This window comes from Panulirus ornatus, chromosome 4 (genome assembly GCF_036320965.1).
Source record: "Panulirus ornatus isolate Po-2019 chromosome 4, ASM3632096v1, whole genome shotgun sequence".
Classification (NCBI taxonomy): Eukaryota; Metazoa; Arthropoda; class Malacostraca; order Decapoda; family Palinuridae; genus Panulirus; species Panulirus ornatus.
The window spans coordinates 62,819,012-62,870,852 of record NC_092227.1 but is presented as its reverse complement, the minus strand read 5'-3'; the positions used below and the strand labels follow the sequence as shown (position 1 = coordinate 62,870,852).

Sequence of the window (51,841 nt, the reverse complement as noted above, 5' to 3'; positions counted from 1 at the left end):
TGTGCTGTGTGTGGATGTGTATGTATGTACATGTGTATGTGGGTGGGTTGGGCCATTCTTTCGTCTGTTTCCTTGCGCTACCTCGCTAATGCGGGAGACAGCGACAACACAAAATAAATAAAATATAAATATATATATATATATATATATATATATATATATATATATATATATCAGATTGGGGAAGAGCAGTGTGGTTTCAGAAGTGGTAGAGGATGTGTGGATCAGGTGTTTGCTTTGAAGAATGTATGTGAGAAATACTTAGAAAAGCAAATGGATTTGTATGTGGCATTTATGGATCTGGAGAAGGCATATGATAGAGTTGATAGAGATGCTCTGTGGAAGGTATTAAGAATATATGGTGTGGGAGGCAAGTTGTTAGAAGCAGTGAAAAGTTTTTATCGAGGATGTAAGGCATGTGTACGTGTAGGAAGAGAGGAAAGTGATTGGTTCTCAGTGAATGTAGGTTTGCGGCAGGGGTGTGTGATGTCTCCATGGTTGTTTAATTTGTTTATGGATGGGGTTGTTAGGGAGGTGAATGCAAGAGTTTTGGAAAGAGGGGCAAGGATGAAGTCTGTTGGGGATGAGAGAGCTTGGGAAGTGTGTCAGTTGTTGTTCGCTGATGATACAGCGCTGGTGGCTGATTCATGTGAGAAACTGCAGAAGCTGGTGACTGAGTTTGGTAAAGTGTGTGAAAGAAGAAAGTTAAGAGTAAATGTGAATAAGAGCAAGGTTATTAGGTACAGTAGGGTTGAGGGTCAAGTCAACTGGGAGGTGAGTTTGAATGGAGAAAAACTGGAGGAAGTGAAGTGTTTTAGATATCTGGGAGTGGATCTGGCAGCGGATGGAAACATGGAAGCGGAAGTGGATCATAGGGTGGGGGAGGGGGCGAAAATTCTGGGAGCCTTGAAGAATGTGTGGAAGTCGAGAACATTATCTCGGAAAGCAAAAATGGCTATGTTTGAAGGAATAGTGGTTCCAACAATGTTGTATGGTTGCGAGGCGTGGACTATGGATAGAGTTGTGCGCAGGAGGATGGATGTGCTGGAAATGAGATGTTTAAGGACAATGTGTGGTGTGAGGTGGTTTGATCGAGTGAGTAACGTAAGGGTAAGAGAGATGTGTGGAAATAAAAAGAGCGTGGTTGAGAGAGCAGAAGAGGGTGTTTTGAAATGGTTTGGTCACATGGAGAGAATGAGTGAGGAAAGATTGACCAAGAGGATATATGTGTCGGAGGTGGAGGGAACGAGGAGAAGAGGGAGACCAAATTGGAGGTGGAAAGATGGAGTGAAAAAGATTTTGTGTGATCGGGGCCTGAACATGCAGGAGGGTGAAAGGAGGGCAAGGAATAGAGTGAATTGGAGAGATGTGGTATACCAGGGTTGACGTGCTGTCAGTGGATTGAATCAAGGCATGTGAAGCGTCTGGGGTAAACCATGGAAAGCTGTGTAGGTATGTATATTTGCGTGTGTGGACGTATGTATATACATGTGTATGGGGGTGGGTTGGGCCATTTCTTTCGTCTGTTTCCTTGCGCTACCTCGCAAACGCGGGAGACAGCGACAAAGCAAAAAAAAAAAAAAAAGATATATATATATATTATCCCTGGGGATAGGGGAGAAAGAATACTTCCCACGTATTCCCTGCGTGTCGTAGAAGGCGACTAAAAGGGGAGGGAGCGGGGGGCTGGAAATCCTCCCCTCTCTTTTTTTTTTAAATTTTCCAAAAGAAGGAACAGAGGGGGCCAGGTGAGGATATTCCAAAAAAGGCCCAGTCCTCTGTTCCTAACGCTACCTCGCTAACGCGGGAAATGGCGAATAGTTTAAAAGAAAGAAAAAGAAAGATATATATATATATATATATATATATATATATATATATATATATATATATATATATATATATATATACACTTTATTCATATACACTTTATTCGTATTCATATAACTCCACGTTGTACAGTCAGGTTCGGTAAAACGCTTTCAGCTGGCTATGTGTTCTGTTGGGAAACAACCGATAGACCCCGTTGCTCACCATAGTGAGACGAAGGGTATTCGAGTAGTTAGTATTTCGAATAGTTGTATTTTAATATACAGTCCCTTAGCCTAACGGTTAGTATGTCTGCCTCTTGCACAAGGGGTCCCAGGTTCGATCCTGGCTGTTAGAGCTTTGTATGTTCTATGAAGGTGCGCGTTCATATACACTTTATTCGTATATATATATATATATATATATATATTATCTATCTTTTTATCATACTTTGTCGCTGTCTTCCGCGTTAGCGAGGTAGCACAAGGAAACAGGAAAGAATGGCCCAACCCACCCACATACACATGTATATACATACATGCCCACACACGCACATATACATACCTATACATTTCAACGTATACATACATATACATACACAGACATATACATATATACACATGTACATATTCATACTTGCTGCCTTCAACCATTCTCGTTGCCACCTCGCCACACATGAAATGGCACCCCCTCCCCCCGCGCGCTCGAGGTAGCCTGAAGAAAAGACAACAAAGGCCATATGCGTTCACACTCAGTCTCTTGCTGTCATGTGTAATGCACCCAAACCACAGCTCCCTTTCCACATCCAGGCCCCCAAACGCTTCACATGCCCTGGTTCAATCCACTGACAGCACGTCCACCCCGGTATACCACATCGCTCCAATTCACGCTATTCCTTGCACGCCTTTCATCCTCGTGTATGTTCAGGCCCCGATCGCTCAAAATATTTTTCACTCCATCCTTCTACCTCCAATGTGGTCTCCCGATTCTCCTCGTTCCCTCCACTCTGAAACATATACCCTCTTTGTCAATCTTTCCTCACTCATTCTCCCCATGTGACCAAAACATTTCAGTACACCCTCTTCTGCTCTCTCAACCACACTCTTTTTATTACCACACATCTCTTTTACCCTTTCATTACTTACTCGATCAAACTACCTCACGCCACATATTATCCTCAAACATTTCATTTCCAACACATCCACCCTCCTCCACACAACCCTATCTATAGCCCATGCCTCGCAACCATATAACATTGTTGGAACCATTATTCCTTCAAACATACCCATTTTCGCTCTCCGAGATAACCTTCTCGCCTTCCACACATTCTTCAATGCTCCCAGAACCTTCGCCCCCTCCCCCACCCTGTGACTCATTTCCGCTTCCATGGTTCCATCCGCTGCTAAATCCACTCCCAGATATCTAAAACACTTCACTTCCTCCAGTTCCTCAGTCACCAACTTCTGCAGTTTCTCACCCGAATCAGCCATCAGTGCTGTATCATCAGCGAACAACAACTATTATTTGCCATCAGATGATGTCATGTCCCTCTTACTCAAAGAAGCAGCAGCTCATCTCTCATGAATGATATTAATATGGATTTCTTCTTTGACTGGGTACCAGACTCATTACATTTACTCGGGTTGAATTTCATCAACCAAGTATCAGACCGACTTTGGAGATTGTCTTGGTCCTCTTGTAAACTGATGTAGTCCTCCTCGCTTTCCATTTCCCTAATGAGGTTCCAGAGATTTGTCAAGGGGGTGGGAGATTATTTTGTCCAAAGTGCCCCCAAATCACTAGCCTACATATGGATGTGGCGATGAGGGAGGTAAATGTTAGAGTTTTGGAGAGAAGGGTGGGTCTGCAGTCAGCTGTGACGACACGACTCTATTGGTAAAAGGGAGTGAGAAGCTGTGGAAGTAGGTGTTTGACTGTGGGTACTTAAAATCTGCTAAGATGTTCAGGTAGGAGTTAATTCCTTCGGTTAAGTCGTTTATATAAATCAAGAAGAGCATTGGTCAGGACAGAATCCTGTGGCGTCACTGGTAACCTCAACACATTTCGAGAAAGCTGCCCAGACTAACGTCCTGTTTTCCCTTCTCCTAAGATAATCTCCATTGAAGGGCTATCCATCTGGCAGGCCACAGGCCAAATCCAGCCCTAGTGTGATTTACCATTGGCGCTTTGACAGACTTAGAAAAATTAAAATGAATTGAGGTTTATACAATTTCAGTACTTACGAAATTTTACGTAAATAGATTTTTATGTGACTGATGCATTAGATAGCTGAAGGAAATGTGTGATCAATTGTAACAATTGAATGAAGTGTACTGTTCCCCGCACCACTGTGCTCGTAGCTCAGTGAACTGTACGTGTCTAGGCGGCGCATACGTTCATGGCTCATTATAAAAGCAGGGCCGAGCGGGGCTTGTTCGGTCCTTTGTAGGATAGTCACTATTTTCCTCTACATCTAGTAAATGTATAGCACTATTTTTTCCCATTTAAGTTCATATTTTTGAGTCGAATAATGCTTGGGAGAATAGTGTCATGTTGAATTATTTCATCAGTTACCGGTACATAATTATTTTTATGTGTTTAGCGGAAAAGCAGAAGCAAATTATATATATATGCATATCATGTTTCTATGTTTAAAAGATTAGAGAAAAACTCAATTAGAGTTTCATACTACGGCCCTACTCCTAAAGTAATTGAATACCCCTGCCATATAATTATCCCCCTCAGGATCTCAAGGTTTGGTTCTTTCACCTACAAATTACTTATAGATGGAGGGAAACGTTTTGGATTATTCCCTCCCTAGTCCATAATATATATATATATATATATATATATATATATATATATATATATATATATATATATATATATATATATATATATATATTATCCCTAGGGATAGGGGAGAAAGAATGCTTCCCACGTATTCCCTGCGTGTCGTAGAAGGCGACTAAAAGGGAAGGGAGCGGGGGGGCTGGAAATCCTCCCCTCTCTTTTTCAGTTTTCCTAATGAAGGAACAGAGGAGGGGGCCAAGTGAGGATATTCCCTAAAAGGCTCAGTCCTCTGGTCTTAACGCTACCTTGCTAACGCGGGAGATGGCGAATAGTATGGAAAAAAAAAAAAAAAAAAAAAAAAATATATATATATATATATATATATATATATATATATATATATATATATATATATATATCATACTTTGTCGCTGTCTCCCGCGTTAGCGAGGTAGCGCAAGGAAACAGACGAAAGAATGGCCCAACCCACCCACATACACATGTATATACATACACGTCCACACATGCACATATACATATCTGTACATCTCAACGTATACATATATATACACACAGACATATACATACATACAAATGTACATAATTCTACTGTCTGCCTTTATTAATTTCCGTCGCCACCCCGCCACACATGAAATAACAACCCCCTCCCCCACATTCGCACTAGGACGTGCTAGGAAAAGACAACAAAGGCCACTTTCGTTCACACTCTGTCTCTAGCGGGGTGACGACGGAAATGAAGTCAGCAAGTATGGATAAATATTTACATGTATTTATATGCATATGTCTGTGTATGTATTTGTGTATACATTGAAATGTATAAGCATGTATATGTGCATGTGAAGGCGTTTATGTGTATACATGTGTATGTGGGTGAGTTGGGCCATTCCTCGTCTGTTTCCTTGCGCTACCTCGCTAATGCGGGAGACGGCGGTTAAGTATAAAAAAAATAAAGTATATAAATTATGTGTATATATATATATATATATATATATATATACTATCTTTACGTCCTCGTTTACCATATAATCATACGGAGGCATTATGGGATTTTTTCTCCCCAATTGGTGTACTGTATATGATATTCTCACTTTTCATGTTACTTTTTGTGAAAATAAGATCTAGTGATGAGTGCATTAGCCTCATCCTAATTTTATCTTTTACCTGTTAGTAAAAGAAATTTTCTTACACTCTTAGAACTTGTGTCTCCATAACTGAAATCCCCATAGTTAGGACATTACCAACTCTGAGAAGTGTGTATTTTAATGTTTCATGCGCCCTTCTGATTGTTCCTCGCTATTTTCATTATATATCTATTATTTCTTTGAAATTCTTTGGAGGATTATTTATTTCCAGATACTAAAGGCTGTTGATTATTAAGAGGGCCAATCCTCTTCTTCCTATGTCTTTTTTTTCGCCATTAGAAAAATGTTCACTATAACTTACTTTTCTTCAGTAAGTTTACTCTCTAACACTCCAATAATATTAGGTGCGTTTTCTCATATACGATTTTATATATTTCCAGCTATTTTCCATTTACTACTAGTTCATCTGCATGTTTATACATTATTTTCAGTCCTACATTTTAGTCACAACATTCTTCAACCTTCCCCAGCACAGCCGGGAATATTCTTTTTTATCATTTTACTTTTTTGACGCCTCCCGTTTTTTGCCTTTTGAATGTGTTCTTTGCGCATTTCCCTTTTTCCTTGGTCTATCATCTCTTACCGAATTCCTCCTTCTCTACAGATTTCTTACCCTCCTTAAATAACCATTTTCTATATGAATCTGATACAAATGTAACCATTTCGGATCGTTCCCTTATATCTTGACAACATCCTCCAATACTTATTTCTTTCCTAACAAAAAGTGCTCTCGTCTTATCTTTGGCTTCCGGGAGTCTCGATTATCAATTCCTCGTCAATCTCTTTGTGGTTCTCTTTAAAATATCCTAAAATTACCAATATGCGTTCATCATGCATATTCATTCTGTGCTTATCAATCCTTGCTTCAGGTGAACCATAAATATTCCTGAGAAAGTGAATGTTCTTTTCCTAAAAACTTGATTCATTGTGTCCCCACGTTTCAGTAATCCCAGATGCATTTTTCAATGCATCATCTTTCAAGTGTTACCCATCTGTTCGACGGACAGAAACTGATTCTGCTCCCACTCCTTTCTCACTATAATTGATGGTCTGCATTGTGTTATGGGGATTTCCTTTGGTTGAATGGCCTTTATCATATCCAGTTTAGACCCTTCAGAACCATTTTGTTCCTCATTCATTGCCTCTTCTTTCCTTTGGCAAAATTTCTGCTGGATTTCTTTTGACTACATTTTCTAAATCCACGACTCGCTCCCATCTGATTTATGCCGTGACCCCGGCAAATATATTGTGCACCCCATGCTCATCCTTTGAGCTGATGGCACTTATCCTGTACTTTGATTTGATTTCTTTACCTCCTCCTCCAAGTCTGTTAACTTTTGACCTTGTTTTTCAGTAACTCCTTATAACTCTTCCAGCCTTATTATCAGTTTTTGACACATCGTTGTCTCTTCCCCTAGGACCCCTAGCCTCCTTCCTTTGGACTTAATTACTAATGACTGTTCGAGGTACCATCCATTTTGCTGGAAATGAAATGCGTGAGAACAGTGTATGGTGCAAGAAGAATTGATCGAGTAAGAAATGAGAGGATCAGAAACGTAATAATGGGAAGAGTATGTTAAAGGCTGAAGGTATGGTTAGGACATATAGTGAGATGATGAATGAAGACTAACTGACTTAGTGGGTGTGGGTCAGAAGAGGGAAAGAGAAGACCTACAAGATGAGGTTGGAGAGAAATTTGCTTAGAGTTATCGAGGTCTGAAATTCTGGATGGTGAGGCATGCATAGAATAGAACTATACGGGACGATGTGGTGTACAGAAGGAAATTTGATGTCATTGGTTTGAATTAGGGCACATGAAAGGTCTATAGGGATTATCTGTGAACAGGTTGCTCTAGTTATATGCTAGTGATATGATGCGAGCACTACCTTGCTAACGTGAGAAACGGCGGACTAGCATGAAAATAAAGCCAATGATATATCACATAATAAATATGCCATGATTTGGTTATGTCTAATGATTCTTATACATATATGCAAACAAAACTGTCATTTCTGCTGGCGTCGTGATAGACAGTTAACTGCCAGACATTACATGTAGCCACACAAGATAATGTATTGATAAAGGTAACCCTAACTTAATCTTACACCCTCACCTCACCTACAGCTTAAGTAAGTACAACACTTACGGAAGGCAAAGTCGTACACTAACGTTATGGTTATCGCTAAGGTTAAGGTTTAGGTTGAACATTATATAGGTTAGATTCAGTTGATTATTGGGCTGGATTGTTCCCTTTGTACATGAGTCTGTGTGGCTCTATGTCCTGACTGGCGACTTATCTTTGAGGTGCCGGTATCACCTGGGCCTTAATAATCCAAGGAGTCTGGATGAGATTCCTTACCCTGATCCAGGTTTGGGTTTGGCCTGTCTCCCAATGTAAATAAACCCGTCAGGATGGTCGAGGTGACCGCGGCCTCCACAACGGGTGAAGAACTCTCACCAGAAGCTACACTTTTTTTCCCCTCTACAGGATACACCAACAGTAAGGACTCCCTGCCAACTGTAACAGAAGGAAAAAGATGATAAAGAACAGAAGGATATGTACCAGCTGCACAATAAATGATAAGTTACTAGAGGTGCGTGAAAATACCATCGTTGGCTCACATATTTTGTGGATGTCAAGGAAATAATGTAGATCAGCACCTCATTATTAACTCTGGATATTGAGTGACTGTTTTGCAGTGGTTGCGGAATGTTTAGGGAACTGAATAAAAGTGATTTAGAGTGATTTGTAGCATGAGTGATTTGTAGCATGTATTATTCTACCTGGTGAATCACCCGTTCCGTAATGCAGCAAAACTAGCCTTACACATTAATATGGATATTATGTAATATTATCGTGCATTAATAATATTGTGGAAAAGTTCCAGTGTAGGAGTACCACAGAGATAACATGAATTTGGAATTAACGCTTCTGAATGGACTCCTAATGCTTAATAGAAGTGATTTAAGTTAGGTACCATAATTTGGAGTACTGTTTTCAGTGACTAAGATCTGTGATGATCAGGGAAAATATGGTAGAGTGAAACAACTAAAACGGTATTTGACATTATCTATGGAGACCACCACCGTAGGAACAGATGTATTTTATTTTTGATTAGAAAATAGTATGATTTTAGCATTCATGTACTGAGAGGTTTCCTCGTTGATTGTGTTTACTGTTTGTTGAGTGTATCAATGTACGCTGCATAATATACAACCAGTATGGTGGAAGGAAGATAACATCAGGGTTTTTGGTATATTTCTTATATAATGTTGAAAGTGACAGTCTGAGCTCCTAGGTGAAGGTAGGTAAGGTTTTCATAGATTCTGTTGGTATCAAATACATACATTCTTCATAGCAAACACCTGATCCACACATCTACCACTTCTGAAACCACACTGCTCTTCCCCAATCTGATGCTCTCCCTGTACATGCCTTCACCCTCTCAATTAATACCCTCCCATATAATTTACCAGGAACACTCAACAAACTTATACCACTGTAATTTGAGCACTCACTTTTATCCCCTTTGCTTTTGTACAATGGCACTATGCTAGCATTCTGCCAATCGTCAAGCACCTCACCATGAGTCATACATACATTAAATAACCTTACCAACCAGTCAACAACACAGTCACCCCCTTTTTTAATAAATTCCACTGCAATACCAGATTTTCTCCATTCCAGTTTTTCTCAATTGAAACATACCTCCCATTTGACTTATCCCTCAACCCTACTGTACCTAATAACCTTGCTCTTATTCACATTTACTCTCAGCTTTCTTTTTTCACACACTTTACCAAACTCAGTCCCCAGCTTCTGCAGTTTCTCATCCGAATCAGCCACCAGCTGATTCGGGTGTGAAATGTGACAGGGTTAGGGAGAATCTTTTGGTATACAGAGAAGAGGTAGTAAATGCTTTGCGGAAGATGAAAGCCGGCAAGGCAGTGGGTTTGGATGGTATTGCAGTGGAATTTATTAAAAAAGGGGGTGACTGTATTGTTGACTGGTTGGTAAGGTTATTTAATGTATGTATGACTCATGGTAAGGTGCCTGAGGACTGAAGGAATGCTTGCATAGTGCCATTGTACAAAGGCAAAGGGGATAAAAGTGAGTGCTCAAATTACAGAGGTATAAGTTTGTTGAGTATTCCTGGGAAATTATATGGGAGGGTATTGATTGAGAGGGTGAAGGCATGTACAGAGCATCAGATTGGGGAAGAGCAGTGTGGTTTCAGAAGTGGTAGAGGATGTGTGGATCAGGTGTTTGCTTTGAAAAATGTATGTGAGAAATACTTAGAAAAGCAAATGGATTTGTATGTAGCATTTATGGATCTGGAGAAGGCATATGACAGAGATGCTCTGTGGAAGATATTAAGAATATATGGTGTGAGAGGTAAGTTGTTAGAAGCAGTGAAAAGTTTTTATCGAGGATGTAAGGCATGTGTACATGTAGGAAGAGAGGAAAGTGATTGGTTCTCAGTGAAAGTTGGTTTGTGGCAGGGATGCGTGATGTTTCGATAGTTGTATAATTTGTTTAGGGATGGGGTTGTTAGGGAGGTGAATACAAGAGTTTTGGAAACAGGGGCAAGTATGCAGTCTGTTGTGGATGAGAGAGCTTGGGAAGTGAGTCAGTTGTTGTTCACTGATGATACAGCGCTGGTGGCTGATTCGGGTGAGAAACTGCAGAAGCTGGTGACTGAGTTTGGTAAAGTGTGTGAAAAAAGAAAGCTGAGAGTAAATGTGAATAAGAGCAAGGTTATTAGGAAGGGTGGATGTGCCGTAAGGGTGGATGTGCCGGAAATGAGACGTTTAAGGGCAATATGTGGTATGAAGTGGTTTGATCGAGTAAGTAATGAAAGGGTAAGAGAGATGTGTGGTAATAAAAAGTGTGGTTGAGAGAGCAGAAGAGGGTGTTTTGAAGTGGTTTGATCACATGGAGAGAATGAGTGAGGAAAAATTGACAAAGAGGATATATGTGTCAGAGGTGGAAGGAATGAGAAGTGGGAGACCAAATTGGAGGTGGAAAGATGGAGTAAAAAAGATTTTGAGTGATTGGGGCCTGAACCTGCAGGAGGGTGAAAGGCGTGCAAGGAATAGAGTGAATTGGAATGATGTGGTATACTGAGGTCGATGTGCTGTCAATGGATTGAACAAGGGCATGTGAAGCATCAGGGGTAAACCATGGAAAGTTTTTTGGGGCCTGGATGTGGAAAAGGAGCTGTGGTTTTGGTGCATTATACATGACAGCTAGAGACTGAGTGAGAATGAATGTGGCCTTTGTTGTCTTTTCCTAGCGCTACCTTGTGCACATGGGGGGGGGAGGGGGTTGTTATTTCATGTGTGGCGGGGTGGCGACGGGAATGAATAAGGGCAGACTATGAATTATGTACATGTGTATATGTCTCTGTGTGTATAGATATGTATATGTAGATGTGTATAGGTATGTATATGTGCTGTGTGTGGACGTGTATGTGGATGGGTTGGGCCATTCTTTTGTCTGTTTCCTTGCACTACCTCACTAACGTGGGAGACAGCAACAAAGTATAATAAATAAATATAATAAATAAAAAGAGGGCAAATGAGTTTAGGTGAGAGAGTATCATTAAATTTTAGGGAGAATAAAAAGATGTCTTGGAAGGAGGTAAATAAAGTGCATATGACAAGAGAACAAATGGGAACGTTGGTAAAGGGGAAAATGGGGAGGTAATAACAAGTAGTGATTAAGTGAGGAGATGTAGTGAATATTTTGAAGGTTTGTTGAATGTGTTTGATGATAGAGTAGCAGATATAGGGTGTTTTGGTTGGGGTGATGTGGGAAGTGAGAGGGTCAGGGAGAATGGTTTGGCGAACAGAGAAGAGGTAAAACTTTGTGGAAGATGAAAGCCGGCAAGATGGCAGGTATGGATGGTATTGCAGTGGAATTTATTAAAAAAGGGGGTGACTGTGTTGTTGATTGGTTGGTAAGGATATTCAGTGTAAGTATGGATCATGGTGAAGTGCCTGAGGAGTGGCGAAATGCATACATAGTGCCATAGTACAAAGGCAAAGGGGATAAAGGTGAGTGTTCAAATTACAGAGGCATAGGTTTGTTGAGTATTCCTGAGAAATTATGGGAGGGTATTGATTGGGGAAGAGCACTGTGGTTTCAGAAGTGGTAGAGGATGTGTGGATCAGGTGTTTGCTTTGAAGAATGTATGTGAGAAATACTTAGAAAAGCAAATGGATTTGTATGTAGCATTTATGGATCTGGAGAAGGCATATGATAGAGTTGATAGAGATGCTCTGTGGAAGGTATTAAGAATATATGGTGTGGGAGGCAAGTTGTTAGAAGCAGTGAAAAGTTTTTTATCAAGGATGTAAGGCATGTCTACGTGTAGGAAGAGAGGAAAGTGATTGGTTCTCAGTGAATGTAGGTTTGCGGCAGGGGTGTGTGATGTCTCCATGGTTGTTTGATTTGTTTATGGATGGGGTTGTTAGGGAGGTGAATACAAGAGTTTTGGAAAGAGGGGCAAGTATGAAGTCTGTTGGGGATGAGAGAGCTTGGGAAGTGAGTCAGTTGTTGTTCGCTGATGATACAGTGCTGGTGGCTGATTCATGTGAGAAACTGCAGAAGCTGGTGACTGAGTTTGGTAAAGTGTGTGGAAGAAGAAAGTTAAGAGTAAATGTGAATAAGAGCAAGGTCATTAGGTACAGTAGGGTTGAGGGTCAAGTCAATTGGGAGGTGAGTTTGAATGGAGAAAAACTGGAGGAAGTGAAGTGTTTTAGATATCTGGGAGTGGATCTGGCAGCAGATGGAACCATGGAAGCGGAAGTGAATCATAGGGTGGGGGAAGGGGCGAAAATTCTGGGAGCCTTGAAGAATGTGTGGAAGTCGAGAACATTATCTCGGAAAGCAAAAATGGGTATGTTTGAAGGAATAGTGGTTCCAACAATGTTGTATGGTTGCGAGGCGTGGGCTATGGATAGAGTTGTGCGCAAGAGGATGGATGTGCTGGAAATGAGATGTTTGAGGACCATGTGTGGTGTGAGGTGGTTTGATCGAGTAAGTAACGTAAGGGTAAGAGAGATGTGTGGAAATAAAAAGAGCATGGTTGAGAGAGCAGAAGAGGGTGTTTTGAAATGGTTTGGGCACATGGAGAGAATGAGTGAGGAAAGATTGACCAAGAGGATATATGTGTCGGAGGTGGAGGGAACGAGGAGAAGAGGGAGACCAAATTGGAGTTGGAAAGATGGAGTGAAAAAGATTTTGTGTGATCGGGGCATGAATATGCAGGAGGGTGAAAGGAGGGCAAGGAATAGAGTGAATTGGAGCGATGTGGTATACCGGGGTTGACGTGCTGTCAGTGGATTGAATCAAGGCATGTGAAGCGTCTGGGGTAAACCATGGAAAGCTGTGTAGGTATGTATATTTGCGTGTGTGGACGTATGTATATACATGTGTATGGGGGGGGGGTTGGGCCATTTCTTTCGTCTGTTTCCTTGCGCTACCTCGCAAACGCGGGAGACAGCGACAAAAAAAAAAAAAAAAAAGATTGAGAATGTAAAGGCATGTACAGAGCATCAGATTGGGGAAGAGCATTGTGGTTTCAGAAGTGGTAGAGGATGCGTGGATCAGGTGTTTGCTTTGAAGAATGTAATTGAGAAATATTTAGAAAAACAGATATATTTGTATGTCACATTCATGGATCTGGAGAATGCATATGATAGGGTGGATAAAGATGCTTTGTGGAAGGTTTCGAGAGTATATGGTGGGGGAGGTAAGTTGCTAAAAGCAGTGAAAAGTTTCTACCAAGGATGTAAGGCATGTGTACAAGTAAGAAGAGAGGAAAGTGATTGGTTCCCAGTGAATTTTGGTTTGCGGCAGGGGTGTGTGATATCTCCATGGTTGTTTAATGTGTTTATGGATTGGGTGGTTAGGGAGGTGAATACAAGTGTTTTGGAGAGAGGGGCAACTATCCATTCTGTTCTGGATGAGAGGGCTTGGGAAGTCTCAGTTGTTGTTCGCTGATGATACAGTGCTGATGGCTGATTTGGATGAGAAACTGCAGAAGTTGGTGATTTAGTTTGGTAAAGTGTGTTAAAGAAGAAAGTTGAGAGTAAATGTGAATAAGAGTAAGGTTATTAGTATTAGGTTCCGTAGGGTTGAGGGACAAGTCAATTGGGGGGTAAGTTTGAATGGAGAAAAACTGGAGGAAGCGAAGTGTTTTAGATATCAGGGAGTGGACTTACCAGCAGATGGAACCTTGGAAGTGGAAGTGCATCACAGGGTGGGGGATGGAGCATTGAAGAATGTGCAAAGGGAGAAAACGTTATCTCGGAGAGTAAAAATTGGTTTTTTGCTTGAAGGAATAGTCGTTCCAACAATGTTATATGGTTGTGAGGCATGGAAACAAAATGTTTGAGGACAAAATGTGGTGTGAGGTGGTTTGATCGAGTAAGTAATGAAAGAGTACGAGAGATGTGTGGTAATAAAAAGAGTGTGGTTGAGAGAGCAGAATAGGGTGTTTTGAAATGGTATGGACACATGGAGAGAATGAGTGAGGAAAGATTGACAAAGAGGATATATGTGTCAGAGGTGGAGGGAAGAAGAAGCAGAAGACCAAATTGAAGGTGGAAGGATGGCGTGAAAAAGATTTTGAGCGATCGGGGCCTGAAGATACAGGAGGGTAAATGGCATGCAAGGAATAGAGTGAATTGGAACGATGTGGTATACCAGGGTCGATGTGCTGTCAATGGATTAAATCAGGGCATGTGAAGCATCTTGGGTAAACCATGGAAACTTCTGTGGGGCCTGTATGTGGAAAGGGAGCTGTGGTTTGAGTGCATTATACATGACAGCTAGACTGAGTGTGAACAAATGTGGCCTTTTTCGTTTGTTCCTGGTGCTGCCTCCTTTATGTGTGGCGGGGTGGCGACAGGAATGGATGAAGGCAGCAATAATGGATACATACATATGTTTATATGGATATGTCTGTATATGTATAAGTTGAAATGTATATGTATATATATGTGTGTATGTGGGCGTTTATGTATATACGTGCGTGTGGGTGGGTTGGGCCAATCCTCGTCTGTTTCCTTGTGCTTCCTCACTAACGCAGGAGACCGGTTAAGTATAACAAATAAATATATATCTTGTTTAAAACTTTTCTCTGTTATTAGCAACTTACCTTCCACACCATATACTCTTAAAACCCTCCACAAAGCATCTCTATCTGCCCTCTCATATGCCTTCACCAGATCCATAAATGCTACATACAAATCCATATGTTTTTCTAAGTATTTCACACATACATTCTTCAGAGCAAACACCTGATCCACACATCCTCTACCACTTCTAAAACCACACTGCTCTTCCCCAGTCTGATGCTCTGTACATGCCTTTACCCTCTCAATCAATACCCTCCCATATAATTTCCTAGGAATACTCAACAAACTTTTGCCTCTGTAATTTGAACACTCACCTTTATCCTACTTGCCTTTGTACAATGGTACTATGCATGCATTCAGCCAATCCTCAGGCACTTCACCATGGTCCATTCATACATTGACTGTCCTCACCAACCAATAAACAACGCAGTCACCCCCCCTTTTTTTTTTTTATAAATTCCACTGCAATATCATCCAAGCCCACCACCTTGCTGGCTTTCATCTTATCTAACTTTATTTAATGTGTAATTTTTCTATCCATATGGCACAGCATTTTTCATGGGGACAATCCACCTCCTCAGGTGCCAGTAATTAATAAAAGTTATTTAAATCCCAACATCATAACAGAAGTACCGTATAGCATCTACCATCATAGACAGCACACCGGCCTGACCAAAGTAACCATTAAAGGGAGAGTTGGGGATGCCATGTGGTACAGAGGGGTTGTGTGTTGGAGGTTTGCATGGGTTGCTAGATGTGTCTTGGATGATTTTTTTTTTTTTTGTCTTATTAATTCTTTTATAATGATTTGGTTGATAATAGAATGGGCTTTATAGTTGCCTTGGGACAAATTAAAGTTCTTAGTATTAGCAATTAAGACAGCTTCAGTTGTTATGGGTAACATAATTAGCAGAAGGGTATAAAATAACTATTTTTAAGGTGTTCAAGGTGATGGTTTTTATGACATTGTTTCGCGATTGCATTTTTGTGGTTATTCCTGCATACATTCTCATATCTTTCCCAATAATTATGGCCTGGCACTTTTTGAGACAGGTTTTTAAATACTTGTGCTTGTCTCTTCTTTTTCTCATTCATTAATTTTTTTTAGGCATGAATTAAGATCTGGCATTGATATGGACTTTTGTCTGTGACTAAAGCCTCCAGTGTAAAAAAAAAAAAAAAAAAAAAAAAAAAAAAAAAAATGTGAAGGAGAGTAATATGGCAGATGAGGATATATTTAGGGGCGTGGGGTATTAAGTGTGTGTTTGGCGGGGTGGCAACAGGAATGGATGAAGGCAGCAAGTATGGATATGTATAATATATGGATATGTCTGTGTATGTATATGTTGAAATGTATATGTATGTATATGTGTGTGTGTGTGTGTGGGCGTTTATGTATATATGTGCTTGTGGGTGGGTTGGGCGATTCATTGTCTGTTTCCTTGCGCTCCCTCACTAACGCAGGAGACCGGTTAAGTATAATGAATAAATAAATATCTTGTTTAAAACTTTTCACTGTTTCTAGCAACTTACCTCCCACATCACATACTCTTAAAACCTTCCACAAAGCATCTCTATCCACCCTATCATATGCCTTCTCCAGATCCATAAATACTACATACAAATCCATATGTTTTTCTAAGTATTTCTCACATACAGTCTTCAAAGCAAACACCTGATCCACACATCCTCTACCATTTCTGAAACCTCACTGCTCTTCCCCAATTTGATGCTCTGTACATGCCTTTACCCTCTCAATCAATACCCTCCCATATAATTTCCCAGGAATACTCAACAAACTTATGCCTCTGTAATTTGAACACACCTTTATCCCATTTGCCTTTGTACAATGGCACTATGCATGCATTCAGCCAATTCTCAGGCATTTCACCATGATCCATACATACACTGAATATCCTTACCAACCAACCAACAGCACAGTCACCCCCTGTTTTTATAAATTCCACTGCAGTCCCATCCAAACCCACCACCTTGCAGGCTTTCAACTTATTAATTTCATTTAATGCGTAAGTTTTCTGTACATATGGCACAGCATTTTTCAAGGGAACAATCCACCCCATCAGGTGCCAGTAATTAAAAATTATTTAAATACCAACATCATAACAGAAGTACCGTCTAGTGTCTCCCACTATAGACAACACACTGGCCTGACCAAAGTAACCATTAAAGGGAGAGTTGGGGATGCCATGTGGTTTGGAGGGGTAGTGTGGCACTATGCATGCATTCAGCCAATTCTCAGGCACTTCACCATGATCCATACATACACTGAATATCCTTACCAACCAATCAACAGCACAGTCACCCCCTTTTTTTTTTTTATAAATTCCACTGCAGTCCCATCCAAACTCACCACCTTGCAGGCTTTCATCTTATTAATTTCATTTAATGCGTAGTTTTTCTGTACATATGGCTTAGCATTTTCCAAGGGAACAATCCACCCCATCAGGTGCCAGTAATTGAAAATTATTTGAATACCAACATCATAACAGAAGTACCGTCTAGTGTCTACCATTATAGAAAACACACTGGCCTGACCAAAGTAACCATTAAAGAGAGAGAATTGGGGACACCATGCGGTTTGGAGGGGTAGTGTGGTGGTTTGCCTGGGTTGCTAGATGTGTCTTGGATGATTTTTTTTGTTTTTTGTCTTAATTTTTTTTATAATTTGGTTGATAATAGAATGAGCTTTATAGTTGCCTTGGGACAAATTAAAGTTCTTAGTATTAGTAATTAGGACAGACTCAATTGGTATGGGTAACATAATCAGCAGAAGGGTATAAAATAACTATTTTTAAGGTGTATAAGATGATCGTTTTTATGAAATTGTTTCGGGATTGCATTTTTGTGGTCATTCCTGCATACGTTCTCATATCTTTCCCAATAATTATGGCCTGGCACTTTTTGAGACAGATTTTTAAATACTTTTGCCTGTCTCTTCTTTTTCTCATTCATTAATTTTTTTTGTTTGAATTAAGGTCTGGCACTGATATGGACTTTTGTTTATGTCTAAAGTCTCCAATGTAAAAAGAAAAAAAAAAATGTGAAGGAGAATAATATGGCAGATGAGGGTATAATTAGGGGCATGGGGTATTAAGTTGTATGAATGGAAATGGTGAACATCTTTAGGAATTAAGTGCTGAAAAAGGATTTGTGATTGGGAACACCTGGTCTTTTTAGAGGGATGTATGCAAGTATACATATGTAAGAAAGATGGTATGCAGGCATTATTAGATTACTTACTAATTGATAGGAGTGCAAAAGAGAGATTTCTGGATGTGATTGTGCTGGGAGGGGCAGCTGGTGGGATGTGTGATCATTACCTTGTGAAGGCGAAGAAGATATGCAAAGGTTTTTGGAAAAAAGAAAATGTCATGAGTGAGAAAAGAGTGGTAAAAGTAAGTGAGCTTGGAAAAGAGACTTGTTGAAGCTATACTAGGAGAGATTAAGTACAGAATGGAAATAGGTGAAAGTAATTTGGAAAAGAGACTTGTTGAAGCTATACTAGGAGAGATTAAGTACAGAATGGAAATAGGTGAGAGTAAATAAAGTTAGGGGAGTGCATGAGGAATAGGAGGTATTTTGGGAAGCAGTGCTGACATTTGTGAGAGGTGTGATTAGCATGCATAAGGTAGGTGAGGAGGTTAGAGAGGGTAGTGAATGGTGGGATGGTAAAATTGCTAGTTAAAGAAGAAAGAGAGGGTGGATGGTACTTACCAGGAAGGAGTACAAATGATAGGGAGATTTTTAAGAGGAAGTGGTAGGAGGTCAAGAGTAAATTGATAAAAGGAAATAAGAGTTTGAGTATCAGGAAACTTCAGGAAAAATAAGATCTTTTGGAAGGAGGTTAATTGAGTGAAAATAGAAACAGAACAAATGGGAACACTGGTGAAGGGCTCAATTGGGTAAGCGGTAGTAGGTGGCGTTGAGTGGAGGACAAGATGGTTGAGTATTTTGAATGACATTGAATGTGTTTGATGATAGGGTGGCTGATATAGGGGGTTGGGTTAGGATGATATGCTAAGTGAAAGAGTCTGGAGAGTGTTTTGATGAGCGAAGAGGTGGTGAAAGCCTTGCATAAGATGAAACTTGGCAAGGTGGCTGCAGTGGATGGTATTGCAGCTGAATTCCTGAAGAAAAGGGGATGATTGAGTTGTTGATTGGTTGGTATGGGTCATGGTGAGGTGTCTGTGGATTGTTGGCATGCACGTATGGTGTCATAGTAAAAAGTCTTGGGGAACAAAGGTAAGCTTTCAAAGTACAAGGTATACGTTTCCTGGGTGTACCAGGTAATATGGGAGAGTAGTGATTAAGGGGATGAAGGCAAGCACAGAGTATCATACTTGGGAGGAATTATGTGGCTTCATACATGGTAGAGTATGTGTCAATCAGGGGTTTGCTTTAAATATTGTGGGAGAAATACTTAGAGATAAAAATGGATTTGTATGAGGCATTTATGGATCTGGAGAAAGCACATGATAGGGTTGAGAGAGATGCCTTGTGGAAGGACTAAGAGTATATGGTGTGCAAGAAAAGCTGCTAGAAGTAGGGAAAAGTGTTTATCAATAGTGTAAGGCGTATGTACAATTAGGAAGATGGGAGTGAGTGGTTCCAAGTGAAGTTTAGTCTGTGATAGGGATGTGTAATCTCACCATGTCTTGAAAGAGTCATTTGTTTGTTGATGAAACAGCACAGGTGGGAGGTTCAAGTGAGAAACTGCAAACGCTGGTGATTGAGTTTGTGAGTGTGTGTTTCTGAAAGGAGGAAGTCGACAGTAAATGTAAATAAAAGCAAGTTTAATAGGTTTAGCAGGGTAGGGGACATGTTGGTTGGGTTGTGAATTTAAATAGAGAAAATTTGGAGGAAGTGAAGTGTTTTAGATATCTGAGAGTAGACATAGCAGCAAGTAAAAAGCGAGTTGTAGGGTAGGCGAGAGGATGAATGTTGTGGGAGCATTGAAGAATATATAGAAGTGGTTATCTGGGAGGGCAAAAATAGGAATGTTTGAAGGTATAATTGTTTCAACAATTTTGTGTGGATGAGAGGCATGGGCTTTATATGAAGATGTGTGGAGATGTGTGGTCTTGATTAAGGCTTCAGTTGCCCATGCTGTCTCAGCTAATATGAAAAAATATATGGTGAAGAGTATAGGTGGTAATAGCCTTGCATACAGCAAAGTGGCTTGATTGAATGATGTTGCAGTTTTATTTCTTAAGAAAGGGGATGGCATTGTTGTTGATGGTTAGATAGGATTTTCTGAGTGTGTATGACCCAGGGGAGGTGCTGGAGGACTGGCATAATGCCTGAGTAGTGTTATTGCGTAAAGGCAAGGGGGACAAAAAAGTATGTTCAAATTACAGAGGTACAAGTCAATTGAGTATTCAGTACATGGTAAGTTGTATGGGAGAATGTGGAGTAAGAGGATAGTTGCATGCACAGAGCATCAGAGTGGGGAGGAACATTGTGGCTTCAGGAGTGGTCAGGGATGTTTGGATTTAATGTTTGGTTTGAAGAATCTGTGGGAAAACTAAAGAGAGAGACGGGGTGTGGCACTAATGGATCTGGAGAAAATGTGTGATGAAGTCAGTAGAAATGCAATGTGGAAGGTGCAACAAATACACAGCATTTGAGAAAAGCCTTGAGAAGCATTTAAGAGTGTTTAACGAAGATAGTAAGCCATGTGTGTGATTAGGAAGAGAGGAGGGTGAGAGGTCTAAAGTGAAGAGGGTCTGTGTCACAGGTGTGTGAGGTCATCATGTCTGTTTAACATGTTTGCATCTGCTGATAGTCATTTGCCATAAGCAGATGAAACAACTCTAGTGAAAAATTACAGAAGCTGGTGTCTTGAGTTTGGGAGAATGTGAGAAGGGGGGAAGTTGCAAGTTATTGTGAAGAGAGTTTGATTGGAGGAGACCTGGAGGAAGCAGAGGGTTAGATTTAAATTTCTGGGAATGGACATGACAGCAGAAGAAACACTGGGAGCAAAAGTGAACAGTAGAGTGGATGATGGCATAGATCCTGTGTGCTACAGAAAGCCATCTTTACACATGGTATGAAAAATCCCACAGTAGACTTCCAAATTTTTGGTGATGAATTTTAGACATTGGCCTACCTGTCATGTGAGCCAAACTTATCGCTAACTCTCTCTATAAGAAGTGAAAAGGTGTGTAAACAATGAAAGTTTACTTTCATGTGAAAAGAGGAAAGAAGTAAAGAAGTATAAAAGGATGTACAGAAATATGTCTTATCAAGATGACTTGTAAAGTTTGAATATTTGTATATCATTACACAATAAGGTTTCAGTTTGAATATGTGGGAAATGGGGAAATGCTTTTTTCACTAGTAGTACTTTTGTGGGTCATCTAATTTTACCTTTGTAGCATGTCTGTGAGTGGCTAGAGGTTGTCTACCATCATCCACCAGAAATTTAAATGTTTAAGCTTATGTATAATCTCTGCTACAGTTGTGTTTTTTGTTGACTTTTTTGTGAGTTTAATGTTTCATCTTTTCAGAGATTGCTGTAATGTTGATTCAAATATTAAAGATTAATCATCACTGGATGACAAGTGCAAGACCATTCACAAATTGTCTGTCAAGGATGAACTTTTGCAATAACTGGAACTCTTTCATTTTTTCATCCCCTACTAGTTTTATACAAAAATGTTATTTACACTTTAGAAATACATGTTTACATGAAAATGAAAAAGCAACATATCTTATAAGAAGACCTCTTCATTTATTAACTCAAAGACCATGCTTTCCTGAAATTGTAGATAAAACTAATTCAGTGAATGGATTTCATATGAAGGGGTGTGATTATAATAAAAAAATAGATAAATCAAGAGTTCCAGTTCTTGATGAAAATGATCTGGACGAGAGTTTTATTAGAGGAAGTGGGCCTGGTGGACAAAGTGTGAACAAGACATCAAGTGCCTGTATGCTTAAACATATACCCACAGGTGAGAACATATCCAGTGCACATTTTTCATAATTGTTTCATCACAATATTATGATGTGTTGGATAGGGAAGTGGGTCATCTGCTTCCAATGCAGATTGGAAGAGGGCATGTTGATGGGTGATGAATTTAGCAGAATATTAACTGGCAACTGAGTTTGGAAAAGTGTGTGAAAGGAGAAAGTTGAGAGTAAAGATTATTAGGTTCAGTAGGGTTGCGGGACAAGTTAACTGGGATGTAAGTCAGAGTGGAGAAAAATTAGAGGAAGTGAAGTGTTTTAGATATCTGGGAGTGGACTTGGCAACAAATGGAACAATGGAAGCTGAAGTGAGTCACAGGGTAGGGGAGGAGGCAAAGGTTCTGGGAGTGATGAAGAATATGCGGAAGGAAAGAATGTTATCTCGAAGCAAAAATGGGTATGTTATATGGTTGCAGGGCATGGGCTATAGATTGGGTTGTGTGGAGGAGGGTGGATGTGTTGGAAATAAAATGTTTGAGGAAATATGTGGTATGAATAAGTAATAAAAGGGTAAGAGAGAGGTGTGGAAATAAAAAGAATGTGGTTGAGAGAGCAGAAGAGGATGTTGAAATGGTTTGGGCATATGTAGAGAATGAATGAGGGAAGACTGACATAGAGGATAAATGTGTCAGAGGTGGAAGGAATAAGGAGAAGTGGAAGACCAAATTGGAGGTGGAGTGATGGAGTGAAAAAGATTTTGAGCGATTGGGGCCAGAACATACAGGAGGGAGAGAGGTGTGCAAGGAATAGAGCAAATTGGAACATTGTGGTATATTGGGGTCGACTTGCTGTCAGTGGACTGAATCAGTGCATGTGAAATGTCTGGGGTAAACCCTGGAAAGGTCTGCGAGGCCTGAATGTGGATAGGGAGCTGTGGTTTTGGTGAATTACACATGACAGCTAGAGGCTGAGTGTGAACAAATGTATCCTTTTTTTGTGTTTTTCTGACGCTACCTCACTGAAGCAGGGGGCAGCAATGCTCTTTCCTGTGAGGTGGAGTGCCAGGAATGGATGAAAGCAAGCAAGTATGAATATGAACATGTTTATATATGTGTATGTCTGTGTATATATATATTTATGTTATTTATCATACTTAGTTGCTGTCTCCTGTGTTAGCGAGGTAGTGCAAGGAAACAGATGAAAGAATGGCCCAATCAACTCACATACGCATGTATATACATAAACGCCCACACACACACACATATACATACCTATACATTCAACATATACATAAACAGACATTTATACATGTACATATTCATACTTGCTACCTTCATCCATTCCTGTCACCGCCCAGCCACACATGACCCTCCCCCCCAAACACACACACATGTGCGCATGCGGGCAAGGTAGCGATAGGAGAAGACAGCAAAAGCCACATTTGTTCATACTCAGTCTCTAGCTGTCATGTGTAATGCACTGAAACCACAGCTTCCTTTCTACATCCAGGCCCCACAAAACTTTCCATGGTTTACCCCAAACGCTTTACATGCCCTGGTTCAATCCATTGACAGCATGTCGACCTTGGTATACCACCTCATTCCAATTCACTCTTTTCCTTGCACACTTTCACCCTCCTGTATGTTCAAGGCCCTGATCGTTCAAAATCTTTTTCACTCCATCCTTCCACCTCCAATTTGATCTCCCACTTCTCCTCATTCCCTCCACCTCTGACACATATATCCTCTTTGTCAATCTTTCCTCACTCATTCCCTCCATGTGACCAAACCATTTCAATACACCCTCTTCTGCTCTCTCAACCACACTCTTTTTATTACCACACATCTCTCTAACTCTTTCATTACTTACTTGATCAAATCACCTCACACCACATATTGTCCTCAAACATCTCATTTCCAACACATCCACCCTCCTCCGCACCACCCTATCTACAGCCCTCCTGAACGTACAGGAGGGTGAAAGGCATGCAAGGAATAGAGTGAATTGGAACGATGTGGTATACCGGGGTCGACATGCTGTCGATGGATTGAACCAGGGCATGTGAAGCGTCTAGGGTAAACCATGGAAAATTTTGTGGGGCCCGGATGTGGAAAGGGAGCTGTGGTTTCAGTGCATTACACAACAGCTAGAGGCTGAGTGTGAACGAATGTGGCCTTTGTTGTTGTCTTTACCAAAATCCATTATTTTTTATAATCATTAATATTCTTTTCTTTCATACTATTCGCCATTTCCCGCATTAGCGAGGTAGCGTTAAGAACAAAGGACTGGGCCTTTGAGGGAATATCCTCACCTGGCCCCCCCTTCTCTGTTCCTTCTTTTGGAAAATTGAAAAAAAAAAAAAAAAAAAACGAGAGGGGAGGATTTCCAGCCACCCGCTCCATCCCCTTTTAGTCGCCTTCTACGACACGCAGGGAATACGTGGGAAGTATTCTTTCTCCCCTATCCCCAGGGATAAATTACACCACATATTGTCCTCAAACATGGCGCAGTAGGCAGCGCGTGAGTCTCAATCATTAATATATATATATATATATATATATATATTTTTTTTTTTCTTTTATACTTTGTCGCTGTCTCCCGCGTTTGCGAGGTAGCGCAAGGAAACAGACGAAAGAAATGGCCCAACCCCCCCCCCCATACACATGTATATACATACGTCCACACACGCAAATATACATACCTACACAGCTTTCCATGGTTTACCCCAGACGCTTCACATGTCCTGATTCAATCCACTGACAGTACGTCAACCCCGGTATACCACATCGCTCCAATTCACTCTATTCCTTGCCCTCCTTTCACCCTCCTGCATGTTCAGGCCCCGATCACACAAAATCTTTTTCACTCCATCTTTCCACCTTCAATTTGGTCTCCCTCTTCTCCTCGTTCCCTCCACCTCCGACACATATATCCTCTTGGTCAACCTTTCCTCACTCATTCTCTCCATGTGCCCAAACCATTTCAAAACACCCTCTTCTGCTCTCTCAACCACGCTCTTTTTATTTCCACACATCTCTCTTACCCTTACGTTACTTACTCAATCAAACCACCTCACACCACACATTGTCCTCAGACATCTCATTTCCAGCACATCCATCCTCCTGCGCACAACTCTATCCATAGCCCACGCCTCGCAACCATACAACATTGTTGGAACCACTATTCCTTCAAACATACCCATTTTTGCTTTCCGAGATAATGTTCTCGACTTCCACACATTCTTCAAGGCTCCCAGAATTTTCGCCCCCTCCCCCACCCTATGATCCACTTCCGCTTCCCCCACCCTATGATCCACTTCCGCTTCCATGGTTCCATCCGCTGCCAGATCCACTCCCAGATATCTAAAACACTTCACTTCCTCCAGTTTTTCTCCATTCAAACTCACCTCCCAATTGACTTGACCCTCAACCCTACTGTACCTAATAACCTTGCTCTTATTCACATTTACTCTTAACTTTCTTCTTCCACACACTTTACCAAACTCCGTCACCAGCTTCTGCAGTTTCTCACATGAATCAGCCACCAGCGCTGTATCATCAGCGAACAACAACTGACTCACTTCCCAAGCTCTCTCATCCCCAACAGATTTCATACTTGCCCCTCTTTCCAAAACTCTTGCATTTACCTCCCTAACAAGGTTATTAGGTACAGTAGGGTTGAGGGTCAAGTCAGTTGGGAGGTAAGTTTGAATGGAGAAAAACTGGAGGAAGTAAAGTGTTTTAGATATCTGGGAGTGGATCTGGCAGCGGATGGAACCATGGAAGCGGAAGTGAATCATAGGGTGGGGGAGGGGGCGAAAATTCTGGGAGCCTTGAAGAATGTTTGGAAGTCGAGAACATTATCTCGGAAAGCAAAAGTGGGTATGTTTGAAGGAATAGTGGTTCCAACAATGTTGTATGGTTGCGAGGTGTGGGCTATGGATAGAGTTGTGCGGAGGAGGGTGGATGTGCTGGAAATGAGATGTTTAAGGACAATATGTGGTGTGAGGTGGTTTGATCGAGTAAGTAATGTAAGGGTAAGAGAGATGTGTGGAAATAAAAAGAGTATGGTTGATAGAGCAGAAGAGGGTGTTTTGAAATGGTTTGGTCACATGGAGAGAATGAGTGAGGAAAGATTGACCAAGAGGATATATGTGTCAGAGGTGGAGGGAAAGAGGAGAAGTGGGAGACCAAATTGGAGGTGGAAAGATGGAGTGAAAAAGATTTTGAGTGATCGGGGCCTGAACAAGCAGGAGGGTGAAAGGCGTGCAAGGAATAGAGTGAATTGGAACGATGTGGTATACCGGGGTTGATGTGCTGTCAATGGATTGAACCAGGACACGTGAAGCATCTGGGGTAAACCATGGAAAGTTCTGTGGGGCCCGATGTGGAAAGGGACTGTGGTTTCAGTGCATTACACAACAGCTAGAGGCTGAGTGTGAACGAATGTGGCCTTTGTTGTTGTCTTTACCAAAATCCATTATTTTTTATAATCATTAATATTCTTTTCTTTCATACTATTCGCCATTTCCCGCATTAGCGAGGTAGCGTTAAGAACAAAGGACTGGGCCTTTGAGGGAATATCCTCACCTGGCCCCCCCTTCTCTGTTCCTTCTTTTGGAAAATTGAAAAAAAAAAAAAAAAAAAAAAACGAGAGGGGCGGATTTCCAGCCACCCGCTCCATCCCCTTTTAGTCGCCTTCTACGACACGCAGGGAATACGTGGGAAGTATTCTTTCTCCCCTATCCCCAGGGATAAATTACACCACATATTGTCCTCAAACATGGCGCAGTAGGCAGCGCGTGAGTCTCAATCATTAATATAATATATAGTATATATATATATATATTTTTTTTTTCTTTTATACTTTGTCGCTGTCTCCGCGTTTGCGAGGTAGCGCAAGGAAACAGACGAAAGATATGGCCCAACCCCCCCCCCCATACACATGTATATACATACGTCCACACACGCAAATATACATACCTACACAGCTTTCCATGGTTTACCCCAGACGCTTCACATGTCCTGATTCAATCCACTGACAGTACGTCAACCCCGGTATACCACATCGCCTCCAATTCACTCTATTCCTTGCCCTCCTTTCACCCTCCTGCATGTTCAGGCCCCGATCACACAAAATCTTTTTCACTCCATCTTTCCACCTTCAATTTGGTCTCCCTCTTCTCCTCGTTCCCTCCACCTCCGACACATATATCCTCTTGGTCAACAAAAAAACAAAGAATAAAAAAAGAAAAAAAAAAAAAAAAAAAAAAAAAAAAAAAAAAAAAAAAAAAAAAAAAAAAAAAAAAAAAAAAAAAAAAAAAAAAAAAAAAAAAAAAAAAAAAAAAAAAAAAAAAAAAAAAAAAAAAAAAAAAAAAAAAAAAAAAAAAAAAAAAAAAAAAAAAAAAAAAAAAAAAAAAAAAAAAAAAAAAAAAAAAAAAAAAAAAAAAAAAAAAAAAAAAAAAAAAAAAAAAAAAAAAAAAAAAAAAAAAAAAAAAAAAAAAAAAAAAAAAAAAAAAAAAAAAAAAAAAAAAAAAAAAAAAAAAAAAAAAAAAAAAAAAAAAAAAAGGAGAGGGGAGGATTTCCAGCCACCCGCTCCATCCCCTTTTAGTCGCCTTCTACGACACGCAGGGAATACGTGGGAAGTATTCTTTCTCCCCTATCCCCAGGGATAAATTACACCACATATTGTCCTCAAACATCTCATTTCCAGCACATCCATCCTCCTGCGCACAACTCTATCCATAGCCCACGCCTCGCAACCATACAACATTGTTGGAACCACTATTCCTTCAAACATACCCATTTTTGCTTTCCGAGATAATGTTCTCGACTTCCACACATTCTTCAAGGCTCCCAGAATTTTCGCCCCCTCCCCCACCCTATGATCCACTTCCGCTTCCCCCACCCTATGATCCACTTCCGCTTCCATGGTTCCATCCGCTGCCCAGATCCACTCCCAAGATCTAAAACACTTCACACTTCCTCCAGTTTTTCTCCATTCAAACTCACCTCCCAATTGACTTGACCCTCAACCCTACTGTACCTAATAACCTTGCTCTTATTCACATTTACTCTTAACTTTCTTCTTCCACACACTTTAACCAAACTCCGTCACCAGCTTTCTGCAGTTTCTCACATGAATCAGCCACCAGCGCTGTATCATCAGCGAACAACAACTGACTCACTTCCCAAGCTCTCTCATCCCCAACAGATTTCATACTTGCCCCTCTTTCCAAAACTCTTGCATTTACCTCCCTAACAAGGTTATTAGGTACAGTAGGGTTGAGGGTCAAGTCAGTTGGGATGTAATTTGAATGGAGAAAAACTGGAGGAATAAAGTGTTTTAGATATCTGGGAGTGGATCTGGCAGCGGATGGAACCATGGAAGCGGAAGTGAAAATCATAGGGATGGGGGAGGGGGAGGGGGGGCGAAAATTCTGGGAGCCTTGAAGAATGTTTGGAAGTCGAGAACATTATCTCGGAAAGCAAAAGTGGGTATGTTTGAAGGAATAGTGGTTCCAACAATGTGTATGGTTGCGAGGTGTGGGCTATGGATAGAGTTGTGCGGAGGAGGGTGGATGTGCTGGAAATGAGATGTTTAAGGACAATATGTGGTGTGAGGTGGTTTGATCGAGTAAGTAATGTAAGGGTAAGAGAGATGTGTGGAAATAAAAAGAGTATGGTTGATAGAGCAGAAGAGGGTTTTGAAATGGTTTGGTCACATGGAGAGAATGAGTGAGGAAAGATTGACCAAGAGGATATATGTGTCAGAGGTGGAGGGAAAGAGGAGAAGTGGGAGACCAAATTGGAGGTGGAAAGATGGAGTGAAAAAGATTTTGAGTGATCGGGGCCTGAACAAGCAGGAGGGTGAAAGGCATGCAAGGAATAGAGTGAATTGGAACGATGTGGTATACCGGGGTCGACATGCTGTCGATGGATTGAACCAGGGCATGTGAAGCGTCTAGGGTAAACCATGGAAAATTTTGTGGGGCCCCGGATGTGGAAAGGGAGCTGTGGTTTCAGTGCATTACACAACAGCTAGAGGCTGAGTGTGAACGAATGTGGCCTTTGTTGTTGTCTTTACCAAAATCCATTATTTTTTATAATCATTAATATTCTTTTCTTTCATACTATTCGCCATTTCCCGCATTAGCGAGGTAGCGTTAAGAACAAAGGACTGGGCCTTTGAGGGAATATCCTCACCTGGCCCCCCTTCTCTGTTCCTTCTTTTGGAAAATTGAAAAAAAAAAAAAAAAAAAACGAGAGGGGAGGATTTCCAGCCACCCGCTCCATCCCCTTTTAGTCGCCTTCTACGACACGCAGGGAATACGTGGGAAGTATTCTTTCTCCCCTATCCCCAGGGATAAATTACACCACATATTGTCCTCAAACATGGCGCAGTAGGCAGCGCGTGAGTCTCAATCATTAATATATATATATATATATATATATATATATATATATATATTTTTTTTTTCTTTTATACTTTGTCGCTGTCTCCCGCGTTTGCGAGGTAGCGCAAGGAAACAGACGAAAGAAATGCCCACCCCCCCCCCCATACACATGTATATACATACGTCCACACACGCAAATATACATACCTACACAGCTTTCCATGGTTTACCCCAGACGCTTCACATGTCCTGATTCAATCCACTGACAGTACGTCAACCCCGGTATACCACATCGCTCCAATTCACTCTATTCCTTGCCCTCCTTTCACCCTCCTGCATGTTCAGGCCCCGATCACACAAAATCTTTTTCACTCCATCTTTCCACCTTCAATTTGGTCTCCCTCTTCTCCTCGTTCCCTCCACCTCCGACACATATATCCTCTTGGTCAACCTTTCCTCACTCATTCTCTCCATGTGCCCAAACCATTTCAAAACACCCTCTTCTGCTCTCTCAACCACGCTCTTTTTATTTCCACACATCTCTCTTACCCTTACGTTACTTACTCGATCAAACCACCTCACACCACACATTGTCCTCAGACATCTCATTTCCAGCACATCCATCCTCCTGCGCACAACTCTATCCATAGCCCACGCCTCGCAACCATACAACATTGTTGGAACCACTATTCCTTCAAACATACCCATTTTTGCTTTCCGAGATAATGTTCTCGACTTCCACACATTCTTCAAGGCTCCCAGAATTTTCGCCCCCTCCCCCACCCTATGATCCACTTCCGCTTCCCCCACCCTATGATCCACTTCCGCTTCCATGGTTCCATCCGCTGCCAGATCCACTCCCAGATATCTAAAACACTTCACTTCCTCCAGTTTTTCTCCATTCAAACTCACCTCCCAATTGACTTGACCCTCAACCCTACTGTACCTAATAACCTTGCTCTTATTCACATTTACTCTTAACTTTCTTCTTCCACACACTTTACCAAACTCCGTCACCAGCTTCTGCAGTTTCTCACATGAATCAGCCACCAGCGCTGTATCATCAGCGAACAACAACTGACTCACTTCCCAAGCTCTCTCATCCCCAACAGATTTCATACTTGCCCCTCTTTCCAAAACTCTTGCATTTACCTCCCTAACAAGGTTATTAGGTACAGTAGGGTTGAGGGTCAAGTCAGTTGGGAGGTAAGTTTGAATGGAGAAAAACTGGAGGAAGTAAAGTGTTTTAGATATCTGGGAGTGGATCTGGCAGCGGATGGAACCATGGAAGCGGAAGTGAATCATAGGGTGGGGGAGGGGGCGAAAATTCTGGGAGCCTTGAAGAATGTTTGGAAGTCGAGAACATTATCTCGGAAAGCAAAAGTGGGTATGTTTGAAGGAATAGTGGTTCCAACAATGTTGTATGGTTGCGAGGTGTGGGCTATGGATAGAGTTGTGCGGAGGAGGGTGGATGTGCTGGAAATGAGATGTTTAAGGACAATATGTGGTGTGAGGTGGTTTGATCGAGTAAGTAATGTAAGGGTAAGAGAGATGTGTGGAAATAAAAAGAGTATGGTTGATAGAGCAGAAGAGGGTGTTTTGAAATGGTTTGGTCACATGGAGAGAATGAGTGAGGAAAGATTGACCAAGAGGATATATGTGTCAGAGGTGGAGGGAAAGAGGAGAAGTGGGAGACCAAATTGGAGGTGGAAAGATGGAGTGAAAAAGATTTTGAGTGATCGGGGCCTGAACAAGCAGGAGGGTGAAAGGCGTGCAAGGAATAGAGTGAATTGGAACGATGTGGTATACCGGGGTCGATGTGCTGTCAATGGATTGAACCAGGACACGTGAAGCATCTGGGGTAAACCATGGAAAGTTCTGTGGGGCCTGGATGTGGAAAGGGAGCTGTGGTTTCGGTGCATTATTACATGACAGCTAGAGTGTGAACGAATGGGGCCTTTGTTGTCTTTTCCTAGCACTACCTTGCACACATGAGGGGGGAGGGGGTTGTCATTCCATGTGTGGCGAGGTGGCGATGGGAATAAATAAAGGCAGACAGTATGAATTATGTACATGTGTATATATGTATATGTCTGTGTGTGTATATATGTGTACATTGAGATGTATAAGTATGTATATTTGCGTGTGTGGATGTGTATGTATATACATGTGTATGTGCGTGGGTTGGGCCATTTCTTTCGTCTGTTTCCTTGCGCTACCTAGCTAATGTGGGAGACAGCGACAAAGCAAAATGAATAAAAATAAATAAATATATGTATAGCAATCTGTTGTCTGCCAAAGATTTTATTGTTGCCAAATAAGTTAATGAATGGACTGAAGATATAGATGAAAGTTAGTTAATACATACAGATGATAAAGTAACATAAATGACAAGAGGAATGCATCAGAGTGTACTAAGTACCCTATTTTTTCACTTAAATAATTACAATAGTGATTATGATGGTAATAAATACAAAAGAAAGTAAAAATTTTATACAGTAACAAGATATCTGTCAGCCCAGGCTGGGCTGACTTTTAAAAGTTTGTATTTGAAATGTTTCTGTCTGAAACTTCCTCCCTGAAAGACAAAATACTTCAGCTGACCATGCCACAGATAGGTGCAAATGGGACAGCTGTAGCACTTAAAATGTGAACCAAATTTTGCATATAAATGAATGGCTTTAAAAGTTTAAGAAGCTGAAATCAGAAGTAGCACAAGATTAGATGTCTCTGCCAAGGCTTTGTATGTGCACATGCACTGTTTCCTGAATATATTTGAAGATGATATAATAGTCATGAGGGAAGGGAAAAGAAAGCAGGACTGCATCAGCTTACAAGGTGACTTGGACAGACTCTCAAGTTGGTATGATACATGAATAATGAAATTCAAAATAAAGCTACTATAAAGTAATGAGGGTGGGACAAAGTATAAGAAGGGCTAAGTGAAATTATTATCTAGAAGGAAATTAGCTTTGGGATTCTGTGTGAGAAGGACTTCGGAGCTGTCAGTTGTCCCTAACCTTTTATTAAGTCTTTAGTCCTATAGTATGGGAATAGTCACCCATATCATCATCATAAAGCTGTTGACCTGGGACTATTGTAGAGGTGTTTCATTGCATGGCTGATGGACTTTCTGACCAGGCAACACCATCCTGTCCATTTTTTTTCATCCTACTACCCCTTACTTGTGGTGTTTCACAGGGTGCCAAGAAGGGGCCACTTTGCTTCCTCATCCATATCACTGATGCCCTTCTAGACATCATCAGTAACCTTCAGGAGTAGAATACAGCCAATGACATCACCATCAATCACACCAAGACTGTGATGAAGCACATCAGTCTGGATGAAGATAACACCCTACCCCGACATCACACTAGGCCCTGATGTCTTCTGGGTAGTCAGAGACCTCTGGCTTTTTGGTGTCCTTATAGAGTGACTGCATTATCATCGAATCTTCCCCATACTGTCTCTACCTTCTCCCTCTGAGATCACTGGGTGTCCCATCATCTGCACTCAGAAATGAATGTGAGATTGGGTCTTGCACTTCAACTGTTGCTCACAATTATGGCATTAATCAGAGAAGTATCCTCACCATAAAGAAGAAAAGCAAATCTATTAGGAAAGCCTTTTCTCAGCCATCTGTTTTGAAGATGGCAATACATCTCAGGATGCCAAAATATGTGAAGATGGAGGATGCTCTTTAATTTAACCCTTTTACATAAACAAAACAATGCTCTCCCTTCCTTAAAAATTCAGGAATTTTGAAATTAATGGAAATGTTCTTAAGATAAGGGAGACTATGTTAATAGAATGCAGAAAACAAATACAGCTGTAAGTTTGGTTCATACCCAACTATGTAATTACATGAGTAATTACTTAATCATCTGGTACATTCTGCTACACAGCCATGCTCGACATTGCCTGATATACACTTGCCACAAAGTAAACATTACTTTTTAACTTTTATACAACTTGAAATTTGTTGCTATTTTCACTTACATAGTACACACTGAATTATTTGTATTATAATTCATACAAAACTACCTTGTTAATAAAATTGAATGTAATACTTTTGATATATATTGTGATGTGTGGATGACACCATCTGGGGAGGGTCATTAGGGTGCATGCATTGACCCACCAGACAGCCAGTTAAGCAATTCCTTTTCAGTCTTCTCTGTTTGTTAAGCCTAACTTATTGTGCTTCCCAGTTTTATTAACATATTTTGAGAGAAAAAATATGAAAAAGAATATCCTAATAGAATATTATTTATAATTGCAGCAACAGTGCATGGTAGGTAAGTAATGAACAAAATTCAATGCAATTGTTATAGAATGAAAATAACAGTGTCTTAATTCCATTCAAAATCTTTGAATCCCTCTTAAACTCTCATATCTAATTCATAGAAAGTCTTTGATTCCCTCCTCAACTTTCATATCCTCAGACATCTTGAGTCTCAAAATCTTCTCTCTGATCACCATTATGGCTTCTGTAAGGTGAGATTCATTGCTGATATTCTTTCTTGTCTTGCTAATATAAGAATATGGAGAATCCTATCTAGTTGCCCTTGACAAGGTGTGGCAACAGGATCTCATATCCAAGCTTCCATATTTTGGCTTCCCTCCCTCACTTTGCTTTTTTATATCTAGCTTCCTCTCTGACCCATCTATCTCAGTGGTTGTGAATGGGTCTTTCTGTCCCCCTTTCTCTATCAACAGTGATGTCCCTCAAGGTTGTATTCTACAGGTGCCCCCCAGCTTATGATGGTTCCACTTATGATTTTTTTCAACTTAACAATGGGGCAATAGAAATACACATTCAGTAGAAACCATACTTCAAATTATAAATTTTGATCTTTTCCTGGGCTATTAATATGCAGTATGATACTCTCTCGTGATGCTGTACAATGGCAGAGCTGCAGCTTCCAGTCAGCCATGTGATCACGTGTTAACAACCGTTACTCTACACTGCACTGTTTTACCAGTGTTTTATGGATTTTGTGTTTTTACATGCCATCATGTTTACAATATGCCCATCTGGTGAGAAGAGGAGGAAAGCAATTACTCTCGAGGGGAAATTAAAGGTAATTGCCCAGCATGAAGGCAGCAAGCAGTAATGGCCATTGCATGTGAGTTAGGACTTTCACAACTGATGATCTTGACCATCTTAAAGGATAAGAAGTGAATCAGTGATGCAGTGAAATCTTCAGCATCAGTTAAATCTACTGTCATCACAAAGAAAAGACCTAGGCCGATTGATGATGTGGAAAAATTACTTATGTGGATGGGAGACCAGATACAGAAGCACATACCACTTAGCCTATTGACAATCCAGGCAAAGGCAAAAAGTCTTCGATATGGTAAAATGGCATGCCAATGATCCTGCATATATGCAAATGTTTAAAGTAAGTCATTGGTGGTTCCAATGCTTCAAAAGGGTGAGAGCAAAGGACATAAGGGGAGTGGGGGAGGAATGGGATGTATTTAGGGAAGCAGTGATGGCTTACGCAAAAGATGCTTGTGGCATGAGAACTTCATAATTTTCATAATGTAAACATTAATGGTGAGGGAGCAAGTGCCAATACAGAAGGTGCTGAAGGTTTTAAGCTGTGATGTTCAGAAGGTTAGATGTACAGTATTGAATTATATTTTCAACTTAATTTTAATCTACGATGGTTTTATCAGAATGTAACGCCATCGTAAGTTGGGAGCACCTGTATCTCCTACACTTTTTATCATTGCTTTCCTGTCTTCCACAAATAACCAAATGCACTCAAACGCTGAAGACTCAACACTGTATTCCTCCACTTCTGCTCCTTCTCTCATTCAATCTGCATCTTGTCTCAACACAATTTCCTTAGGAGATTCAGACAGGATATCTCATTGGGGTAGACAAAATCTGGTTAAGTTTAATTCCTCTAAGACCTAGTTTCTACCCATTTCTGTATTAAAAATTCCTCACAACTTTCCTCTCTCTCCTTTGACAGTTCTGTAATTCCACCTCTTTACTTACTGAACATACTTGGTATAATTGTAAAATCCACTGTTTCTTGGAAACCCCATATTATGGAAATAGCTAAGTATGCCTCTAAGAATCTGGGAGTCCTGTTAAGATTTCAAAATTTCTTCTGAACAGTTGCTCTGTTTATACAAATGACTGATCCATCCTTTATGGATTACTGTTATCACATGTGGGGCAGTCCTAGTTCTGTATCCTTACTTGAGAGTTGAATCAAGAGCTTACCTAGCCTGTCCCAGAGTTCTGAAGAAATGTGTGTGGTATATTATCATCATTGCTTGGATAATGCTTTGAGTATTAAATGATATATTATTTCTATTGTTTACATAACTTATGAGTATATTTCTTGTTTTTGTTTTGGCTCATGGTCCAAAACCCCATATTTACATGGAAATGGATGTCACAATATAGTGCAATTCACTTCTGCACAAACTTTTTTGGTATATCGTAAACTTAACGTAGCAGAGAATGTTCCAGGGTTGGAGCCCCAGAAGTGTAAATCTCCCTCCCTGTACAGTACAAATAGGTAATCACATGCATAAATAAAGAAAACAAGAGGTACCGGGAAAGGCTGTAGGCTTTAAATTTGCACATCTTGGAAGGAAGAGTGAGGGACTACCTGATCACCACCTTTAAGTTTTTAAAACAGACTGAAGTAGACAGTGAACAGTTCTTCAAGGGCTGTAGGAATAGACCAACAAGAAACTTGTTAAAAAAGATTTAAAGAAGTACTTGTACAGTATTAGAGTGGTGGATGAATACAGTACAAATAGGTAACTGACTGTGAAGACAGCATTAGTCATCTTTAATCAAAGGAACTTAAATGCAGAGAGCATGTATGATCTTAGAATAATCTTGAATACCTGAAGGATTGTCTTTCAATGTTTTCACTTGGTCATTATGATGAGTGATGGACTTAATGAAACTGGTAATCAATAGGCTTAAAGTCTAAATAACTAGTCAATCTGGTCAATCGGCAGTTTATAATTTGGGTGACAGGAAATTAAGGGCTCATCATCTTTGCAAATTCTGCATTGGAAAGTATGAACATTATGTTGATTTTTTATTGATATGTAGGCTGCTTTTTAAAAAAAATGGTTTTTGGATCAAAATTATTTTGAAAATTGCCTGTAGCTGCAGAATGGTACTAGTGATACAAAGGTGGGTAGTAGTTGGCAGGCAGCCAATGACCAGGGAGGCAGTATCAGGAGGGTTAGTGACAGCTGGGTTGTGAGCCAGCTTTTCAGTGGTTGTCAAGCTGCACTCCTCAGACCCAGGCAGCTGTCTTTTCTATGCGTCTCACCCATGTGAACAACTGGCATTCTGGCTACAAACATAAAATCTCTCCTTGTCACACCTAACACTTGACAACTCTTAACTCACACAGCTCATTGTATGTAACTCAGATTTTCCTGTGGCGAGTGCTGTGTGCTAGCCGTAACTATTGGTAAAATGGTACGAGCAATAGATAGTAGTAGCAGGCAGGAACATTCAGGTAGGAGTATTAGGTAGAAACATTAGGTAGAATTAGTTGGTAAGTGCATTAGGTAGAATTAGCTGGTAGGAACATTAGGTAGAATTAGCTGGTAGGAACATTAGGTAGAATTAGCTGGAAGGAACATTAGGTAGGAGCCTCTGCAAACACTGCGTGAGACTTGCCCTCTACCAGTGGCCTGTCAAGGGTGAAGCGCTAAAGGCTACAAAATGGCACTGGAGTTCTCTAGTTATGGAGAGACTTGCTGTGACTACCCCCTAGAGGGAGTTCTAGAAGGGAACAGGCATCAGATATAGATTTTCCTGTAGCTAAAGCATTTTTGAGGTCATATCATTATGTATTCTACTGTTGTTTTTATCCTTGGTGTTTTTGTACTGGGATGACTGGAGCGAATGAACTGCATAAATGAGGCTGTATTATTGTGAGTAAAGTCTTGTCAAAGAACTCCTCATTTCAAAGGAATAGTAGTAGTGCAGCCTTAGGCTGAAGGAGCTTCTAGAAAGGTCATGGGTAACACCAGGATCCTTTCTTCAGAAATAGGTCCTAGGGCATTTATGAATAAATAAATAAATACCTTTCTCTCAGTATGTTTGATAAATAATTTTCTCCCTGAAAGAATGGATGTGAGTGAATTAGGCCATTTCTTTGTCTGTTCTTGGTGCCACCTTGCTAACGCTAGAAATGGTGAGAGCACGAATGAATTAAAAAATATTTCTTCTGTTAAAAGGTATTGATTATGTGTTGTATTAAAAAAGAATTTCATCTTTTCTGCATTAATGTAAAATTGGAATTGATAATTAACGGGATTTTTCTTTCAGGCATTGTTGTCAAGTGCCATGAAAACCGAAGTTTACATAGAAATCGGATGAAGGCTCGCCAGATGATGGTCAACAAACTAGACAGTCATTTTAATGGAGATATGAGTGTAGCAGCTCAGCTCAAAAAAATCAGTGATATGAAAAACACAAAAGCAAAGCAAAAATCATGGAAAAGAGAAATGATGAAAAAGACTTGGAAAGAAAGAGAAGGATTAGATTGAAATAACTTGAGATTAATCAGGTTAGTGTAAGTACTGAACTTAAAGGATAACAGTTCATTTGGAATACTTGGGATATGTAAGCAAGACCTAGCTTCCTCCTTGGAGTATAATGACAGGGCATCCTGTAATGAACTTGAGACTGATTACTGTGATAAGAATTAGAATCCTCACTACGATACATGTATATTAATTTCTATAGTACATTTGAATTACTTTCTGGGACAGTAATTGGAAGAAACCTGTAAGTGCATTTGTATTATTATTAAATAAATTTTTCTTGTATGTAAATGCTTTTCTTTTACTATCTTATGATTGGAACAATATTTTTTCATACTTGATTGCTGTTTCCTGCATTAATGAGGTAGCGCAAGGAACAGACAAAGAAAAGCCACATCTGCTCACATGCATTCTCTAGCTATCATGTATCATAATAATTTCTACTTCATAAAATGCATATACATTAAATAAAATTTCAAAAAAGCTATTGTGTCATGGAAGAGCTGAGATCAGCCCTTTTATCTAGGCTAACTTGGTTGCATGATGAATTTGAAAATCATACTACTCAATTTATTGGCTCTCCACCACTCCCATCAGGTTGATTTCAAGGAATTATGTCTGTATTCATATTTAAGGAAACTATAAGAGATGGTGCAAATACAGTAATCTTACACACTTAGATGGAGCAGGGTTAAGGAACAACAATTTGTTCAAGAAGCTGAGATTTTAGGTTTACAGATTGAAAAATGTATGAATTTTTTTTAACATTTAGACAAAATTATTTGTTGAAATTTTCATTTTGAAGTACATGGTGATACTTACCTAGACTCAAAATTTATTCTACTGCCATATATACCAAATACCCAGGATGTACACCACAGCAGCTGCTTCAAATCTATATTTTTACTTGGACATATCACAGAACATGCAGTGTCTAGAAATATTTCATACAACTCAAGAGGAACATATTCATGAGTAACGAAATTAACTGAGAATGACAAGCATAATTCTTACCTCATTGCCAATTCCACCATAGTGAGGTAGTATCAGGAACAAGAGGACAGTTACCTTCTTTGCACAAACACATCTACTCTCTAGCTATCACGTATTACAAATCAAACCTAGGGCCTGCTATCAACTTCCAAAGCACCAGAGATACCTCATAATTTACCTTGACTGCTTCATAGTCCCAGGTTTGGCCTAATAAGATCGCACTGCTTCAATACACCAAATAGGTCCAGCATTTTATCCCATGCACATCTCTCACCCTCTTGAATGTTTGATGTATATGTTTAAATAAAAATTGAAGGGGTGACTGTATTACTGACTGGTTGGTAAGGTTATTTAATGTATGTATGACTCATGGTGAGGTGCCTGAGGATTGGCAGAATGCGTGCATAGTGCCATTGTACAAAGGCAAAGGGGATAAGAGTGAGTGCTCAAATTTCAGAGGTATAAGTTTGTTGAGTATTCCTGGTAAATTATATGGGAGGGTATTGATTGAGAGGGTGAAGGCATGTACAGAGCATCAGATTGGGGAAGAGCAGTGTGGTTTCAGAAGTGGTAGAGGATGTGTGGATCAGGTGTTTGCTTTGAAGAATGTATGTGAGAAATACTTAGAAAAGCAAATGGATTTGTATGTAGCATTTATGGATCTGGAGAAGGCATATGATAGAGTTGATAGAGATGCTCTGTGGAAGGTATTAAGAATATATGGTGTGGGAGGCAAGTTGTTAGAAGCAGTGAAAAGTTTTTATCGAGGATGTAAGGCATGTGTACGTGTAGGAAGAGAGGAAAGTGATTGGTTCTCAGTGAATGTAGGTTTGCGGCAGGGGTGTGTGATGTCTCCATGGTTGTTTAATTTGTTTATGGATGGGGTAGTTAGGGAGGTGAATGCAAGAGTTTTGGGAAGAGGGGCAAGTATGAAGTCTGTTGTGGATGAGAGAGCTTGGGAAGTGAGTCAGCTGTTGTTCGCTGATAATACAGCGCTGGTGGCTGATTCATGTGAGAAACTGCACAAGCTGGTGACTGAGTTTGGTAAAGTGTGTGAAAGAAGAAAGTTGTGAGTAAATGTGAATAAGAGCAAGGTTATTAGGTACAGTAGGGTTGAGGGTTAAGTCAATTGGGAGGTAAGTTTGAATGGAGAAAAACTGGAGGAAGTAAAGTGTTTTAGATATCTGGGAGTGGATCTGGCAGCGGATGGAACCATGGAAGCGGAAGTGGATCATAGGGTGGGGGAGGGGGTGAAAATCCTGGGAGCCTTGAAGAATGTGTGGAAGTCAAGAACATTATCTCGGAAAGCAAAAATGGGTATGTTTGAAGGAATAGTGGTTCCAACAATGTTGTATGGTTGCGAGGCATGGGCTATGGATAGAGTTGTGCACAGGAGGATGGATGTGCTGGAAATGAGATGTTTGAGGACAATGTGTGGTGTGAGGTGGTTTGATCGAGTGAGTAACGTAAGGGTAAGAGAGATGTGTGGAAATAAAAAGAGTGTGGTTGAGAGAGCAGAAGAGGGTGTTTTGAAATGGTTTGGACATTGGAGAGAATGAGTGAGGAAAGATTGACCAAGAGGATATATGTGTCGGAGGTGGAGGGAACGAGGAGAAGTGGGAGACCAAATTGGAGGTGGAAAGATGGAATGAAAAAGATTTTGTATGATCAGGGCCTGAACATGCAGGAGGGTGAAAGGAGGGCAAGGAATAGAGTGAATTGGATCGATGTGGTATACCGGGGTTGACGTGCTGTCAGTGGATTGAATCAGGGCATGTGAAGCGTCTGGGGTAAACCATGGAAAGCTGTGTAGGTATGTATATTTGCGTGTGTGAACGTATGTATATACATGTGTATGGGGGTGGGTTGGGCCATTTCTTTCGTCTGTTTCCTTGCGCTACCTCGCAAATGCGGGAGACAGCGGGGAAAAAAAAAAAAAAAATGAATAGTGCTGTATTGTACAACCACCAGTCTAAGAGAAGAAAATCAAAAATTTTGAGACTTTAGAAGCACAAGCAAAGCATAATTTGAAACCATCATGAGAGGTTGAAAAAGTCTATTTGAAAAAGTACATAGCCTATACACTGCAATAAAATGATGGCATTAAGAATCATATACTGAATCTAAAAGCATTCCAGTAAGGGAAATGAAAAAAATTATCTATAATAATACAGGTACACCTCCTATTTTCCGGCACTCTTGGTTCCAAAGCCTTACCAGATTAACCATTTTGCCGGACCAACTGTGGTCACATAATAGTAATTCATCAACACACCTCTAACCCACTAATTATACATCTCCCATCTGTCCAAAGTATACCATGGACCACTAGAAATTTAGATTAAGCAAATATTAAATGTTTGAGCACCCTAAGCTGATAAGTCTGTCCTTAGATTGTGTGAATCCTGTCGGGTTTTCTTTGTCTTCTGTTGTTAGTGTTTTCCTAGGTGTGCATTGCCAGAATAATGCAGTTTCATCTGCATTATACACCTGCTCAAGACTGAGCTGCTTGTCAGCTACGAGTTTCGCAAATTCGTCCATATACTTGGCATCTCCTATGTGGTTTGCAGACTGCTTTTCTCCGCGCACTTTATATCATGGAAATTCTATGAGGCTTCTTGAATCTTTGAAGCCATTTTTCACTACAGTCATGCTCATGTTGTAATTTATGTTCTTTATGAACAACTTAGCCTGGTCCATTATCATGTTACATGACAAGTGCACTCCACACTCCGATGCTGTCAAAACCATTCCATCATCACTCGATCATGCTCAGTACTCTTACCATCTTTCATAGTTTTTTAATCGTCATTTGCTTCTCGAAATTGCTGTCTGCATAGAATTTCAATACTCTCTCCCTTTGCTTCTTTATATCATAAACAGTTGATGGACCAATACTGTAGATGTCACACAGCTTATGCACCGAAACACCACGGTCCATTTTTTTCAACAGCTCTACTTTATCTAGGATTGATATGGACTGGTGTTTATGTTTGACACCACGACTGACACTCTCATATATCTTAGAAGCCATAGCTAGGGTTAAATTTAACAAAATAAGCTAAGAATCTCACAGAACTGCGGTATCACCACCAACAAGTGCAGTGTGAAGAATGTAAATAAGCGCGCACTACACACAATGCCATCTGTGGACACCCAGTAAACTGGTCAGGTGGCCGCGGTAATTTCAAGTTCCCTCACATAATTTTGTTCGGACTAAAGGAGGTGCTGAACCATCAGTTGCTGGAAATTCAATGGTGTACCTGTACCTGGGAACACAATTCTTTTCATACCTGTTTGCCATACTGTACATACTAAGATAATGCCTGGAACAGATGAAGATATGACCTCAATTGTTCATATCCACTCTAGCTTTCACATGTAATTCACCAAAACCACAGGCCCCTCTCCACATCCAAGCCTCACAGACCTTTCCATAGTTTCACCTATCCACTTCAATTGTCCTGGTTTAGCCCATTGACAAGCACTTCACCTCTGTATTCCAAATTGCCACAATTTACTCTTTCCCATGCATGCAATATTTCCTCCTGCATGTTCAAACCCCAAGCACTCAAAACACATCCTCTTCAGCTCTCTCAACCATGCTCATCTTGCCACACCTCTTTTTTACCCTTCTCGTTTCTTACTCGATCAAGCCTCCTCAAGCATTCAATTTCCAATGCAGGTACCTTCATCTTTACACTTACATTTAGACTCACGCCTTACATCCATATAACACCATCAGGATTACTTTACCTTTAAACATGCGTATACTTGCCCTCCCAGAAAGTGACCTCTCTTTCTTACCCATTCATCAATTAACCCAAGGACCTTTACCCCCTCATCCACGTCATAACTCACTTCCTCCAAGTTTTCTCCATTCAAACCAACATCTCAGCTAATCTCTCTCCGTGTCCAAAGCTAAACCTAATTACCTTGCTTTTATTCACATTTACCATCAACTTTCTTCTTTCCCATACTCTCCCAAACTCAGACACCATTTTTTGCAATTTCTAACAAATCTGCCACCAGTGCTGTATCATTAACAATCAGTAACACACACCTCTCAAACCCCCTTCACCTCTGACAGACTATGGACCTGTTTCTCTCAACAAGACCCTTGCATTCAACCTCCCTCATAACATTCATAAACAAATTAAACAGCCATGGTAACAAGATCCACCCCTGCTGTACACTCACCTTCACCTCAAACCACTCACTCTCTTCTCTATTTTCCTGCACACATGCTTTTCTCTACTGATAAAAACTCTTCACTGCTTCTAGCAACTTTTCCCCATACTATACACAAGCTCTCACCTATTTATGACCTATGCAACTTATGATCATCCGTACATATGACCAGGAAAAAACATAAATAAAAAAATATACATGATTATAAAATCTCACTACCATACTCCAGCTATGTACCCCTTTTCCCTAGTTTTGCATTCATCTCTGTTATCACTCCATCCATACATATAGTGAAACACCATGGTGACATTATACAGCCCTGCCTCACACTTCCATATATACCAAAACTTTAGCTCGACTCTATCCACTTTTACATATGCAATTGCTCCTCTACAGAAGGCTTTTACATCATCCAACAGTTGTTCCCCTACCCCTTATATCTTCAACACATCCCACAAAGCATTCCACTCAACTTTGTCATATGCTTTCTCCAGAAACAAAGCTGTATGCAACTTCTTACCTTCCACTAACTAATTTTCCAAGGTATTTTTACCTCAAAAATCTGATCCATTTATCCCCTACCTTTCCTAAAACCCCTTCTCTTCCCTTATTCTGCATCCAGACACTTTCATCACTCTCTCAATCAACATTCTTGCATACACTTCTCCTGGTATTCAAGTCCATAATCATGGTACTTTCAATTTGATTCAAACACTTGAAGATTTCATGATCATGATTTATCCACAGTGTTGTAAATGGAAATGGTGAAGAGCATGTGGATTTGTGTCCTGAAAAAAGGACTGGTGACTGGGAATACCTGGTTTAAAAAGAGAGATATACATAAGTATATGTATGTGAGTAGAAGAGATGGCCAGAGAGTGTTATTGGATTACGTGTTAATTGATAGGCATGTGAGAGACTTTTGGATGTTAATGTGCTGAGAGGGGCAGCTGGAGGGAAGTCTGATCACTATCTTGTGGAGGCGAAGGTGAAGATTTGTGGAGGTTTTCAGAAAAGAAGAGAGAACGTTGGGGAGAAGAAAGTGGTGAGAGTAAGTGAGCTTAGAAAGGAGACTTATGTGAGGAAGTATCAGGAGAGACTGAGTGCCGAAGGGCAAAAGGTGAGAGCAAATGACATAAGGGGAGTGGGGAGGAATGGGATGTATTCAGGGAAGCAGTGATGGCTTGTGCAAAAGATGCATGTGGCATGAGAAAGGTGGGAGGTGGGCAGATTAGAAATAGTAGCGAGTGGTGGGATGAAGAAGTAAGATTATTAGTGAAAGAGAAGATAGAGGCATTTGGACGATTTTTGCAGGGAAGTAGTGCAAATGACTAGGAGACGTATAAAAGAAAGTGACAGGAGGTCAAGAGAAAGGTGCAAGAGGGCAAATGAGACTTGAGGTGAGAGTATCATCAAATTTTAGAGAGAATAAAAAGATGTTTTGGAAGGAGGTAAATACAGTGCAAATGAGAACATCGATGAAAGGGGCAAATCGGGAGCTAATAACAAGTAGTGATGTAGTGAGAAGGCGATGGAGTGAGTATTTTTGAAGATTTGTTGAATGTGTTTGATGATAGAGTGGCAGATATAGAGTGCTTGGTCAGGGTGGTGTGCGAAGCGAGAGGGTCAGGGAGAATGGTTTGGTAAACAGACAAGATGTAGTGAGGGCTTTGCAGATGAAAACTGGCAAGGTGGCAGGGTTGGATGGTACTGCAGTGGAATTTATTGAAAAAAAAGGGGTGCCTGTGTTGTTGATTGGTTGGTAAGGATATTCAATATATGTATGGATCATGGTGAAATGCCTGAGAATTGGCAAAATGCATACATAGTGCCATTGTACAAAGGCAAAGGGTATAAAGGTAAGTAATCAAATTACATAGGCATAAGCTTGTTGAGTATTCCTGGGAAATTATAAGGGGGGGTATTAACTGAGAGGGTAAAGGCATGTACAGAGCACCAGACTAGGGAAGACCAGTGTGGTTTCAGAAGTGGTAGAGGATGTGTGGATCAGGTATTTATTTTGAAGAATGTATGTGAGAGATACTTAAAAAACATACGGATTTGTATGTAGCATTTATGGATCTGGAGAAGGCATATGACAAGAGTTGATAGAGATGCTTTGTGGAAGGTGTTAAGAGTATATGGTGTGGGAGGTAAGTTGCTAGAAGCAGTGAAAAGTTTTTACCAAGGATGTAAGGCATGTGTACGAGTAGGAAGAGAGGAAAGTGATTGGTTTCCAGTGAATGTCAGTTTGTGGAAGGGGTGAATGATGTCTCCATGGTTGTTTGATTTGTTCATGGATGGGGTGGTTAGGGATGTGAATACAGGAGTTTTGGAGAGAGGGGCAAGAATGCAGTTTGTTGTGGATGAGAGAGCTTGGAAAGTGAGTCAGTTCTTGTTCGCTGATGATACAGCACTGGTGCTGATTCAGGTGAGAAACTGAAGAAGTGGAGACTAAGTTTGATAAAGTGTTTGAAAGAAGAATGTTGAGAGTAAATGTGAATGAGAGCAAGGTTATTAAGTTCAGTAGGGTTGAGGGACAAGTTAATTGGGAAGTAAGTTTGAATGGAGAAAAAGTGGAGGAAGCGAAGTGTTTTAGATACCTGAGAGTAGACTTAGCAACATATGGAACCATGGAAGCCAAAGTGAGTCACAGTGTGAGGCAGGGGGTGAAGGTTCTGGGAGCACTGAAGAATGTGTGGAAGTCGAGAATGTTATCTTGGAGAGCAAAAATGGGTATGTTTGAAGGAATAGTGGTTCCAACAATGTTATATGGTTGCGAGGCGTGGGCAATAAATAGGGTTGTGTGGAGGAGGGTGGATGTGTTGGAAATGAAATGTATGAGGACAATATGTGGTGTGAGGTGGTTTGATTAAGTAATGAAAGGGTAAAAGAGATTTTTTTTTTTTTTTTTGTCGCTGTCTCCCATGTTTGCGAGGTAGCGCAAGGAAACAGACGAAAGAAATGGCCCAACCCACCCCCATACACATACGTTCACACACGCAAATATACATACCTACACAGCTTTCCATGGTTTACCCCAGACGCTTCACATGCCCTGATTCAATCCACTGACAGCACGTCAACCCCGGTATACCACATCGATCCAATTCACTCTATTCCTTGCCCTCCTTTCACCCTCCTGCATGTTCAGGCCCCGATCACACAAAATCTTTTTCACTCCATCTTTCCACCTCCAATTTGGTCTCCCTCTTCTCCTCGTTCCCTCCACCTCCGACACGTATATCCTCTTTGTCAATCTTTCCTCACTCATTCTCTCCAAGTGCCCAAACCATTTCAAAACACCCTCTTCTGCTCTCTCAACAATGCTCTTTTTATTTCCACACATCTCTCTTACCCTTACATTACTTACTCGATCAAACCACCTCACACCACACATTGTCCTCAAACATCTCATTTCCAGCACATCCATCCTCCTGCGCACAACTCTATCCATAGCCCACGCCTCGCAACCATACAACATTGTTGGAACCACTATTCCTTCAAACATACCCATTTTTGCTTTCCGAGATAATGTTCTCGACTTCCACACATTCTTCAAGGCTCCCAGGATTTTCGCCCCCTCCCCCACCCTATGATCCACTTCCGCTTCCATGGTTCCATCCGCTGCCAGATCCACTCCCAGATATCTAAAACACTTTACTTCCTCCAGTTTTTCTCCATTCAAACTTACCTCCCAATTGACTTGACCCTCAACCCTACTGTACCTAATTACCTTGCTCTTATTCACATTTACTCTTAAATTTCTTCTTTCACACACTTTACCAAACTCAGTCACCAGCTTCTGCAGTTTCTCACATGAATCAGCCACCAGCGATGTATCATCAGCGAACAACAACTGACTCACTTCCCAAGCTCTCTCATCCCCAACAGACTTCATACTTGCCCCTCTTTCCAAAACTCTTGCATTCACCTCCCTAACAACCCCATCCATAAACAAATTAAACAACCATGGAGACATCACACACCCCTGCCGCAAACCTACATTCACTGAGAACCAATCACTTTCCTCTCTTCCTACACGTACACATGCCTTACATCCTCGATAAAAACTTTTCACTGCTTCTAACAACTTGCCTCCCACACCATATATTCTTAATACCTTCAACAGAGCATCTCTATCAACTCTATCATATGCCTTCTCCAGATCCATAAATTTTTTTTTCTTTTTTTTTTTTCATACGATTCGCCATTTCCCGCGTTTGCGAGGTAGCGTTAAGAACAGAGGACTGGGTCTTAGACGGAAAATCCTCACCTGGCCCCCTTCTCTGTTCCCTCTTTTGGAAAATTAAAAAAAAAAAAAAAAACGAGAGGGGAGGATTTCCAGCCACCCGCTCCCTTCCCATTTAGTCGCCTTCTACGACATGCAGGGAATACGTGGGAAGTATTCTTTCTCCCCTATCCCCAGGGATAAATTCAAACTTACACAGCTTTCCATGGTTTACCCCAGATGCTTCACATGCCCTGATTCAATCCACTGACGATTCGCCAGTGGATCTTATGAAGATCCATAAATGCTACATACAAATCCATTTGCTTTTCTAAGTATTTCTCACATACATTCTTCAAAGCAAACACCTAATCCACACATCCTCTACCACTTCTGAAACCACACTGCTCTTCCCCAATCTGATGCTCTGTACATGCCCTCTGTACATGTACTTCACCCTCTCAATCAATACCCTCCCATTTATAATTTACCAGGAATACTCAACAAACTTATACCTCTGTAATTTGAGCACTCACTCTTATCCCCTTTGCCTTTGTACAATGGCACTATGCACGCATTCCGCCAATCCTCAGGCACCTCACCATGAGTCATACATACATTAAATAACCTTACCAACCAGTCAATAATACAATCACCCCCTTTTTTAATAAATTCCACTGCAATACCATCCAAACCTGCTGCCTTGCCGGCTTTCATCTTCCGCAAAGCTTTTACTACCTCTTCTCTGTTTACCAAATCATTTTCCCTAACCCTCTCACTTTGCACACCACCTCGACCAAAACACCCTATATCTGCCACTCTATCATCAAACACATTCAACAAACCTTCAAAATACTCACTCCATCTCCTTCTCACATCACCACTACTTGTTATCACCTCCCCATTTGCGCCCTTCACTGAAGTTCCCATTTGCTCCCATGTCTTACGCACTTTATTTACCTCCTTCCAGAACATCTTTTTTTTTTTTTTTTTATACTTTGTCGCTGTCTCCCGCGTTTGCGAGGTAGCGCAAGGAAACAGACGAAAGAAATGGCCCAACCCCCCCCATACACATGTACATACACACGTCCATACACGCAAATATACATACCTACACAGCTTTCCATGGTTTACCCCAGACGCTTCACATGCCTTGATTCAATCCACTGACAGCACGTCAACCCCTGTATACCACATCGCTCCAATTCACTCTATTCCTTGCCCTCCTTTCACCCTCCTGCATGTTCAGGCCCCGATCACACAAAATCTTTTTCACTCCATCTTTCCACCTCCAATTTGGTCTCCCTCTTCTCCTCGTTCCCTCCACCTCCGACACATATATCCTCTTGGTCAACCTTTCCTCACTCATTCTCTCCATGTGCCCAAACCATTTCAAAACACCCTCTTCTGCTCTCTCAACCACGCTCTTTTTATTTCCACACATCTCTCTTACCCTTACGTTACTTACTCGATCAAACCACCTCACACCACACATTGTCCTCAGACATCTCATTTCCAGCACATCCATCCTCCTGCGCACAACTCTATCCATAGCCCACGCCTCGCAACCATACAACACTGTTGGAACCACTATTCCTTCAAACATACCCATTTTTGCTTTCCGAGATAATGTTCTCGACTTCCACACATTCTTCAAGGCTCCCAGAATTTTCGCTCCCTCCCCTACCCTATGATCCACTTCCGCTTCCATGGTTCCATCCGCTGCCAGATCCACTCCCAGATATCTAAAACACTTCACTTCCTCCAGTTTTTCTCCATTCAAACTCACCTCCCAATTGACTTGACCCTCAACCCTACTGTACCTAATAACCTTGCTCTTGTTCACATTCACTCTTAACTTTCTTCTTCCACACACTTTACCAAACTCAGTCACCAGCTTCTGCAGTTTCTCACATGAATCAGCCACCAGCGCTGTATCATCAGCGAACAACAACTGACTCACTTCCCAAGCTCTCTCATCCCCAACAGACTTCATACTTGCCCCTCTTTCCAAAACTCTTGCATTTACCTCCCTAACAACCCCATCCATAAACAAATTAAACAACCATGGAGACATCACACACCCCTGCCGCAAACCTACATTCACTGAGAACCAATCACTTTCCTCTCTTCCTACACGTACACATGCCTTACATCCTCGATAAAAACTTTTCACTGCTTCTAACAACTTGCCTCCCACACCATATATTCTTAATACCTTCCACAGAGCATCTCTATCAACTCTATCATATGCCTTCTCCAGATCCATAAATGCTACATACAAATCCATTTGCTTTTCTAAGTATTTCTCACATACATTCTTCAAAGCAAACACCTGATCCACACATCCTCTACCACTTCTGAAACCACACTGCTCTTCCCCAATATGATGCTCTGTACATGCCTTCACCCTCTCAATCAATACCCTCCCATATAATTTACCAAGAATACTCAACAAACTTATACCTCTGTAATTTGAGCACTCACTCTTATCTCCTTTGCCTTTGTACAGTGGCACTATGCACGCATTCCGCCAATCCTCAGGCAGCTCACCATGAGTCATACATACATTAAATAACCTTAACAACCAGTCAACAATACAGTCACCCCCTTTTTTGATAAATTCCACTGCAATACCATCCAAACCTGCTGCCTTGCCGGCTTTCATCTTCTGCAAAGCTTTTACTACTTTTTATTCTCCCTAAAATTTAATGATACTCTCTCACCCCAACTCTCATTTGCCTTCTTTTTCACCTCTTGCACCTTTCTCTTGACCTCCTGTCTCTTTCTTTTATACATCTCCCACTCAATTGCATTTTTTCCCTGCAAAAATCGTCCAAATGCCTCTCTCTTCTCTTTCACTAATAATCTTACTTCTTCATCCCACCACTCACTACCCTTTCTAATCAACCCACCTCCCACTCTTCTCATGCCACAAGCATCTTTTGCGCAATCCATCACTGATTCCTTAAATACATCCCATTCCTCCCCCACTCCCCTTACTTCCATTGTTCTCACCTTTTTCCATTCTGTACTCAGTCTCTCCTAGTACTTCCTCACACAAGTCTCCTTCCCAAGCTCACTTACTCTCACCACCCTCTTCACCCCAACATTCACTCTTCTTTTCTGAAAACCCATACAAATCTTCACCTTAGGCTCCGCAAGATAATGATCAGACATCCCTCCAGTTGCACCTCTCAGCACATTAACATCCAAAAGTCTCTCTTTCGCGCACCTGTCAATTAACACGTAATCCAATAACGCTCTCTGGCCATCTCTCCTACTTACATACGTATACTTATGTATATCTCGCTTTTTAAACCAGGTGTGTCGTAATAAAAAGAGTGTGGTTGAGAGAACAGAAGAGGGTGTGTTGAAATGGTTTGGTCACATGGAGAAAATGAGTGAGAAAAGATCGACAAAGAGGATATATGTGTCACAGGTGGAGGGAACAAGAAGTCAGAGACCAAATTGGAGGTGGAAGGATGGAGTGAAAAAGACTTTGAGCGATCGGGGCCTGAACATACAGGAGTGTGAAAGGCGTGCAAGGAATAGAGAGAATTGGAACGATGTGGTATACTGGGGTCAATGTGCTGTCAATGGATTGAACCAGGGCATGTGAAGTGTCTGGGGTAAACCATGGAAGGTCTGTGGGGCCTGGATATGGAAAGGGAGCTGTGGTTTTGGTGCATTATACATGACAGCTAGAGACTTGAGTGTGAACGAATGTGGCATTTTTTGTCTTTTCCTGGCGCTACCTTGCTGGAGGTGAGGATGCTGATTCATGTGTGGTGGGGTGGCGACGGGAATGGATGAAGGCAGCAAGTATAAATATGTACATGTGTATATAAGTATATGTCTGTGTATGTATACCTTGAAATGTATATGTATGTATATGTGCATGTGTGGGTGTTTATGTATATGTATGTGTACGTGGGTGGGATGGGCCATTCCTCGTCTGTTCCCTTGCACTACCTTCCTAACGCGAGAGACTGCAATTAGGTATAATAAATAAAAAATATTTATTGTACTTGAAAAATACGACTGGGGACTCATTTTTAAGTGTGTGGAGAAATGTTTATAAGTACCAATATGTTCTATAATGTGTGAGGGCAACTGCACTGGAAACAATTATTTGTTAATGTAACACAGCAAGTCCTGTATCATATTCCTTTAGAATATATAAATGTGCAACATGAGGAAACAGATATCCTTGAAAAACCAAAATCAAGAAGAATAAAGGACACTGGAAAAGTTAACATGCTTAAGGCTACCTATAGTTTGCAATATGTCAGGCATCATGTGGATAGAATGTTGGTAAATCAAATGTTAAGGCATTATGTGGCTCACACTTGATGTCTGGACAGGTGATGTTTTGAGACACTGGATGATAGGCATAATGGTGGACTGAGAGAAACTGAATATGTCTTTACCTTTTACATAACTGCCTCTTCCAACAGCCTCATTTGTATATATCCACTCTAGCTGTTGTGTATAACCATGTGTTACCACATTATCAGTAATTCTATTTTCATCTACATGGGGTGGTTCATGTGCATACAGACATGCACCTTCTAAGGTAATTTATACTACAGAAATGGGGCACCTAACCCTACAGGCTGGAAATGGGT

The 51,841-nt window shown here is 40.8% G+C and overlaps 1 protein-coding gene across 4 annotated transcripts; it reads left to right on the top strand.

The window, feature by feature from the left end:
* Nucleotides 1-5,341: 5,341 nt before the first annotated feature.
* On the top strand, nt 5,342-38,086 carry LOC139766671 (uncharacterized). 4 transcript variants are annotated; one of them, XM_071695588.1, is made up of 3 exons: nt 5,342-5,369; nt 21,447-21,893; nt 37,578-38,086. In XM_071695588.1, the coding sequence occupies exons 1-3, from the start codon at nt 5,357-5,359 to the stop codon at nt 37,796-37,798; spliced, it is 681 nt and encodes a 226-aa protein (XP_071551689.1). In that variant the 5' UTR covers nt 5,342-5,356; the 3' UTR covers nt 37,799-38,086. The 4 variants fall into 4 exon arrangements, with proteins under 4 accessions (XP_071551689.1, XP_071551706.1, XP_071551679.1 ...); XM_071695605.1 differs by lacking the exon at nt 5,342-5,369 and adding an exon at nt 7,777-7,895; XM_071695578.1 differs by lacking the exon at nt 5,342-5,369 and adding an exon at nt 7,941-8,266.
* The last annotated feature ends 13,755 nt before the right edge of the window (nt 38,087-51,841 follow it).

Bases quoted from the DNA above. Each gene is read 5' to 3' on its own strand.
- LOC139766671 (XM_071695578.1), top strand. From the start codon at position 8,179: ATGGTCGAGGTGACCGCGGCCTCCACAACGGGTGAAGAACTCTCACCA. The intron at 8,267-21,446 runs GTAAGGACTCCC...TCATCTTTTCAG, and splicing joins CTCTACAGGATACACCAACA to AGATTGCTGTAATGTTGATT. The intron at 21,894-37,577 runs GTGAGAACATAT...TTTTTCTTTCAG, and splicing joins GCTTAAACATATACCCACAG to GCATTGTTGTCAAGTGCCAT.